This window comes from Mustela erminea, chromosome 6, assembly GCF_009829155.1.
Source record: "Mustela erminea isolate mMusErm1 chromosome 6, mMusErm1.Pri, whole genome shotgun sequence".
Taxonomy (NCBI): Eukaryota; Metazoa; Chordata; class Mammalia; order Carnivora; family Mustelidae; genus Mustela; species Mustela erminea.
In genome coordinates, this window is record NC_045619.1 from 91,540,035 (window position 1) to 91,600,982 (window position 60,948).

The 60,948-nt window shown below is 50.0% G+C and overlaps 2 pseudogenes; one reads left to right on the top strand and one right to left on the bottom strand.

Moving 5' to 3' along the window:
* Positions 1–5,336: 5,336 nt before the first annotated feature.
* LOC116593585 lies at positions 5,337–21,836 on the top strand (annotated as a pseudogene).
* A 1,102-nt stretch (positions 21,837–22,938) lies between these two features.
* On the bottom strand, positions 22,939–60,705 carry LOC116593892 (annotated as a pseudogene).
* Between the last annotated feature and the right edge of the window lie 243 nt (positions 60,706–60,948).

Below are 60,948 nucleotides of genomic sequence, written 5' to 3' on the forward strand. Positions count from 1 at the left end.
AGGGTGGCTGAATCAGTTAAACATGAGACTTCAGCTCATCTCATGATAGGGTTGTGAGAGTGATCCCAGCATGGGGCTCTACACTCAGTGCACAGTCCGCTTCAGAGTCTCTCCCTCTGCCCTCCCCGACCGGCTCCTGTACTTGCACGTGTGCTCACTCACTCTCTCTCAAATAAATAAATAAGTAAATAAATGAATAGGCTAAACAAATTTTTCAGATTGAAGAAAAATCAAGGGGTGCCTGGGTGGCTCAGGCAGTTAGGCAGCAACTCTTGATTCTGGTTCAGGTCATGATTTGATTCTGGTTCAGGTCATGATCCGTCTGATTGAAGATTCTCATTCTCTCTCTCCTCTGCCCCTCCCCACTGCCTGCTCTCCCTCTCTCCCTCTTTCTCTAAAATAATTAAAAAAAAAAAAAGATTAAAGAAAAATCTAAATGTGTAAACCTGGATTGAGTCTTAAACCTGGATTTGGGGTGGCGGATGGGAGGACCTCACTACAAAAGGTATTAATAATAGAAATGCAGAAATTTAAATACAACTAAATTTCATAATTAGTTCTGGAACCGTGTGAAATTTCCTGACTTTAATAACTATACTGGTGTTATATAATAGAATATTCTTATATTTTAGGATATACATAACAATGTATTTAGGTTAAAAGAGCATGATATCTATGATTTACTCTTAAACAGTTTAAAAAATACATTTATGTAAAACAAGTGAGGAAATGGGGCAAAGTGCTAAAAAACTACTGAGTTTGGTTAAGAGTACAGAGAATTCTCTGCACTATGCTCACAATTTAAAATCTGAAATTGTAATAAAATTCAAAATCCCCTTCCTCTCAAAAAAAGGTTATAAATGGTATGTTCAGAATGAATATTTATTTGTAAATAACCATTAAGAACTAAACCTTAAGCTTTTAAATCAGTAAAAATTAAATCAGCAATGGATTATTGTATTTTTTTTTAATGTCAAGTCGTGGTAAAGGGAAGGTACCTTACCTTTTGGAAGTTTACCTCCAAGCACAGTAAATTTATGTGGATTTGTCAAGAATTCAACAGACATCATTAAAAATGTTAGCTATCAACTTAAATTAAAAGCACATTTATGAGTGTACTTTTATGTATTTATTTTAAATTACACTGGTTTAATAATACATTTGCAGCCAATTTGCAACCCTGTATTAGACAACTTTAAAGACTTCTCAGCGGGGAAAAAAAGAATTCAAGTACATTGGTCAGGGTTAAAAAGAAACTACCTGATAAGAAGTATACCAAAACATGAAACATCTCTGGGATGAAGGGCATTATGAAAATCTAGAGTTAAACTCATGACTCTCTTAGATTCCTAGATCATTTTCTAGGACTTTCTCTAGGAAGTATATAATTGTCCCAGAGTAAATGAGTGTTTTTTATTAGGCTTAGGATGGTCTTTGAAATTTACTGATGAAATTATTAAAACTTAATAAAATGTTTGTAAAGTTAACAGTTGTAAGTAAAGCTCTGTCCACCCCTAAGGAGAAATGCATACATATGTTCACCAAGAAACATAAGAGATATTCACAAGAGCACTCTTTAGGCCAAAACTAGAAACAACCCAATGTCTACCTAATGGAGAACACAAACTATTGTGATTCATAGAATAATCTGCAATGGGGATGAATGAAGTAAAACTTCATGTAAAAACATGGATGGATCTCATAAACATCATGTTGAATGAAAGAAGTAATATACACTACATGTATTATGTTTATGTAAAGTTCAAATGCAGGCCAATTAAAATATGTTATGAGACAGAACAACGATACGCTTGCAGTAGGAAGAAAGGGACACTAGAAGTTTCTGGTAACATTTCACTTCTTGAGCTGGGTGCCAATAATATACTGAGTTCACTGTGTGAAAACTTACTGAGGTACAGATTTGTGATTTGTACAGTTTTGTGTGAATGCTAAGCTTCAAAATTTATGTTTATAAAGAGATCTGGGGGGCTCAGTCAGTAAAGCAGCTACCTTCGGCTCAGGTCATGATCTCAGGATCCTGGGATCAAGCCCTACATCAGGCTCTCTGCTCAGCGGGAGCCTGCTCCTCCCTCTCCCTCTGCTACTCCCTCTGCTTGTGCTCTCTGGCACACACTCTCTCTTGAATAAATAAATAAAATCTTAAATAGCATCCCCCCCAAAATAAAAAAAAATTATGTATATAAAAAGAGATCTTGGGCACCTGGGTGGCTCAGTGGGTTAAGCCGCTGCCTTCGGCTCAGGTCATGATCTCAGGGTCCTGGGATCGAGTCCCGCATCGGGCTCTCTGCTCAGCAGGGAGCCTGCTTCCTCCTCTCTCTCTCTCTGCCTACTTGTAATCTCTCTCTGTCAAATAAATAAATAAATAATCTTTAAAAAAAATAAAAATAAAAATAAAAAGAGATCTAGCCCTTTATCCATTAAAATACATTTTTTTAAATATTCAAAGATATCCATATACTGAAAGAAGGCCAAAAAACATTTGGTCAAAGTAATCAATAACTTTAAACTTTTAAACAGATTAGATGTCATCTACTACTAAAGCTACATTTTCTCTGCCCAAACTTTCTGTCAAGTCCCAACTGAGGTATATAAAATCTATATAGGATGGAGTTTAGGGATCAAGACAATGAATGAAGTTATAAAAGCCCTTATTAGTATTTTTATGGCAACTATATGTAAAATTATTCCTACAGAACCAGAAATTCTAGGCAAGGAAATGAAATTCCTATACTAGCTCTTTAAGAGTTGGTAAAAATGATCACAGGTACCACCTACTGACCCACCTATTTTGGTAAATGTTATAAATTACATTGGTCTATATAAATTTAGATTCTATAGCGATGGTGGCAATATAAAATTGTAACATTAATTATAATATTTGTTTAGAATAGCACAGAAAACTTCGTGATAATCTACAAACTTTGGGATGAGCCCTTTCTAATATTATCAATATGTCTTCTTTAGCTTCATAATCAGAATTGGACTCATTCCAAAAGTGTAGTCTATTGAGTACTGAAGTAAATACACTGCAGGGAGAAAGGAAGAACGCCTTGCTGACCATAATCTCAGCACAGGTTCAATGGAGAGCAGGCTGACTGCGCATCTTAAAATGGGCAGGGCCCTCTGCACTAATCAGTTTTCAAATACTCACCACACCAATCTCTTCCTCAATTATTCTCTTTTCGCATTCCGACAGGGTTCATAGCTGTTTAAATTGGCAAGGGAGGGGAGCCGGGTGGTTCAGGAGGGGAGCCTGGGTGGCTCACTGGGTTAAAGCCTCTGCCTTTGGCTCAGGTCATGATCCCAGGGTCCTGGGATTGAGCCCCGCATCCGGCTCTCTGCTCAGCGCGGAGCCTGCTTCCCCCTCTCTCTCTGCCTGCCTCTCTGCCTACTGTGATCTCTCTCTCTCTCTCTGTCAGATAAATAAATAATATCTTTTTTAAAAATTGCCAAAGGAATGGAAGGACTACTTGGTATAAAATTATCATAGTGACTCCTGATACTTTATTCCCTAATAGTCGAGGTTGTGAAAAGTATTTATGCATAGATAGGGAACAGAGTGTAGAAAGAGTAGGTGCTCTCATTCTACTCCATATTAAAGTGGACTTTTGACTGGTCAAACAAGTCAGGCACATTAATTCTCAGGATCTTTGCTCTCTCTCTTCCTCTGGCTAGAAGTGTCCTTTGCTCAAATACATACATGGTTTAGGCACACCTGGCTGGCTCAGTTTATAGAGCAAAACCTAAAAGAGGGCTGGAGAATATGCAGTGAAGCTAAAACTTCCAAGGTTCTAATCACAGCTTCGACACCCACACCTGATTGAGGGCTGGGCAGTCAGCATGCGCCCTCCGGGAGCAGCCCTTCTGCTCCTCCTCTGTGAACTTGCTATCAGTAGTTTCGGAAAGTGCTATGTGCCCTTTCTGTGCTTATGTCTGTGCTAATGTCTGTGCTAACTATGCCCAGGGACCACATTAGCAAGAGGACATGGGCCTTTAAGAGCCATCAGTCCCAGATGATAGATACCCCCTGCCCAGCGACCAAAATAGAGGCAAAAAGCAACCCGTCAGAAAATTTGTGTTTTCTCACCAGGATTGTGATGTGCTTGCCTTTCTCTACGGGGGCACTGGAGTTTTAGCACACTGGCCTTTCCTTTCCTGGCATTTGGCACCTGTAGACAGTTTCATGTCCCTGTGCCCAGGATGGAATGAGGAGAGGGCAGGAAGTCTGTCCTGGGAGCCTCGGCGTGGTCCAGGGAGCTTAGGGTGCTTTTGGGAGCCTGGTGCCTGGTCACCCCACTGACCTCCCACCCTGGGCCAAAACTGCTGGACCCTGAGGGGTCCGACGATGTGTGCAACCTGGTTCCTGTCCCAAGGACCTTGTAGTCTAGAATGGGGGAAACACCAAGCTGAGATGGATTGATTCTTCACTGTGTAGCATGAACCGTGTCAGCTTCTAGGGATCTAGAGAAGAGACGATAAGTAGGCATCAGAACTCCCCAAACCCGCTGAAGCAAATAGTAACCAGTCCATGGAGCAGGATATGGAGTCGCAGGGCTTAACCGATGTCGTCAGTACCGGATTTTTCTTTCATTCCATCCCAGCTTGCTTTCTCTGTTGGCCGCATTCCCAGAAAGGCCTTGGCCTCCAGCAGGGCTGATGCTCCTGCACTCAACATTCAGGTCCAATAAAAGAGGACACTGGCCTGGCTGGGTTCTCATGTCTATCCCAGAGCCCCTTGCGGGGGCAGAGGCCGTGACACACTGATGGGCTTAGACCCTGTTACCCGCATTACTCCCCGGCTTTAGCCCCACCTGAAGTGCAGGGCCTGAGCCTGTGGAGCAGCGGGTTCCCCAAAGGAAATGAGGGCCCCTACTTGAGTGAGGAAGAAGTGGATGCTGGAGAGGAAACCTGCATGCCTGCTATGTGGTCAGGGGAGGCCTCCTGAAGGCCGTAGGAGGGCTCGGTTGTGGTTAGGCAGGGGTAGGAATATGGGTGTGCAGGGCCTCTGCTGGGGTCTAGAAATGGGTGCGCATGGATCAGAGGCCTGAACGGGAGCATGGTGTATCCCGGGCTCCCCAGGGGAGGCTGGCCTGAACGGGCCGTTTTGTACTGGGGGTGCAGACATTGCTGCTTGCCCCACATTCAGGTCCTGCACTGTGGAACAGGGTGTGAAGAGTCCGCTTTCTCTGGGTCCGTGGGCCTTGCTTACCCCCCTCTGATTGCATGCCCTTGGGAGCCGGACTCTCAGGGCCTCTCACTGCTTTCTGTGCTCTGCAGTGCTGCGGGAATGTGGGGCTGAGGGAGGGGGATGGACGATGGGGCAAGTGAGCTGTTAGAACGAGTCGGTTAGGGCCCGTGGGGGCTTCCCCTAACAGGACAGGGCTTTGTGCTTGATTTGGGCCTTGGAGGGAGGCTCTGGAGCAGAGAAGGGTGCCACAGAAGGGTTTAGGGACGGCTGAGCAGGCAGCACTCAAGAGTGGCCAGGAGGGGGACGCCTGGGTGGCTCAGTTGGTTAAGCAGCTGCCTTCGGCTCAGGTCATGATCCCAGCGTCCTGGGATCAGTCCCACATCCCACATGGGCTCCTTGCTCGGCAGGGAGCCTGCTTCTCCCTCTGCCTCTGCTGCCTGCTGCCTGTCTCGCTCTCTCTCCCTCTCTCTCTCTGATAAATAAATAAAATCTTTTTAAAAAAAAAAAAAAGAGTGGCCAGGAGGGAGGTAGGGGCTTCCAGGGACGCATTGAGAACTGTGGCTGCAGTCAAGGCATGGCAGGGGTGAGGCTGCAGTCCAGGGGAGCTCAGGGAGGGCTGGAGAAGAGACATTTCAGAGGAAGTGATGACGGGACATGACAGATTGGGAACAGGATGAAGGAAAGGGAGGGGTCAGGGATAGTGGGGGTGGGGCAGGCCCAGGCCCAGCCTTATTCCCCTGCTCCTCCCACCCTCCAGCCTGCAGCAATCCACACACCCCGTGGGCTTTTCATTTTTCATGGGCTTTTGTCCTGGGGAAGGGACCCGGCTGGCATCTTCCCCCTCAAGCTTACTCCACCTGCTTGAAACCTCATGTAAAGAGGCATGTGGGTATCTGTGTCTCCTCCTCACGCTCCCCTATTTCAGGCCCAGGCCCCTCAGCCCAGGGGCGCCTGTGCCCAGTTCCGCAGGTAGGTGAGCTCATGGGAAATTAGCATTCCGAGCTGGCCTTCCTCCTCTGCCGCAGGGAGCCGCGCGGAGCCTGAAGAGAATGACAAGTGCCTCCCCCTGTCGGGCTTCTGCCTGTCCCTCACCTGGGAAAAGCCAGGCCCCAAAATAGCCTCCCAGAGACGTCACCTGTCCTGCTTCGCATGACTTAGATGAGGAGGCAAGGGGGTTGGGGGGCGGAGGGAAGAGGAGCTGGATAGCTTCTGTGTGTGGAAGTTTGGGTGCTATGTCGCTTGCCTTTCCCGTCAGCCCTGGGGAAGGATTCCTTTTCTCTGCAGAGCTTTTCCCTTGCCTCTCCTTTGTCTTTCCAAGCCCTCCTTTCTCCTCTCTTCCTGGTTTCCCTCCCTCCCTTTTCTCCCTTCCCATTCTCCCCCTGCCCCCTTCCTCCCCTCCTCCTGTCCTCTCCTGGCTCTGATTGGCACCTGGGGACTCCCAAGGTTAGGAAGCTCAGTCAGCTGCCTGCACAATTAGCAGATCATTCCTAATCCTGCCAGGGGCGGAGGAGGGACACAGGAGCTTTTCAGTGTCCGCAATGCCAAGGGATAGGACCTGCAAGAGGAGGACCAGCTGGTGCTCCCTCCTCCCCAGAAGCCTCCCATGGGCAGGTGGGAAGGCGTGAGGGTGTGCTGATTGCAGGGGTGGGGAGGCTGTGGCCAGAAATCATCTGTGAGGGGGTTGGGGGCTCAGCATGGGAGGTGGGGCCCGGGAGCCCAAGTGGTGGTCCCTGTGGTGCTCCGGGAGGAGGAGTGGCTTCCTGTCACCCCGCCTTCATGGTGTTCCCTGTGAAGTGCCTGTTTCCTGGGCCGTCCTCCCCCATGTCTGCTCAGCACCGCCTCTTCTTGCTTTCCTCTGAGCACCTGGAGCCCATAATCCCTCCTAACCTCGTGGGTGGTACTAGCACCTGATTCAGCAGCTAGTGCGGGAACATGGCACCGGCCCCGTGTCGCAGCTGAAGAAGCCCAAGGCATAGTCCAGTTCATTGAATTGCTCAAGGTCCCACTGCCACGAAGTAGATGGTAAACGTACCTGCTTCTGTCCCTGGGAGATGTCTGCTCCCCGGTTCATCTCTGTCCGGGCTCTGAGCAGACTGGCTGAGCCAGTTCCATTCCTGACACCCACAGAGACCACGCTGGGGTTTTGGGGACTTGGTTTTAGCGATAAGCTTGGAAACTGACCTGCCGTGAAGCAGACCACCGAGTGAGGGAGTGTAGATTAGGAATGGCAAACAGATCACCCTCTTGCCACTACTCCCCCAAACCCTCGTGGAGGGCACTGCTAATCAGTCATGGCTTTCCGTCCCAGCCGCATGTGGCCTGCTGGTCCTTCCTGTTGCCACCTTCGCACTGCCACTGCCCTCGTGAGAGCCCTTTCACCCGTGCTCTGTGTTCTTGGCACCACGGCTCCTACTGTGAGAGGTTGGACAGCCTGGGGGCCGTTACTTAGCCTGGTAGGCTCTTGGATGACCCTGGAAGTCCTGTCTGCTTTCCCCTGCCCCCCCACAGCAGCCTCCCTTTGTGCATTTCTGATGGGTGCTCATCCGCAGGAAGCCGATTTGCAGAGCTCTCCTAGAAGGAAAGTTTACTAGAAAGTTCTCCTTGTGCAGAACTGAGAGCTGGTTCCTTGTAACTCCACCCGCTGGTCCTCATGCTGCCTTTGGGGGTAACTGGATAAGTGCAGTCGCTTTCCACCCACCAGCACTTGTGACGGTTTTGACATATGGAGAGAATTACTGTATTGTCTAAGTCACCTCACCTGTTGCCAGAACACTCAGGAAGTGAGTAGCTCACTCCTCGCCATCACCCTCCTTTGGACGTTCTTGAACTTGTCACTTTTCTTTCACCCAGTATTTGTACGTGTCAGACACAGTGCCAGGTGCTAGGGACACAGCAGTGACTAGGGACAGACCTATAGTTAGTCTAGAAGGAATTCAGAGTTCTCGTAAATTGTGGATCCGGTTTTTTTTATTTTTTTTATTTTATTTCCAGCATAACAGTATTCATTATTTTTGCACCACACCCCGTGCTCCATGCAATCCGTGCCCTCTATAATACCCACCACCTGGTACCCCAACCTCCCACCCCCCGTCCCTTCAAAACCCTCAGATTGTTTTTCAGAGTCCATAGTCTCTCATGGTTCACCTCCCCTTCCAATTTCCCCCAACTCCCTTCTCCACTCTAAGTCCCCATGTCCTCCATGCTATTTGTTATGCTCCACAAATAAGTGAAACCATATGATAATTGACTCTCTCTGCTTGACTTATTTCACTCAGCATAATCTCTTCCAGTCCCGTCCATGTTGCTACAAAAGTTGGGTATTCATCCTTTCTGATGGAGGCATAATACTCTATCCCCAGGGGTACAGGTCTGTGAATCACCAGGTTTACACACTTCACAGCACTCACCAAAGCACATACCCTCCCCAATGTCCATAATCCCACCCCCTTCTCCCAAACCCCCTCCCCCCAGCAACCCTCAGTTTGTTTTGTGAGATTAAAAGTCACTTATGGTTTGTCTCCCTCCCAATCCCATCTTGTTTCATTTATTCTTCTCCTACCCACTTAAGCCCCCATGTTGCATCACCACTTCCTCATATCAGGAGATCATATGATAGTTGTCTTTCTCTGCTTGACTTATTTCGCTAAGCATGATACGCTCTAGTTCCATCCATGTTGTCGCAAATGGCAAGATTTCATTTCTTTTGATGGCTGCATAGTATTCCATTGTGTATATATACCACATCTTCTTGATCCATTCATCTGTTGATGGACATCTAGGTTCTTTCCATAGTTTGGCTATTGTGGACATTGCTGCTATAAACATTCGGGTGCATGTGCCCCTTTGGATCACTACGTTTGTATCCTTAGGGTAAATACCCAATAGTGCAATTGCTGGGTCATAGGGCAGTTCTATTTTCAACATTTTGAGGAACCTCCATGCTGTTTTCCAGAGTGGCTGCACCAGCTTGCATTCCCACCAACAGTGTAGGAGGGTTCCCCTTTCTCCGCATCCTCGCCAGCATCTGTCATTTCCTGACTTGTTGATTTTAGCCATTCTGACTGGTGTGAGGTGATATCTCATTGTGGTTTTGATTTGTATTTCCCTGATGCCGAGTGATATGGAGCACTTTTTCATGTGTCTGTTGGCCATCTGGATGTCTTCTTTGCAGAAATGTCTGTTCATGTCCTCTGCCCATTTCTTGATTGGATTATTTGTTCTTTGGGTGTTGAGTTTGCTAAGTTCTTTATAGATTCTGGACACTAGTCCTTTATCTGATATGTCATTTGCAAATATCTTCTCCCATTCTGTCAGTTGTCTTTTGATTTTGTTAACTGTTTCCTTTGCTGTGCAAAAGCTTTTGATCTTGATGAAATCCCAATAGTTCATTTTTGCCCTTGCTTCCCTTGCCTTTTGCGTTGTTCCTAGGAAGATGTTGCTGCGGTTGAGGTCAAAGAGGTTGCTGCCTGTGTTCTCCTCAAGGATTTTGATGGATTCCTTTCGCACATTGAGGTCCTTCATCCATTTTGAGTCTATTTTTGTGTGTGGTGTAAGGAAATGGTCCAATTTCATTTTTCTGCATGTGGCTGTCCAATTTTCCCAGCACCATTTATTGAAGAGGCTGTCTTTTTGCCATTGGACATTCTTTCCTGCTTTGTCGAAGATTAGTTGACCATAGAGTTGAGGGTCTATTTCTGGGCTCTCTATTCTGTTCCATTGATCTATGTGTCTGTTTTTGTGCCAGTACCATGCTGTCTTGATGACGACAGCTTTGTAATAGAGCTTGAAGTCCGGAATTGTGATGCCACCAACGTTGGCTTTCTTTTTCAATATCCCTTTGGCTATTCGAGGTCTTTTCTGGTTCCATATAAATTTTAGCATTATTTGTTCCATTTCTTTGAAAAAGATGGATGGTACTTTGATAGGAATTGCATTAAATGTGTAGATTGCTTTAGGTAGCATAGACATTTTCACAATATTTATTCTTCCAATCCAGGAGCATGGAACATTTTTCCATTTCTTTGTGTCTTCCTCAATTTCTTTCATGAGTACTTTATAGTTTTCTGAGTATAGATTCTGTGTCTCTTTGGTTAGGTTTATTCCTAGGTATCTTATGGTTTTGGGTGCAATTGTAAATGGGATTGACTCCTTAATTTCTCTTTCTTCTGTCTTGCTGTTGGTGTAGAGAAATGCAACTGATTTCTGTGCATTGATTTTATATCCTGACACTTTACTGAATTCCTGTATAAGTTCTAGCAGTTTTGGAGTGGAGTCTTTTGGGTTTTCCACATATAGTATCATATCATCTGCGAAGAGTGATAATTTGACTTCTTCTTTGCCGATTTGGATGCCTTTAATTTCCTTTTGTTGTCTGATTGCTGAGGCTAGGACCTCTAGTACTATGTTGAATAGCAGTGGTGATAATGGACATCCCTGCCGTGTTCCTGACCTTAGCGGAAAAGCTTTCAGTTTTTCTCCATTGAGAATGATATTTGCGGTGGGTTTTTCATAGATGGCTTTGATGATATTGAGGTATGTGCCCTCTATCCCTACACTTTGAAGAGTTTTGATCAGGAAGGGATGCTGTACTTTGTCAAATGCTTTTTCAGCATCTATTGAGAGTATCATATGGTTCTTGTTCTTTCTTTTATTGATGTGTTGTATCACATTGACTGATTTGCGGATGTTGAACCAACCTTGCAGCCCTGGAATAAATCCCACTTGGTCGTGGTGAATAATCTTTTTAATGTACTGTTGAATCCTATTGGCTAGTATTTTGTTGAGTATTTTCGCATCTGTGTTCATCAAGGATATCGGTCTATAGCTCTCTTTTTTGGTGGGATCCTTGTCTGGTTTTAGGATCAAGGTGATGCTGGCCTCATAAAATGAGTTTGGAAGTTTTCCTTCCATTTCTATTTTTTGGAACAGTTTCAGGAGAATAGGAATTAGTTCTTCTTTAAATGTTTGGTAGAATTCCCCCGGGAAGCCGTCTGGCCCTGGGCTTTTGTTTGTTTGGAGATTTTTAATGACTGTTTCAATCTCCTTACTGGTTATGGGTCTGTTCAGGCTTTCTATTTCTTCCTGGTTCAGTTGTGGTAGTTTATATGTTTCTAGGAATGCATCCATTTCTTCCAGATTGTCAAATTTATTGGCGTAGAGTTGCTCATAGTATGTTCTTATAATAGTTTGTATTTCTTTGGTGTTAGTTGTGATCTCTCCTCTTTCATTCATGATTTTATTTATTTGGGTCCTTTCTCTTTTCTTTTTGATAAGTCGGGCCAGGGGTTTATCAATTTTATTAATTCTTTCAAAGAACCAGCTCCTAGTTTCGTTGATTTGTTCTATTGTTTTTTTGGTTTCTATTTCATTGATTTCTGCTCTGATCTTTATGATTTCTCTTCTCCTGCTGGGCTTAGGGTTTCTTTCTTGTTCTTTCTCCAGCTCCTTTAGGTGTAGGGTTAGGTTGTGTACCTGAGACCTTTCTTGTTTCTTGAGAAAGGCTTGTACCGCTATATATTTTCCTCTCAGGACTGCCTTTGTTGTGTCCCACAGATTTTGAACCGTTGTATTTTCATTATCATTTGTTTCCATGATTTTTTTCAATTCTTCTTTAATTTCCCGGTTGACCCATTCATTCTTTAGAAGGATGCTGTTTAGTCTCCATGTATTTGGGTTCTTTCCAAACTTCCTTTTGTGGTTGAGTTCTAGCTTTAGAGCATTGTGGTCTGAAAATATGCAGGGAATGATCCCAATCTTTTGATACCGGTTGAGTCCTGATTTAGGACCGAGGATGTGATCTATTCTGGAGAATGTTCCATGTGCACTAGAGAAGAATGTGTATTCTGTTGCTTTGGGATGAAATATTCTGAATATATCTGTGATGTCCATCTGGTCCAGTGTGTCGTTTAAGGCCTTTATTTCCTTGCTGATCTTTTGCTTGGATGATCTGTCCATTTCAGTGAGGGGAGTGTTAAAGTCCCCTACTATTATTGTATTATTGTTGATGTGTTTCTTTGATTTTGTTATTAATTGGTTTATATAGTTGGCTGCTCCCACGTTGGGGGCATAGATATTTAAAATTGTTAAATCTTCTTGTTGGACAGACCCTTTGAGTATGATATAGTGTCCTTCCTCATCTCTTATTATAGTCTTTGGCTTAAAATCTAATTGATCTGATATAAGGATTGCCACTCCTGCTTTCTTCTGATGTCCATTAGCATGGTAAATTCTTTTCCACCCCCTCACTTTAAATCTGGAGGTGTCTTCGGGCTTAAAATGAGTTTCTTGGAGGCAACATATAGATGGGTTTTGTTTTTTTATCCATTCTGATACCCTGTGTCTTTTGACAGGGGCATTTAGCCCATTAACATTCAGGGTAACTATTGAGAGATATGAATTTAGTGCCATTGTATTGCCTGTAAGTTGACTGTTACTGTATATGGTCTCTGTTCCTTTCTGATCTACCACTTGTAGGCTCTCTCTTTGCTTAGAGGACCCCTTTCAATATTTCCTGTAGAGCTGGTTTGGTATTTGCAAATTCTTTCAGTTTTTGTTTGTCCTGGAAGCTTTTAATCTCTCCTTCTATTTTCAATGATAGCCTAGCTGGATATAGTATTCTTGGCTGCATGTTTTTCTCGTTTAGTGCTCTGAAAATATCATGCCAGCTCTTTCTGGCCTGCCAGGTCTCTGTGGATAAGTCAGCTGCCAATCTAATATTTTTACCATTGTATGTTACAGACTTCTTTTCCCGGGCTGCTTTCAGGATTTTCTCTTTGTCACTGAGACTTGTAAATTTTACTATTAGGTGACGGGGTGTGGGCCTATTCCTATTGATTTTGAGGGGCGTTCTCTGAACCTCCTGAATTTTGATGCTCGTTCCCTTTGCCATATTGGGGAAATTCTCCCCAATAATTCTCTCCAGTATACCTTCTGCTCCCCTCTCTCTTTCTTCTTCTTCTGGAATCCCAATTATTCTAATGTTGTTTCGTCTTATGGTGTCACTTATCTCTCGAATTCTCCCCTCGTGGTCCAGTAGCTGTTTGTCCCTCTTTTGCTCAGCTTCTTTATTCTCTGTCATTTGGTCTTCTATATCACTAATTCTTTCTTCTGCCTCATTTATCCTAGCAGTGAGAGCCTCCATTTTTGATTGCACTTCATTAATAGCTTTTTTGATTTCAACTTGGTTAGATTTTAGTTCTTTTATTTCTCCAGAAAGGGCTTTTATATCTCTCGAGAGGGTTTCTCTAATATCTTCCATGCCTTTTTCGAGCCCGGCTAGAACCTTGAGAATTGTCATTCTGAACTCTAGATCTGACATATTACCAATGTCTGTATTGATTAGGTCCCTAGCCTTCGGTACTGCCTCTTGTTCTTTTTTTTTGTGTTGAATTTTTCCGTCTTGTCATTTTGTCCAGATAAGAGTATATGAAGGGGCAAGTAAAATACTAAAAGGGTGGCAACAACCCCAGGAAAAAATGCTTTAACCAAATTAGAAGAGATCCAAAATCGTGAGGGGGGAGAAAGGGGATAAAAAGAGGTTCAAAAAGGAAGAAAGAAAAAAAAAAGAAAAAGAAAAAAAAAAAGAAAAAAGAAAAGAAAAGAATTAAAAAAAAAAGGAAAACACCTAAGAAAAATGTAAAAAAGAAAAAATATATATATTAGATAAACTAGTAAAAAATCGTTAAAAAAGAAAAAGGTAACAGTTAAAAAAAAAAAATTTTACCCGAAGGCGAGAAAAAAAAAAAAAAAAATGAAAAAGAAAAAAATTAAATTAACTGCAAGACAAAAAAAAAATAACAGGGAAAAAGCCATGAGTTCCGTGCTTGGCTTTCTCCTCCTCTGGAATTCTGCTGCTCTCCTTGGTATTGAAACCGCACTCCTTGGTAGGTGAACTTGGTCTCGGCTGGATTTCTTGTTGATCTTCTGGGGGAGGGGCCTGTTGTAGTGATTCTCAAGTGTGTTTGCCCCAGGCGGAATTACACCGCCCTTACCCGGGGCCGGGGTGAGTAATCCGCTCGGGTTTGCTTTCAGGAGCTTTTGTTCCCTGAGCGCTTTCCGTAGAGTTCCGGAGGACGGGAATACAAATGGCGGCCTCCTGGTCTCCGGCCCGGAGGAGCCGAGAGCCCAGGGCCGCACTCCTCAGTGCGCCCTCAGAGAACAGCGCCCAGTTACTCCCGTCTGCCTGACCTCCGGCCGCGCTCCGAGCTCTCCGAGCCTGCGACCAGTTCAAGGTAACACCGAGCTGTGAGCTTACTGTCGGCTCTGTCTCTGTAGCCGGCTTTCCCGTTCCAATACCCGCAAGGTCTGCGACACTCAGACACCCCTGATCCTTCTGTGACCCTGCGGGACCTGAGGCCACGCTGAACCCGCGTGGGCTTCGCCCCGGTTTAGCCTCTGGAGCGATGTCCCTCAGCGGAACAGACTTTTAAAAGTCCTGATTTTGTGCACCGTTGCTCCGCCGCTTGCCGGGAGCCGGCCCCTCCCCCCGGGGTCTATCTTCCCGTCGCTTTGGATTCACTTCTCCGCCGGTCCTACCTTTCAGAAAGTGGTTGTTTTTCTGTTTCCAGAATTGCTGTTCTTCTTCTCTTCGATCTGCCGATGGATTTTCAGGTGTTTGCAATCTTTAGATAAGCTATCTAGCTGATCTCCGGCTAGCTGAAGCAGTCTCAGCCTGCTACTTCTCCGCCATCTTGACTCCTCCCGTCCGTGGATCCGGTTTAAAGGGGACACAGCTATAGAGAGGTGGGTGCCCAGCACAGATTAGCTCACTAATCTGGGGTCTGTTTCCTCTCTAGTGCCCCCAAGAGAGTGGATGTCCCCTGTTTACTAAAAGAAGGGAGAAGGGACAAGGAGCTGTGTGCGCCAAGATCCTGTTTCCTTCTTAAGCTGCTTAACACACTTTTAGCTCATACTGAGCTCTAGTTAACCAAAATGTCAGGCCTTGCTGCTAACCCTCCATCTTCTGTGTTTGTGCACTGGACTTCTCACACCTAAATGCTGGACCTCATCCCTTGTCAGTTTCGTCTTGTTGATTACAGTCCATCCTTCTGGACTCTTAAGATTTGTGAGTCTTGATTCTCCATGCAGACCATGTTGACCCTCCTCCATTCGCTCTCCCCAGTTTACTAAGCCAGTGTTGCATGAGCTGGACGAGGCCCTGCCAAGAAAACTTCGTGCAAGGCTGAAATCAGTCCATTGCTCAGCAGTGCACTTCGGGCGCTATTCCTCATCTGGCTCTGAGTTTTTCTAAATGTGTTCCAACCCCCATAGCTCCATCTCATCCACAGGATTTTGTGAGAAGCTGTCAGAAGCCTTGCTGACTCAGGATGCACTATGTTTAAGGTTTTCCCCTGCTACACCAGTCTAATATCCCTGTCAGAAAAAGAAAGGCTGGGGCGCCTGGGTGGCTCAGTGGGTTAAAGCCTCTGCCTTCGGCTCAGGTCATTATCCCAGTGTCCTGAGATCGAGCCCCACATGGGGCTGTCTGCTCAGCAGGGAGCCGTTTACCCCACCTCTCTCTGCCTACCTCTCTGCCTACTTGTGATCTCTCTCTCTCTCTGTCAAACACTCCCTTTTTCTCTTCGGAGGGCTTACAGATCCTTGATTTAATAATCTATTCTGGAAGTTTGCCAGGGTTTATGGTTAAGCTCTGTGTTCACAACTAAGAGAGATCAGCCCTTCTGTCCTTGGTGGAAGAACGGGAACAAAATGCCCTTTGTCCCTCTCCAGTTCTGCTGTCCCTCCCACTCTCCATGTGGACTTCAGGCCGAGCTGTCATATAACCACTGAGGTGGCTTCCGCACCCTGGGCAGGATGCCTGGGCTGGGAGCTGGAGGAGGTGACTTGCGCACAAGTACCCTTTCTCAGCGGACACAAACCCTTCTTCCTGTCAGAAGAGATGGAGCTCATGCAAGTCTGGTGGTTCTTCGTCCTCTCACTGGAAGGCAGCTCTGCCCTCAGTCCTCTGTCTCCTTCGCCGCCCACTCAGCCCAGTCTGTCAGAGAAGACTAAGCTGCTTTGGGTGCCTGTTGTACCCCAGCCCCCCGCCTCAGTGAGCCCCTGTACATAAGGGGCCAGGAGTCAGCAAGGAGACTGCAGGGAGCCAAGACCCCTGGGCTGTGAAATTGGCTGATCCGGCAGGTTCTCTGGGGGGGCCAGAATCCTCTAGAGTTAGTGGGGTTTGATTTAGGAAGATGGGTCCAGGGCCTTGACCTTTAAAGAAACCCTGGTGTTCCCTGACCCCAGAGACCGTGGGGGCCCCCCTGCCATCGCTGTGGCCTCTGCTCTTTCCCAGTAAACTGGCGCTGGCAGTCCTGCCTTTCTCACCTGTATGCTCCCTCTGGCCAGGTGGGTGCCGACACGCACCCTCTCTGAATGTGAGGCGTGGAGGTCATGGGCAGGAACTGGTGTTTGTGCAGGTGGGGCAGCAGCTGGGAAGAGGATACCCTGGCCCCTGTTCACCCAGTCCACTCCGCAGGGAGAAGAACCTGGCCGTTGCTCAGTAACAGGGACAGCGGAAGTGAGGCTCCTGAGCATTTGCGTTGAGGGCACATGGGTGTTAGTCACTCATGGAGCTCTCCAGGTGCTAGTGCTGGGAAGACAGTAGGGAACAAAGCCCCGCCGTCTCCCCCTTGGAGAGCATATAGGCCATAGGTGCATGTCAAGTGGCTCCCTGTGAAAGGAGGGGTTGGGAATTGACAGGTGCACATTTATAGAGGCGATGGTCAGGAAGTCTTCAGTGAGGAGTGTGCTCGGTGAAGCAAAGAAGCCAGTCCCGGGGCTGTCTGCAGGGATGGCACTCCATTCGGTGCAGAGGCCACACAGGAACATGTTTGGCCTGTTAAGGGCCCTGGAGTCCCTGGAGCCCGATGCGCCGGGAAGGGTGGGTGGAAGCCTCTGAGCGAGCTCTGACCACACACGGGAACCATGGTGAGGACTTTGTCCACAGGAGCCGTTTATTGTGTGTCAGGACAGTTCCACGTGAGTGGGTCTGGGACTTGATTTAGACCCAGCTTTGCCCACCCTCCCTCCTCCTTGGGAGCTCGAGTCTCATCTGGAAATAGGCAGTTTTGTACAGGAATCATGACTATTTTCTCTCCGCTTGCCCCTGCTTGAGGCTGTAAATTCCTGGAGGCAGGGGTCCTGTCCCTGACAGATGGCAAGTCTAGGCACCACCCTGGGGCCAAGGTGATTGCCCATTCGTACCCAGAGCTCCAAGTACTCAGTAGAGTTCATTTAGACCCTTCAGAGTAGAGATCTATGCGGAGGTCACCAGGACAGTTAAAGGTCAGCCGTGACAAGCAGGTAACACTGTATTTTAAGGGCCCCTATGGAAGCCCTTGGTTTTGCAGTCTGCAGATATAAGCAGGGGTGCAGGAGACTGCAGGGGCTTGGGGAGCAGCCCTCAGCCGCTGAGTTTTATTTTTTTCCCCCCATGGCAGAATTTCTCAGCATGTAGAGCTCAGCCAGAGGCAGCTGCAGGCCACTGGGGAGAGGGTCTCTTTGGCCCAGGCCAAGATTGAGAAGATCAAGGGCAGCAAGAAGGCAATCAAGGTAGACCATGTGACCCTAAGTCCCCGTGGCTGGCAGGCAGTCCCAGAAATCCCATCCCTGTTCTCTCCCTATGCTCCTGAAGTTGCCTAGGTCTCTGCCTGCCTTGCCCAGCCACACCTCAAGCTTTCCTGTTCAAATTGCCACCCACCAGACTCTCTGGAGCATCTCGGACTCCCTGTGTCCCCAGGTGTTCGCCGGTGCCAAGTACCCAGCTCCAGAGCACCTGCAGGAGTACGGGTCCATCTTCACGGGTGCCCAGGACGCTGGCCTGCAGAGACGCCCCCGCCACAGGATCCAGAGCAAGCACCGCCCCCTGGACGAGTGGGCCCTGCAGGTCTGAGGGGCTCACACACTTTCAGGGGGTGATCAGAGGTGGTCCTGGGTGTCAGGGAGGAACTGAGGGCTCTATTCCCCGAGAGGACTAGGACTGGGATGGGTGGTCACTTTGGCCCAGTCCTGAAGCCCACCATCCTTGTGCTACTGCCCCTGCCGGGAGAAGCTGAAATACTTCTCTGTGTGTGTGAACACCAAGCCTGAGGCCGAGGAGGGGCTCAGGGGCCCCTCCTCGGCCTCAGGCGCCTTCCCAGCAACATCAGCTCCGTCAGCTCCTTGCTGCTGTTCAACACTACTGAGAACCTGTACGGCACACAGCGGGGCCCTGGGAAGGTAGTTGGGTGGCCTGGCCTGGCCTGACCTTGGGGGGGTCCCAGGGCGGATGGGGGTACGTCAGACTCTGGTGCAGAAGTCTGCAGGCTGGGGAGCCCAGAGCCCAGCAGTCTGATTACCCTTTTGAAGTGTCAGCGTCCACAGTATAGACTGTGGCCTGGATGAAGTAGGAAAGCTGGGTCAGGACCCTGGGCCTCGAGCTGATGATGGGCTGCCCGACATCCCTTCCACCTCTGTAGGTACAAAAAACTATGTCTTTCTGGACCCCCCTGGCTAGTGCTGTAACAAAGATCCACGTGGATGTTGGGGACAGACCGAGGAGAAGCTGTTTGATGCCCCTTTGTCCATCAGCAAGAGGGAGCAGCTGGAGCAGCAGGTAGAGCCCATGCTGCCCACTGGGGAGGGCGGACAGGAAAGCCTGGCAGCGTCCTCTAGGTGAGCGGTCTGTTGAGCCCCTGCTCCCACCCTGCCTGTCCATGGGTAATGCACTAGGCCCTGCTAACTGCCCCAGGGTCTAACTGCAGGGCCCAAGCCCCCTTCGAACCCCCGCTTGTGCCCCCACCTAATCCTGCAGGTTCCAGAGAACTACTTCTATGTGCCTGACCTGGGGCCAAGTACCCTGAGATCGACGTGCCGTCCTACCTGCCCGACCTGCCAGGCATCGCTGATGACCTCATGTACAGCGCTGACCTGGGCCTCGGCATCGCCTCCTCCGCCCCTGGCACCATTCCAGAGCTTGCCCACCTTCCACACAGAGGTGGCCGAGACTTTCAAGCCAGGTGAGCAGAGAGCAGCAGTTGGGCAAGAACCCCCTTACTTGGCCACTTGCATTCCTGGGCACCTCAAACTTTCCCACACTTCTCTTTCAGACCCAGAAGATGGGGTGCTAACAGCACCCACCCACCCCCCCACCGCCACCACCCCCCCCCCGCCTCCCCCAGCTCCGGCTGTGCTGGTCAATGCTCCGCCACCCCCCGCCCCAGCCATGGCCTCCCCAGTCCAAGGTGCCAGGGAGACAGCAGTGGTGGCATGTCTCCTTTAGATAAGAGCAGCACTGGGGTATGTGGAGGGTCAGGGCGAGGGGGTGTGTGCTCTTTGAGGATGCCTTTAATTTCTGGATCCCAGGAGGGTTTCCTGTAGGTTTATAGGACCATAAATTCTAGACCTTCAGAATAGTTGTTTTCAAAATCTTGTTCCCCTGGGTTCATGAAATCGTGGCTTTCAAACTCTGTAGCCCCCCAGAATTCTTATCTCCAGAGTAGAGGGAGCCTGGAAGTGGACAGGTAGAGCCGTTGTCCCCCATTTCCAATTACACCAGTGGGAAAGGGGCAGCTACTGGAAACAGTAGAAGGCTTTCAGCAACAAAGTACTCATATCCTTAAATGGCAGGATTTCAGTTTAGCAGGGCTTCTCCCCACCTATCTCCAGCACCCCATGTTGGCTCATGTGTCAAGTTCACACAGTCTCCATCAGTCGATTCCCACCTAAACTAGGTGGCATTAGGAGAGGGACCAGGGGTGCCTGGACATAGGACTGGCTGAGCTCAGGCAGGTGCAAACAGCATCCAGGCTGCACACGGTCTCCCAGGGCTCAGACTCACTCACTGGCTTCCTCTTTCAAAAGGAAAGACCCACAGCCAGGCTCAAGGGGAAGCCCCTGGACCCCCAGAACCTCAGGCTGGGCAAGGCTGTCCTGCAGCATGGCCTGCCTGAGCAGCCCTCTTTTTCACACCCTGCCCTCACCCCCAAGCTGCAGTCCAGGGAGCTCCCAAGGAAGTGGTGGACCCCTCCAGTGGCCGGGCCACTCTGCTGGAGTCCATCCGCCAGGCTAGGGGCATCGGCAAGGCCAAGCTCCGCAGTGTCAAGGAGCACAAGCTGGAGAAGAAGAAACAGAAGGAGCAGGAGCAAGGTGGGAGGATCCTCAGCCCGCTCCGGTAGGGGGGGTCTCAGGAAAGGGCCACCTTCTCTCATAGCCGCCACCAGACTCCCAAGAGGTCAGAGGAGCAGCACCCAGCCCACCTGCCCCATGCTTTCCCCAGGCAGTCTGTGGGAAGCCCTGGGCAGCCGTCCCTAACATTCCCACCCTTCCTGCCTAAGCTGTGGGTTCCTTCCTGGTTTTGTAGCCTGCTTAGAACCTTCCTCTCTAAACTCAGGAGACAAAGCCTCCCCCAGCTCAGATTCTGCCAGCTGTCTTAGGACATGGTTGGGGACCTGAGCTGCTGTAGGGACTGCGGACCTGGAGGGTTAGCGCAGTCCTGCTTCTCCAAGCCTCTCGAGGCCGCAGGTTCCGTGCCCTGCATCCTGAGTGTAGCGCGAACAGAACATTCAGGCCCTGGGGCGCCTGGGGGCTCACATGGTTAAGCGTCTGCCTTCTGCTCAGGTCATGATCCAGGATGCTGGAATCAAGCCCTACATCAGGCTCTCTGCCTAGTGCAGAGCTTGCTTTTCCCTCTCCCTCAGCCATTCCCTCTGCTTGGGCTCTCTGGCTGTCACATAAATAAAATTTTAAAAGAAAAGAACACCCAGGGCCAAATCTACAGTGCCTTCAGAGTCCCGAGCTTGAGTTCTAGCTAGATTTCTGAGATTTGTGCTGTGACTTCAGGCAAACTGCCCAACCACCTCTCTGGGCCAGTTTCCTTGCCCGTACAGTGGGGCCCCTCCTCCTTGCCCACTTTGTCTCACAGGGCAGCTCTGCCAGTTTAATACTGCCCCGGTGCTGGCTCCAGTGACTGCCTGCAGCTCTGGGACCTGGCAGTGATGGTGACCGCCTGCAGCTCTGGGACCTGGCAGTGATGCTGTGGCTGGGGGGCGGGGCTGGCAGGTGTAGAGAGTGAGCAGAAAAGAGGACCAGCCCTGAGAAGATCAGCCAGGGGCAGATTTTTCCTTGGTCCCCTCATCCCTCTTGACTTGGGACTTCTTCCTGCTACAGTGAGAGCCACAAGCCAAGGTGGGGACCTGATATCGGATCTCCTTTAAAGCTGGTCATGCGGCGTAAAGGTAGGACATGGAGCCTGGCTGCCTTCCTCGGGCTGCGAATCTCAGGATGTTCTGTATCCTGCATCCTGCACATTCTGCTTTTTTCTTCATGTTTTTAAGTCTCCAGTGGCTGGGTGAACCGGTGTCCCAAACTAACTCCCTCAACCTCCACCTCTGCCCTCCCAGGTATCTCTGGGAAAGGACCTGCGACGGGCCAGCGGGGGGCCAGGAGGAGCCTTTGCCCAAATGGCAGCCTCCATCCCACCTCTGCCTCCCCCACAGCAGCCACCTGGAGAAGAGGATGAGGACGACTGGGAATCCTAGAGGCTCACTCCTTCCCCACCGAGACCCAGATGTAGGTCTCACCCTCATATGGACACAACCAGGATGAGATGCCTGGCCTGTGGGTCTCTCGACCCCTGCTGCCCATGGAGGAACGCGGACCATGGAGGACTGTCCCAGACCTGCACCTGGACCTTCTTCAAGGAGTGAGGTAGCCAGCTTCTGAGGTCAAGTGGCTGGGAGCGGGGAGCCCTTGTGCTCTCCTCCAGCCAGACTGAAGTGAGTACGTGCATCAATAAAGCAGTGTCACGCGGGAACCGAGCATAAAGCAAAAGCGCACTTTTACTTAAGGAACCCTGGCCGTGCAGGGGGCGAGTGTCTCCTCCGAGCCGGCACCTGTCCTCCCTCTCCCCCTGGGCTCAGGCGGCAGGTGGGAGCAGAGCACTGGGTGAACTGAGGGCCCTTCCTCTGGGTCAGGGACAGCAGAGAGGTGCTGTCAACAGGGCTGGCTGTTGCAGATGGAGGGAAGGAGATTTTCACACAGGGAAAAATGTCTCTGTGACAGACACGGGGTCTCTAAAAATAGTCCTGCTGGGAGCCTAATGGCCCTTGGCATAATGGCTGAAGTCAGGGGAGGTGCCTTAAGAGTTTGCTCCAGTGGCTGAGTAGGAAGGAGGTTCCACGGACGTGGGAGGACGACATGGAGCCAGGCCAAGGGAGCTAGAACATGCGGTGGGACAGGTTAGGGGCCAGCACTGGTTGGGGAAGAGAGAGACCAGCAGGTGGGAGAGTCAGCACACTGCTCTTCCCAGTTCTTCTTAACACCGAGAAAGGTGGTAGGATTGAGGTGGTCAGAGGGCCCTGGGCAGAAGGAGCCCTATGGACTCCAGGGACCTGGGGCTGGAAATAGGGAATGTTCTTGGTTTTGAAAAGAAGGTGAAGGTCTAGAACAACAAATTGTAGCCAGAAAAGGGAAAAGCTAGAGGGCATGTTCCGCCTCACCTGTGAGAGAATGGACACCAAAGGGAGGACAGAGATGCCGCAGTGGAAGACTGGCCGCAAAGCAGGGCAGAGAGCTGGACTCTGGACCGTGGTGAATGGGCATTCAATTCCAGGGAGCCAGACTGCCCTGGGATGGGTCCCAGGATGGCCGGGACCCACTGTTTCTTCAGGATCGACCTGATGTTCTCTTACTGGCTTTTCCACCTGTGCCTAGTCCTGGCAGCCCACTGATTCCAGAAAGGCACTGGTCTGGTCTCCAGCTGGGCTTCACCTTCTTAGCCTGAATCCCCACAAAGCAGGCATGAGGCAAACATTTCACGTGAGCAGCTGGAAGGAAAAGGCTGGCATCTGGGCAGTGGTGGGCCATCCATCAGGAAGGGACAGACTTCTCACGATGAAACTGGGGAGACAGGGAAAAGCAGTGAGGCACGAGATCTTGGGTGGGGGGCTCTCGAGAGAGGGAAAGGCAGGACTGACCTTCCTCATAGCAGCAAAGGCAGGACCAAAGGTGGCTTTGACCTCTACAGTCTCAGATCCAGGCTGGCAGCTTTCCCAGGATAGGTGGGCGGGCATACCACTGATCAGAAGCACTATGCTGGCAAAATCCTTCTGGTGCCTGATGGCCCTGCCTAGGTGGGGACAGAGGTTGGGCTCTCCGCTAAACCAGCCTCCCCCACAGTGTATTGCTATCGTGTTCCCTCCTTCCTGTCACCCCATTCTCTTGCCAGGCATCCCAAGAGCCAGGAACAGTCCTAGGCCTACCTATAGATTGGTTGACAGCCTTCATACACAGAGTCTCCACCAAAGCCTTGCCTGGTGGTGGCTGACCTGGGCCTCTGGGCTGGGGAGGGCAGAGGACAGCACCTGTCAGCATTTTCTTGCCGTTCCCGCCCCCCCCCCCCCCCGGCTCAGTGTTCTGAGAAAATGACACCGCTCGGCGTGGGAGAAAGAGCAGCAGGCATCACGGGCACGAGGCCAGCAGCAGCTGCCACAGAGAAGATGGCAGAGTGGCTCTGGAGGGTAAAGGGGTGCATCCATGCCCTGGAGTGGACAGAGACACGGGGACACTTCGGGGGGCAGTGGGGAAGGCACAGCACTACAGCCCCGGTATCGCAGCCCCAGAGGCAACAGCACCTCCTCCCCAGCCGTCTCCTCCCAGCCTCGGGACACTGGAGGTACTCACCAGGGTCTGGCCCAGGTAGGCCATCATCTCCGGCAGCTCTGGTCACCTGATATTTGGGTAGGGCATGCCTACCATAACCACACACCTAGGGCCGAGGAACACGAGGCCATGGCGCGGGGGCAGTCAGGTCCCCAGTGTGTTTGCCAAGGGCCAGGCCTCACCCTCCTGTCATCAACTGCTACATCCAGCGCTCTGTCACCCCCCTCAAGTTGTGCTTGCTGCCTCTACCTCCCTCCACACCGGGAGCAGGTGTGCTTGGCCGAGAGACCCAGTGCAGGCCACATGAATGGAGTCCCCACAAAACTATGCTCTGCCTAATTTCCACCTGGAGCTAAAGGGCCAAAGCTACCTCCCCACAGAGCTGAGTGACCTAAGCAGCCAGCCCAGGGTGCAGACTCCTGCTGGCATCAGCTTGCAGGCAGGACCTGGCCATTCGTGGAGTGAAGGGTGATCACAGCAGAGCCCAGAGATGAGAGGCCCATAACTTACCGGCCAAGGTTGTCAGAGAAGTTAATACCTTCATTCATCTTTCCTCCAACCACAGAGAGGAGCAGAGCACCTGTCACCGTGCCTCCCGCCTGGCCACAACACTGCAGGAAATACCAGTCTAGGTTGTAGAGCCAAAGCTTGAACGCCACCCAAAATGCTGCCAGCTGTTCTCTGGACCCAGGGCCTCGGAGTTACACTTCTCACCTTAATGTACCTGGAATACTCTGCCAGCAGCTGTTCCACCTGGTTTGCTTTCTTGGGTTCCTGAAATATCTGAAGGAAAACAATGTCTCCCAGGAAAGAGTTTCAGAATGCATGGGCCCCACGTCTGCTCGTGGCCTTTATGTTTTTTAGACTGGAAACTGGAGAGGCCCCCAGAGTCAAAGGGTTCTAGGGAAATCCTCCAGAGGTGATCAGGGGTTCCAAGTAGGGGGAGTAAGGAGCTAGCCGAAGTCCAGACAGTTCTGACCTGCATGAGAAATCCTAGCAGGAACTCTGGGTGCCACTGTCCTAATAAGTGGGAGTTCTAGCTGAGAAGTCACTCACCTTTTTCCTGACAGCCAGGCGGGCCAGCAGCCCACTCTTATCCCAGTGGGCATAGACCTGGCATTGGTACTTATAGGAGGGGAAGAAACAGACCACCCCTCCAGGGACCACAGTGCACAGGTTACAGAGAATGCGACCAGTCTCCTCCATCTAAGGAAGGCAGACAGACAGCCCTCCCTGGAGTCATTCCTGAGGCCATATCCAAACAGCACTTCCTGACTTTTGAGACTCAAAACCACATACAGAGATCCAAGCGTGACTGCAGTCATGGGGGAGACCTATGGCCGGAAGCGCCCCCTCCCTCACCCCCCTCCCACACACATCACAATGCTAGCGCACGGGAGCTAAAACAGGCTGGCATGCACCAAAGCCTCCCTGCTCAACTCCCAACGCCTACGGGTCACTGGGGACAAGCTCCACTACAACAAATCGGACACTGAAAACCCCATGTGTGCCTCTCATGACTGGCCCCAAGCCCCATGTTCCTGCCCGGGGCAGGGAGCGATAAAACCAAATGGCAAGAGAACCAAAGGAAACCAGCAGATTCTCCTCAGGTTCATCCTGAAGGAATGGCCCAAGGTTCTAAGAAAACATTATTTAATGGTTGAAGCAGTGAAGGGAGGCGGGGAGCTCAGACCTCCCAAGGCACTATCCAGCCTGGGCCACCTCCGTGTGGAAGACCCCAGCACTGATCTCCCTAACACCTGAACACTAACAGCGAAGGCCAGGGTGCCCAGCACCCCAGAAACGTCTCTCCTGCCCCGGCGAAGGCAGTGGTAAGGTGAGCGGGCTGGTACTAACCATCTGCGGCAGCTCTCTCTTCTGGTATGTGAACTCCAGATGCTGGCTGGAGGGGCCACTGCAGATGACCAGGGACAAGATATTGTCTGGTGGGATCACATGACCTGCAGAGACCCCAGGGACTGATGAGTCCGTAAGGCAGGGCCTGGGAAGCACGTTCACCATCCCTGTCTCCATGCCAGGAAGAGCAGTTCCAACACGCGCCTGCTCCCGCAGGACAAGTGAGTGGTACTCAGACCTCCCCACAGTGGTGGAGGCCACCGTGCGGGAGCAGAGAGACGTGAGCCCATGCAAGAGCTGGCAAAGGACTGAGCTCCCATCTCACAGGCTCCTCAGCCCCGGGGCCTTATGAGAGCACAGGGTCAAACCGTGACGACAAGGGGCCAGAGAGTGACACGTGGCCCATTCCACCCTGGACAGGGATTCTCACCACAGGAAAACTCCACCACTCGCTCAGCTTCCACCCCAGCACAGGCCAGCAGCTGCTCCCAGAAGTCAGACACCTGCAGACCACAACAGCAGGGCTCTGTGATCCCTGAGAGGGCTGGGGACCGCAGGCCTGAGCAGGCAAGGGGCCCTGGCAGGGAGGAGGAGAGAGAGCGCCGCACTTTGGGGAAGACAAAAGTCTGGCCTGGCACAGTATGTACATAAGAACAGGAAAAAAGAGGTAAAAGGTAAGGCAGATAATAAATGGGCAAAAATAAATAAATAAATAACAATAACCCAGTGTTGGATAGTCTCAGTGAGCCTGTGTGAACAGACTCTGGTGAGCTGGGCACAGTGCTTCTCACCCCTGACTAGGCAACTGAGAGCACCTGTGGGAATTCAAGACAAAATCCACACGTCCAGGTCCCAGCCTCAACTACCGGAGAAGGACCTCTGGGGGGATGGAGGGGTGGGGCAGACATATGCGTTTGTAATTTTAAAGCACTCCAGGATTTTCACCTACTAAATTGGCAAGAATCCTAAGGCGTGACCCCTCCGTGGAGAAACACACGAGTGGGGAGACAGAACAATTCCAGCTGGAGGGGAACTGGACAGTATTTTGTAAGCTGGATGTATTTTTACTTTTTAGCCTGGCAGTGCCCCCCCACCCCGGGGTGCCCCCTGAAGGTACAGCTCCGCAAGCCAACACCTGCGCAGGGATACTCCTGCATGTGATCTCTGAGCGCACAACGGCCCTTCGGGAGGGCCCAGTGCATGCGCTCACCACACCCTTGCAGGGTAGAGCACCTGCCGGCAGGCAGGACACACACACACAACGGCCACCGAACGGCATGTGCGCCACAACACTGACGCCGCAGCCACTGACGGAAGAACAGGGAGAGTACAGACATGAGTACATGTATTTGCTTAGTTCTGCAGAGAAATGCAATGAAAGCAGGCAAGGACACACCCATAGTCGTAAAAGTGACTGCCTCTGGGCACAGACAGCAGCCTGCAGACGCCCAAAAGTGGGACTTTCTGAAGGCACCTTCCAGACATTTTCGACTTCTGAACCATATAGGTGTTTACATATTTTAAAAACATATTAAGTCAAAAATAAAAAAATTAAAAAGCAAATGCTAAAACTGAAAACAGACGGCAATAAAGATGACCTGTTTGTCACAGTCACAACAGAAGCACACAAGGAGCCTGACTTCCAGTGACTTCAGATCTTTAGTGAGCAGACATCCTTAGTAGGATACACTCTCAGAACAAAAATAAACGCAAAGAAACTAAATTTCAATCACTAGTTTACTGTTACAATATCGGTAGTAAAAGAAAGTATTTGAGGTCTCCTGTGGGAGAGTGCAAGCAAGTAATAAGATAGAACAAACGTAGTAAGAAACCAAATGTTCAGCTCAAGAAAAAAGATATACAGTGTAAGTAAGGTCAAACAAATTCATGGATTTTCATTTAGAAACACTCATGATTTTTTAAAGCCATCTTCCCCAGTCTGTCTACAGAAGGTCTAAAAGCAGTCACAATCCAGGAGCACGACCAACACCCCCAGCACGCGGATGCTGGTTTCCACATACCAGTCCCCAAATAAGGAAGCCAGGTTACTTGGAGAAATGAAGGATTCCAGATCTGGGGCAAAGAAAGTATAAGGTGGCCCGGGACATTCTGCATTCTGTCGTGCCAAAAAGCAAGCAAGCATCCCAAGGCCAATAAAGGGCCTTGTCAAGGACCAAAGGCAGCATGTGGGGGCTCTGAGGGGCCGAGCCTAAAACACCTGAGCATCAAAAGCAGCAAGGACTAGAGATGATTTTAATTTGTGAACAAAATTATGAGTCTATACACAAGAAAAATGGAAAACTAACAAAGTGGCAGGAGTGGTTCCAGTGGCAGAAGAGAGGGACCAGAGTGTGCGGGCACTGAGGACCCTTCCACTGGCTCAGTCCCGCGCCACGCATACCTTGGGGACAAAACCGCTGTGTAGAGATGTGGTTCTATGTGCCTCCATGTTGCTTAAAACAGAGAAAAACTGGAAACCACCTGACTACCTAACAAAAGAAGAGTGGTTCTACAAAATATAACATATTCACATAACAGAGTAGAGCCAGAGTGTGGTGGGATAAATGCACACTACTGACAAGGAAAAATGTTTATGACATTCTGTTGCTGGCTGAAAAATCCAAATCGTAGCAACAGCATGTAGAGATGGAGATTTTCGTTTTTAAAACATGTATGTGTATTTGTAAAAAATACACACAAAGACTACCATAACGATATACATTAAAACAAATCTTTTGGTGGTGGAATTACAATCTTATTTTTTTCCCTGCTTTTGCTGGTCTCTGCTTTCTACAATGAAAGCAAAATACTTTTGTGTGTGTGTGTGTGTGTGTGTGAGTGTGTGTGTGTGTGAATTTGTAAGAGAGGGAAGGTGGTATCCCTGGTGGGTCCAAGAAAGGCACGGCACTAAGGCACTGGATGGGGGCCTGTGATTCCAGAACAGCTGTATTCTGGGATAAATGTGGTCCTGTGGCTCCAGAAGCACCAAATGCGCAGCAGTGCCCTTACACCCTTGCCTACCCATGGCCCCGGGGCTAAAGGCCCAGGTCTGAGACAGTACAGCAATGCCACCTGATGGGTGCTGCTCAGCCTGCTCAAGCTGACCCCCTTCTGATGTGGGGGCCCTCTGGACAGGAAGAGGCCTGACAGTGCAGCTGTCCCATCCCAACACCTGGGGCACAAGAGGCGGGCTCTGGTTCCCTTACCAGCTGCATAGTGCCCCCTGCGATGACCACGGCCCGGCATTCCTTCACCACCTGGGCAAAGTGTACGGTTGGATTTAGGAGCAAGAATTTGAGGCTACTCTGACAAAGACTTCCTGAAAAAAAAGACAGACAGCTCTGTGGGGCAGGGGGGGGTGGGCTGCAGGCCCAACAAAGACTTCCATGAGTCTGAGGCAGAAGGGAGCTCAGTCGTGTCTACGGTCATGTCTATGCAGGAACCACAGGGATACCACTTTGCTCTTTGATGAGGTCCCATTTAATCTCCAGGACAACCCTGTGGTAGAGACATCTACCCTTGCACATTGATCTTCAGAAAGACAATGAAACAAAGCTTGGAGGTGAGGGAATCCAGACTCAACCCACCTAACCACAACCACCAGGCCACACAGCCTCCCTCGCAGCCTAGCCCAAGGTGCCCCACTGTCCTAGTACCTCGCATCCCCCTCACCACAGGCCAGCAGACCAGTCACCAGCACCCTGCTTCCTGATCCTCGCCCAGGAGGCGCCATGAGTCTCTCCATGCTCTCTCTGGCTTGGCGACCCACGCCGGCTCCTCCTTGGGATTACCTTGGCGGCTCAGGATGACCCTGCCATCCTGGTTGGCAGTGGTGATGGCTGCTAGGAAGGATTCGATATGCATCAGCAGGGAAGCTGGCCGTGGCAGCCTGGCCTCGCCCTCCTCCACAAGGCTCACAGGAGCTTTACAGAGCAGAAGGAAGAGGGTCTGTGACCACAGAGGCGGTGGGAGGGCCCCCTGCGGCAAGCCTAAAGCCATTCTCTGCAAGAGTGGAGTCCAAGCATGAGGGATGGACGTTCCTGTCCCCCACGTGCAGCCCGATCTCAAGCCTCCTTAACTCACTCTCAGCCACTGTGGGCTGCAGGGTCTGCAGGAAGTGCTGGAACCCAGCCAGTCTGGGCTGCTCCCTGGAGGGTGTGAGGACTGCGCCATACCTTTCTGTGAAGCCGAAGAGCTGGGACGGAGTAAGAGAGCACAGGGAGGAATGAGGGTGCAGCAGTGGGAGCCCTGGCTGGAGGGAGGTTCCGCCGTACCCCAGACAGCCCGCAACTTGCCCCCTACCCCCACCTACCACGAGGCCTCTCGCACCCCCACCCCCACCCAAGGAGCCCTGCTACACGAAGGGAGCAGAGGTGACTCAAGCGTCTGAAAGGCAGGGGGCAGCACTGGGGTGCTGCAGACCCTGGCCAGACCCGGGAAGGGGAGGGCACACCTTTCTGCTGATCATGCTCCTCTCACAGTAGCGCCGCACCTGTGAAAGCAAGCCTACTGCAGGTATCTGGCCACCATTTGCTGGAAAAAAGAAACCACTAGCTTCCCAAACCCCAGGGAAACTCCCTGCTTGCCCTCCCCCCACCCCAGGAGCCCACAGCCTCCTTGTTGGCCAAGAGGGTCACCCTCCTCTGAGGTCATGCCTCTCCTGCTGCCCCCACACAGCATGGTGGAAGCCTCGTGCAGGCAGTCCCCTCACACATGTGTGTGCACGGCTCCAACCCTCTAGAAAGGTTCCCTGATCTCCTTCAATGTGACAGCACCTAAGCTGAACCTTGAGAGATTAAGTTTTAAATAACCTACAGGAGCAAAGGCACGAAGGAGGTAAAGCTTGGGTTTGTTCAGGCGTGTCTGGTGCGTACACTATGTGTAGCCTGGAAAGGAAGACAGCGAGTTGAAGCCTTTGACGATTTCTAAAAAGGGTGCTATCTTTCAGCAGAGCTCCACTAGACCATAGTGTGGGAGAGAGCAGAAGGGAGAGGAATGCGAGCAGGGAGAGCAGGGAAAAGGCAAGAGGAAAAGAGCCTCTCCTGATGTGGCAGCCATGGGAATGGAAAGGCTCCAAAAGTTCAAGAGCTATTTCTGGCTCTGGGAGCCGGTGACCATTTAGATGCAGGACCCAAAGGGAGAAGAAAGGAGTCAAAAAGGGCTGGATTGCCAGCCTGTCTGATGGGGTCACGGCAGTGATGGGGACCGAAACGGGTTAAGTTGGGGGTGTGTGAAGACAAATGGGAAGGCCAGAGGGAAAGCAAAGGGTCTGGAGTCCAGGCAGGGGGGCTAACACGCCAGGTACCATCTGCTCACTTGTGTGTGACCTATGCCGGTCCCTCTTGGGGTGACCTCTCCCAGCCTCGGGTCCCTCTGCTTCTGAGCGGTGATGGTACATCCTACCCTGGAGTCACAAAACCTGGTTCCCTGCTGTAAACGCAGTAAGTGCTCTGTATCGTCAGTAACTTAGAATCCCTGAGTCGAGCGATGGTGGTGGGATCCTGCACAGCAGGCCTGGAGCGAGCTCCCACCAGAGGCTGCACGCAAGTCCAAGGCCTCAGGGGGTGGAGGGGAGGCAGTTCGTAGCCACCTCAGCCCAACAGCAGGATCATGCTCCCAAAGTTAACCTCCTGCTCGGACTAAAGGCCCAGGGCAGAGTCTGTGCCCAAAGAAAGATGGAACAAGGCAAAGGACCTGGGGATTTCTGTTTGTACTTATTTGAGACAATGAAAGGCACCTTTTCTCCCTAGTCCCTAGGACCCTTCAACCCTGGATTAGAGATTATTTTTCTCTTACTGATGCAATGCTTTCAGGGGTAAGTGATTACAAACACCTATGCTGTAGATACTCAGACTTCTAGACTGCCTGACATTAGGAATTTGGAATTTACTTTTTATTCCTTCGTCTTCACTCAGCGTTCTGTTCACAGATGGTAATAAATATAAGCAAACTGGACACAAAAGGATGAAAATCTCTACCTTGAACAGGTTGATGTTGTCGATCTGGCTCTCAAAGAGGAAGTCATTGATGGTCTTCAGCTCTGTCCCTTCGGGGTAAACAAAGGGCCTTGGAATCCTTCCTCGGAAGAGGGGAAGACCGAGGTCCCAGATGTGAGCTCAGAACCGGCTCAGAGCAGCTCTGGGCCTCTGAAGGCAGTCCTCTTACCTGTCTGTGAAAGGCTCTGTGTGTTGGGATTTTGCTTAATGTTCCCTAAAATAGAGAATTCAAGCTGGTCAGGATGGTGACTCTCTAACCCCCAGCTTCTCACACTGAACACTGGACTCCTTAAATAAGAGCATTCGTAATTGAACAGATTTTTCTACCATGTATAAGCACCCAAAAAACCTGCTGAGAGGACAGGAGGCTCAAGGTAGCCTCAGAATCTGACCCGTGTTTGCACATGGAGCCCAAAGCCTTGTGGGTTTCATTCTTTTCACACCTCCTCCACAGAGGCTGGGACCAAGTGACCACCCTACTTTAGGCAGACCAAGGAGCTGCCCAGGGGCAAAGTAGAGATGGAAGGGAAGAGCACCAGCACTAGGCAAAATCCATCCAGCAAAATGGTCCCCTGGCTTCCTAGAACTCAGCTTGTATGTAAGCCTTCAGGTGGACAGCCATGCAACAAAAGAAAAGGCAGGTGACACAGAATCGTGAGAGCCACATGGACCTGGAGCCACAAGAGTCCCGCCATTAGGTTCACGAAGCACAGACAGTTCACAGCCCTTCTCTGAGCTCTAGTTAACTCAGCTGTCCACAAGAGTGAGCTCCCCTGTGTTCCGTGCTTTCCTCAAAGGTGTGCTCCAAAGTGACTTCACACGGTCCTATTATACTACGCTGTTATTACTACCTGGGGAGTAGGGTCTGGCAAAATAAAAAGGACTCAGAACAGGGGGAAATAAACTAGGAATCTAAAAAAGGATCTAAGGCTAGACAATTCAACTAAGCTGTAAGAGAGAAGAATCTTCTCCATCAATGGCTAAGATAATTCTTGGGGACGCAAAAAACCCAGGTGTCCTGACTGGCATCCAGGGAACGGACCACACAAGCTTAGCAGGCCAGGAGTCAGGGAGGCACAGGGCTCCTTACCACCCACCACAGTCACAGACTTCTCCAACAGTACAGGATCTGTTTGATGTACATCAAGTTCTTGGCCTTCAGACGCTTCCTGAGGAGACACCAATGGACATCAAGTGGTAGTACTCCACAAGCAACTTCCCTTCCAAGTGCCTCAAACTCAGGCCTTTCTGTCTAGTGTCTTCCAAAGCAGGCTACAAGCGACAAATACACCCCCAGAAAAGAAGGCTCGCCGTGGCCCAAGACCTTTGTAGCCAGCTGTGGCATCCTGAGCATCCTCGGCCTGTGTGGGATACACACCATTGGGAACAGTGTGCTGGTCTCCCTGGCGCTGGGCCCAGACCAGAGGTGGAGACCCCAGTGCTTTCTCTGAGACTGAGCAGGACTTTCCCTTCCCCTCAGGAAGCAATGTCTTATCCATATCGTTCCATATACTGGAGCAACTGGGAATGGGCCTGGCAGAGCTGGAGAGAACAGAGAATGGGCGTGAGGGCAGGCCAGGCTCTATCTTAGATTATGCCTAGAAAATGCCAGCCACGCCACATGGGAAGCAGTAAAAGGAGTGGGCCTGGGTAGAGACCAAAGGCCTTGAGGCCGCTGGGAGCTGAGAGGTGAAGGAAGGGAAGTTCTGCTGCAGTATCCACTTTAGGTCAGTGAAAACAGCAAGAGGCCGACTAACTCTTTCAGGTAATGAATCTCCCTGCTAGTTTTTAGTATGTTGGGCAAAGATGTATTTTCCACTAAGCAGAGAAGTGGTTCGAGGTAACCATTACACTCTGGCCTAAGGTCAACCCTGCATTGGTCAGTAGAAGTGGTGGGAGGCATGTGGGTGGCTCAGTCAATTAAGTGTTTAACTTCACTCAGGTCACAATCTCAGGGTCCTGGGATCGAGTCCGGCATCAGGCTCCCCGCTCAGCAGGAAGCCTGCTTCTCTCACTCCCTCTGCCCCTCCCACCCCATCCCCACCCCTCCTCATGCACATGTGCAAATAAAATAATAATAAAAAGGGGGGGATGGGAATACCATGTAAGCTTCAGCGTCAGAAACCAGTGGTCAAGTCCCAGCTCCACACTCCTGAGCTGTGCGATTTTTGGCACACTGCTTAAAGCCCCCCGAATCTCAGAGGTCTCAGTGTTAACTAGGAACACCAGCCCAAGCGGAGGCAGTATGAAAATTCATGATACTGCACATGGGCCATGGCAGAGAAGAGGTAATCAACAGTGACCCTCGGAAACCCTGAGCATCCCTCAAAGCAAGGCTAACAATGCCGAACTACGTGAGGACCCCTGCTTCCTTCGCCCTATCATCCTGGCTTACAAAGAACCGGATACTAGCATCTGGGCTGGAGGGACTCAGGATGACTGACCTAAGACAGTGCAGAGCAAGGACATGAGCTACTTCCCCTCAGCTGGGTCCCCATAGTTCTACTATCTGCTGGAAAGCCAGTTAGCCCTTGACGAGTCCACTGCCCCGACTCAAGGCACCCTCTCCCAAGCCACCTCCAGACCAATTCCAGGGCTTAGAGAAATGATCCACGTCCCTCCATATCCCTCTGCCCCATGGCAGGCCCTGGCCCAAGACGGGAGAGACTGACCCACCTGGGAACCGCTGACCTCTGCACTGTGGATGCCCATGATGGTGTCGATCAGGTTGTGTGCCTCGTCGATGACAGCCAGCCGGATGCCCGCAGCCTGGCGGGTGGCCACGTGCAGCAGCATCTGGTAGGGCAGCACCACAAGCTGGGGGGAGGGGTGGCCGCCTGAGCAGTGCTGGGGGAGGTCGGGGGTGGGGGGGTACTCCTTGCTTTGGCAAGTGTTCCCCGCCTACTCTTAAGTGTCTGATGCAAATGGTTTTAGCCAGTCTGATTCTGACTGAACCAAGAGTGGGGGTGGGGAGAGGGGGAGCAGAGAGGAGTATGGAACCCCTGCCCAGCCTTATCCTGAGGCACCCGAGGTTCCTCAAAACACAGTGAACACCCCTGGTGTACTAGAAGTTAGCCCTGCGCTCTGGTCCCAGGGCTGTGACTTCTTAACTGCCTGACTTGGGAAAGTCACTTAAACTTTCTGAGCCCCAGTTTCTTCATGGGCAAAATGGACTTAATAAACTCCATCTCTAATGAGGGCCAAGGGCCAGAGGTCAGGGCAACAAAAATAAAAACTCTGTAAATTTTTCGGTGCTAATCATGAGACCGATTTCCCAGTTAAAAGAATATTGATAAAGTGAAACTCTAGAAAACTGGTAACTTAAGGCCCAGCTTTAAGCTGGCACCATTACCCACCTCCTGTGAGAAAACAGGTAAACTGCTTAGCCTTGCTGGGCCTGTGTCCTCATGTGTACATATGGATAATACCTGCCTTTGCTTTTTCTGTGGGATACTACAAAGCAAAAATGAGGTGACAGGTGTCTCTCAAAAAGTCAAAATCATGAAAATCTCAGGGCACCTTATATTTGCACACCGTATCTATGGCACTGACCTTGTGGCACAGCAGACAGACCCCAGGAAAGCATACAACAATGGTGGGGGCTGGGAAGGTTCTAGAATTTCCCTCTGAGCACTCATGTAACACATTTCAGAGTAGTATACCAACAAGCATTTAACTGCTGTAAAATCATTACTAACATTGTTCCCTGTATCTCTGAAAAGCTACCTAATCTTCTCCTGCTTGTATGGAATTCTCCACAAATGAAACTCTATTTCCAAAAGTCACTCGAATTAAACAGTGGCAAGAAAACAGTAAAACCATACCAAATAACAGTATTTTGGATCTGTCAAATGAGCAGATCCAAATGCCCATCCAAATGGGCAGTATAAAGATGAGCCTCAACATGGCGAGTCGAAAGAAGACAGCCTTCTCCCACACTGACAGGCAGGTGCCTACGTCAGGACGGTTGGTCTGAAAGGCCATTTGGAAACACATTTCTGTTCTGCAGCGCCCTGACTGCATCTTCTCAGCTTCCTGCTGCTCTGTGCCCCCGGACTCTGGTTTCTTTAGGACTGCACACCCTTCCCAGGTCTTATCTGCTGTCCCCAGTAAGGCCATCTGTTCCTGCAACCCAGAGCCACAGGACACCCCCACTCCCACGCACTGGCACATAGGGGGTAACAGGTCACCTGGGTGCTGTGTGGTCATTCACCCACAGCTGTCAGGGACTGCCTCCGGCCGGGAAAGTCCCCGCCATTACAAGAAGGTGCTTGGCTCACTGCTAGGAAAGTACGCTGCAAGTATTCAATGAACTTTCTGGTGAAGCCCGCCTAAAAGAGGACATAGTTATTGGCTGTATCAAATTTAATCAGCATAGTAACAGGACTCTCATTGGCTCTCCCCATTGCTTGACCCCTTATTGGTCACCCTGCTGTATATAAGCTAAGGAAGTTGATTAAATAAAGGGAAATGAAGCATTAACACCATACCAGGCTCATTGTCATCCTTGCGGGCCGAGGGCGACAAATGGTGCTGAGACCCGGGAAATATTAAAAAAAAATAGAAAAACCTTGCAAGGGAGAAGTCCGCAGGTAAGCGGGGAAGGGACCACGATCAAAGTGGTGGGAATCTTGTACAAGACCGCAATTAAGAAGCGGGGCGGCCTTAGAGCCAGGATTTAACAAGTCCGCAATAAGAAGCGGGGCGGCCTTAGAGCCGGGATTTAGTGAGTCCGCAATAAGAAGTGGGGCGGCCTTAGAGCCGGGATTTAATAAGTCCGCAATAAGAAACGGGGCGGCCTTAGAGCCGGGATTAAGCAGCGAGTATACACGGGAACAGCCATTAGGTTGGGATTCTAATTATGGGATCTGGACTGTCAAAGTAGAGGTTAGAGGGTTCCCTAAAGGACCTTCTAAAGGCCAATGGCACGCCATTAAAAACGAAAACTGCTAGGACATTCTTGAATACAGTTGAGACAGTGGCGCCTTGGTTTCTGGACGAGGGCTTGCTAAATATCCCCCAATGGGACCAGTTAGGTGAGGATTTTAAGAAGAGGGATAAAAATAAACCATTGCCGCCGGGAACGTTAGTTATATGGACTCTAGTCAGAGGGTGCCTGGGAGGATATAAGCCGAAATGTGATTCAGTTATTCAGGAGGGCGCTGAGGCACTCGAGGAAGTGAAAGAAGAACGCTCATCTCGTGCTTCGGAAATGAGTAGTTCTAGCGAAGGGGAAGAAGAAATGTCAGGGGAGGAGCTAGAGTGGAAGTTCAAATTAAAACCAGACCCTCCCTGTTCAGCAGTGACCCCTAGTGCTCCGCCTCCTTACAATCCCCTGGCGGGGGAGATAACATGTAAATGTCATCCCTCTGCTAATGAGGATTGGAAGACCGCATGGAGGGGGGCCAATAGCAGCTCGATTTTCCCAGTTCTAGAGGACCAAAATCATCAACGGTATCACTAGCCCTTGGAATTTAAATTAGTTAAACAATTAAAGGACGCGGTCATGCAGTATGGCCCTCAGGCAGCATTTACTATTTCTCTAGTGGAGTCCATAGCAGGCATGAATTTAATCCCCGAAGACTGGGGGAATTTAGCAAGGGCAGCCCTCTCTGGAGGGCAATATTTGGTCTGGAAGACAGCATGGCAAGAGCATTCCCAGGATGTTGCACGGCGTAATGCCGCGGCAGGCAATCCACAATGGAATCTGGATATGCTTATGGGCATGGGGCCATACACTGGTAAACATGACCAACTGCAATACAACCCGCCATATACATGCAGATTGCGGCTGCCGCTACCAAAGCATGGAAAACCCTCCAGGGCAGTGGGGACTTGCAGGGTCAACTATCTAAGGTGATACAAGGACCAAATGAAGCATATGCTGATTTTGTTGCAAGATTGATGCAAACAGCTGGGAGAGTATTTGGGGATGTTGACACAGCCATGCCTCTAATTAAACAACTGGCCTATGAGCAAGCCAATAAATGGTGTAAAGAGGCCCTTAGGCCATGGAAGGCTAAAGATTTAAGCACCTACATTAAGGTATGCAGGGATATTAATGACAGTGTTATTCAAGGACAAGTACTTGCTTCAGCCATTACTCAAGGCCTTCAGGGCATTCAGCTATCCCAACCTAAGGGCGCTAAAGGAAATTCTGGGGAATGCTACAAATGTGGAGCTCAGGGGCACTTTAAGCGAGAATGTCCTGACAGCAAGGGTCCCCCAACAGTAAAGCAACCTGGCATATGTCCTAGGTGTGGCAAGGGTACACACTGGGCGAATGAATGTCGCTCAGTAAAAGATATTCAAGGTAATCCACTACCCCCAAGGAATTCAAAAAACGGGAAATGGGGCCCATCACCCCAGGGCCCTCAAATGTATGGGGTGCTTCAACAGGTAGCCCGCACGCATTACCCGCCGACGAGCCAAGGCGGGCTACAAAAGGAAGCGCCGGATTGGACATCCGCGCCACCACCAGACTTGTACTAACCCCCGAGATGGGAACCCAGGTGGTGGAATCGGATTTTAAGGGCCCACTGCCTGTGAATACTGTAGGCCTATTATTAGGGCGTAGCTCCACAGCCCTTGCTGGATTAATAGTACACCCCGCAGTAATTGATGCTGATTATACAGGAATAGTCAAAATATTAGTGTCTTCCCCTTGTGGCATTACAGTTATCAGTCCAGGTGATAAAATAGCACAAATTATAGTGTTACCAAGCTGTCATAAACTATTCCCCAACACAGAAAAATCCCGTGGACAGAGGGGTTTTGGCTCCACTGGCCCGCCCCTCGCATGTCTAACACTTGGAATGGAGGCTAGACCTCTTTATTCTCTGTGGATCAGAAATAAAAAATTTATGGGCCTTCTGGATACCGGGGCTGATCGTAGTATCATTAATGAAGTTGATTGGCCAAAAGATTGGCCCCTACAAAGGGCTGATCAAACCCTTAGAGGCCTAGGGGTTGCCCAAAGTCCTATGTGTAGTGCTGCTACATTACCATGGAGGGATGATGAAGGTCATAGCGGCCTGGTTCAGCCATATGTACTTAAGATCCCTATATCTCTCTGGGGAAGAGACATTCTTACTCAAATGGACCTAAAATTGACTACTGAAGCCTTTTACAGTGAGAAAGCTCGAAACCTCATGACTAAAGCTGGATATTCAGGTGTTGGAGGATTAGGGAGGAAAAATCAGGGTATTACAAATTCAGTACCCCTAAGTAATTATACCCCTGGGATTGGTGGACCGGGGTTGGGTTTTTCATAGGGGCCACTGAGCCTTTGAAAATTCAATGGCACAATGACAAGCCTGTGTGGGTTTCTCAGTGGCCCCTGCCCAAAGAAAAATACGAAGCAGCCCACACACTAGTGTATGAACAACTTGTTGCAGGACATATAAAGCCTTCCACTTCACCATGGAATACTCCTATCTTTGTCATTAAGAAAAAATCAGGTAATTGGCGGTTATTGCATGATTTGAGAGCAATCAATGCCCAAATGGTTATCATGGGACCAGTACAATTAGGGTTACCCTTGGTATCTGCCCTCCCCTCGAGTTGGCCTTCAATTGTTGTAGATATCAAAGATTGCTTTTTTTCTATACCATTACACTCCAATGATACCCCCCGATTTGCATTTACCATACCACTATTAATCATTCTGGTCCTGATAAGCGATTTGAATGGACAGTTCTTCCTCAGGGTATGGCTAACAGCCCCACAATGTGTCAACTTTATGTTGATCAGGCCTTGCAAAAGGTCAAGGAGCTCTATCCTTCTGTTTTGGTATACCACTATATGGATGATGTACTACTTTGCCATAAACAGGAAGAACAGCTTGAAAAGGCCCTTGTTTCCCTTTTCGAATGTTTCAAACAGTTTGACTTGAATATAGCCCCAGAAAAAATCCAAAAAACATCTATCAAGGACTATCTGGGCACTAGACTTGATGATACTAAAGTTAAACCTTTAAAGGTAACCCTACGAACAGATAAATTAAAAACATTAAATGATTTTCAAAAACTCCTGGGAGATATTAACTGGATCAGGCCATACCTAAAACTCACTAATCAGGAACTACAGCCCCTGTTCGAGACATTGAAAGGAGACTCTGACTTGAACTCCCCCCGTATTTTATCTGAACAAGCTCGAGAAGCTGTTAAATTGATTCAAAATAGACTTGAGACTGCCCAAGTTGATAGAATTAATTACTCTGAAACCCTATATTATTGTGTTCTTGCAGTAGAGCACACGCCCACTGCCTTCAAGCCTTCACTGCTTGGGGTAAACCTCGACAAATAAAAACAGACAATGGACCTGCATACACCTCACAAGTATTTCATAGTTTCCTTACTCAACTAAACATTACCCTAAATCATGGTATTCCCTACAATCCTCAAGGACAGGCCATCGTGGAACGTGCCCACTTAACCATCAAACAAACTCTTTTATAACAAAAAGGGGGAATAGGGGACATGTTCCGGTCCCCTAAAGACAAACTAAATACAATTCTATTTATTTTAAATTTTTTGACGCTCGATAAAAACGGTCAAGCAGCAGCTGAAAGACATTCAGCCCGTATGGATTCTTCCCCCAAGCCCTTAGTTCTTTGTAAGGATATCCTTACAGGACAATGGAAAGGCCCGGATCCTGTATTAATCTGGAGCAGAGGCTCCGTTTGTGTTTTCCCACAGGACAAAGAAGTGCCGATTTGGATTTCAGAGAGATTGGTCTGGAAGGCCCCTGAGAATGAGGAGAGGACAGAGGAAGCCGTGATCCTCCTACTGTCGTGGGGGACTCTGATATTCCTATTTCCCCCAACGGCGACACGTGAATTATGGGCTATTCTGAAGGCTTGGCCCTATCCTTTACCTTTAACTAATTCTTCCTTTATCTTCCCCCCATTCTTCACTAGCTGATATACTGAGTGTTGGTTCTATTGTTCCTTTTTCTGCACTTTGTGTTACCCCTGTAAAATTCTCTCAATTTAATAAGGCCAGCAATTCCTCCCAACAGCTCTTAGTTTTTGCAGGGTACTTGGTCTGACGATTTTCAAAATTTCACATGAATCCTTCTGGCTGAGGTAACTTGAGTAAATAGTATGCGTGTGCAACCAGCTTCCCTTCCAGAGCTATTTCAAACATTCAGCAATATGTTCCAGTTCACCAAAAATGGGCTGATACAATTGGTCATCTTGTCCTCCTCCTTATTGGCATTCTGCTTCTATTCAGAAACGTTCACCAGTGGAGAATACAGCAGCGAGAGCAGAGCCGAGCTATAGCACAAGCCCCTATGTCAGTAGAGGCTGGGACATCTCCCCACATATGGCTAAGCATGCTAGATCGGTAGTCAAAGATGGGTAAGATCAGTAGAGAAACATACCAACCTAAGACAGGACAGAGATCATCGATATCTTGTGTCTGATGACGGGTAAGGATGTTTTCTGCTACTGACGACCTAAGACAGGCACGATCTCTGCCATAAAACAAAAAAGGGGGAGATGTCGGGGACTGCCTCCGGCCGGGAAAGTCCCCACCATTACAAGAAGGTGCTTGGCTCACTGCTAGGAAAGTATGCTGCAAGTATACAATGAACTTTCTGGTGAAGCCCGCCTAAAGGAGGACATAGTTATTGGCTGTATCAAATTTAATCAGCATAGTAACAGGACTCTCATTGGCTCTCCCCATTGCTTGACCCCTTATTGGTCACCCTGCTGTATATAAGTTAAGGAAGTTAATTAAATAAACAGAAATGAAGCATTAACACCATACCAGGCTCATTGTCTTCCTTGTGGGCAGAGGGTGACACACAGCCAGGAACATCCTGCCGAATTAAGAGGAATGAGGAAATCCCTTATGGCAGAGGTCACAGATGGAGCCAGGAATTACTGTCCAACCCTCCAAGGTCTTTACCTGGGCTGCTGGAATGGCAAACCGGCTCCCGTAATAGGGACAGGCCTGAGTCTCCTTCCCCAGTGCCACCAACTGCTAAGTGTCCTTCACCTTCACCAGGACCTGGTCTCGGAGGAGCTGCAGCTGCTCGTAGCTATAGAAGGGGCATGCAGCCCGATGCTCCTGCCTTCTCCTCTTGGGCTTCTCTTCCTCAGCTCTGTTCCTCTCTGAGGGGGCAGAGGCACAAGGAATGACACCTGTCTACGGGGCCAGCACTGGGTCTAAAATGTCAAGACCCAATTCCATGACCCTTCCCACTACTGTTTAGGAAGGTCTCACCATCTGGGCATTTAAGTTTGTGTTCTCTAGAAAAAGTCAATAAAATCCTCTCAGAGCCAGGGTTCTGGACTAGACACTGACCCAAAAAGCAAAATGCCTTCCCCAAGGAGACGGCCTTAAGGAAGGACCCAGCTGCCCACTCCACTGCCACTGCCACTTAAGACACTATCTCCCGTGTCCCAGGTCCACTTCCAGCCCGCTCCCCACCACTTCTAAGTACTGCCCCAGGCTACACAACCACCCCAGCGTCCGTGCACGGCTCTAGTGCTGGGGGCTACCATGTTAGCTTCTCTGCATCTCCACGCAGCGGTCACTGATGAGCTGTGCAGAACCCAGGGTCTTCACATCATCATTTATACAAAGATTCTAGAAGACAGAGGGCAAAGAGAGAGCCACAGCAGTCACGACATGATATACAGCAACCCTCTGGGACTGTCCAGCACTCTGCCAGGAACCAGAAGAGGCCAATCCTCCCACTGCATGGCATGCCCTGGGCCTAGGCCCACCATCCTTCCATGCCTGGAAGAGGAAGATGAAGGCCCAGGAAAGGGAGCGGGATGGCACCCAGACCAAGACGCAATGCCTCCATGTACCTGCCGAGAGCCGAGGGAGAAGAGCCAGGTGTCCTTGCCAAAGGGGCTCCTCCGTACCTCGTGCACAAACTGAGCCAGCTGGGAGTGTGTCCGACTGCAGGATAAATCTGCTCCGAGGAGGAGCCAGGGATTTCTGAAACCAGACTACAAGATCTCCATGCTCTGCACATCAAGGAATGCAGGGCCCAGTAGGCTGAGGGACTGGGGACAGTGGCCACACACACACAAACCTAAAGCAACGGGACTCTGTCCCACAGAAGATCTCGCTAACACGGGGCCCAGGCAGTCCCCACCTCCACCACTCAGCTCCAGAAGTTTACAAGAACACCCACAACATGGAGCTCCTCCCATCAGTCCTGCTCAGCTATGAATCCAGCCACTTCACGGGGCTTGGTCATCTCAGGACAGGCTGCCTCCCTGAGCTGTGGTTCCCCAGTGGGAAAGAACAGATTCTGGTGAGCGTGTCGGGGGTGGGCTGTCCACACACTCCTCCCTAAAGGGTTGGGGGCCAGGCTCGCAGTAGGACAAGGGGAGCTGAGCTGTGCTCTATGCTCCTCCAAGACTAAGAGCGAGAAGAGAAGAGAAACTTTTAACAGAGAAAACCAAAGTCTTACACAAATGAAACCAAATGTTTTTAAACATAACAGATGTCCGAACCCTACATACCTCCCAGCGCTCCGTGCTAACGGAAACACAGACAAGAGAAGAGGGAGCCAAAGGGCAGGGTGCTCTTGCTCAGGCCTGCCCTCACCCCCTCGCACCTCCAGACAGACACCACTGGTCCATGGGCCTGCCAAGTGAGTACCCCAACACCAAGGTCTGGGTCTGGGGAGCCCCAGAGTCAGGAGACTGGAGGATCTTTGTTGATGACAGAGCGAGAAGCAGCCAAGGGAGGCAGACACAGAGCCCTGGACTCAGGACCAATCCCAAAATACCCACGACACAATGTCTTACCTTAGTTACATGTTCTTCCTCTGGGTCATCCTCATCCTCGTCCACTCTGAGAGAAAAGAACACAGAAACTCAGAGAACTCAGGCCACCTGAAGACACACTTGAGTGAGCACCTACTGCATGCCCACAACGAGCCCTGGACCTAAGCCAGATTCCGTCCCTGTCATCGGAGGCCAGCAGAGCTGAGGCTGAGCTCTGAGCCAGAGACAGACAAGACACATCCCAGCAACAAAGTTCCACCAAAGCAAGTGCCTGCTTGCTTTCCCACTGGGTCAGAGAGATGCACCGAGCTAATACCAGCCCGATCCTCCCCCCAGCACTCACGAGAGAAAGGAGAAAGGGGCACGGTATTCCCAAAACCTCCATTCACTGTCCGACTCTGTCTGTCATCAAAGGGTACTCCGTCCTTACTGTGCACGCCTCCAGCGAACTGGAGTTCTCTCAGTCCCCACAGAACTGTGCTCTTCACCCCCTCGCAGCCTCGGACATGCTGTTCTCTCTGCCTGGTAGGCGCTCGCCCCTCACTTCCTCTTTTACCTAGCCAACTGTGTCAACCTTGAGATGCCCACATAAACACGGCTGCCTTCCTCCACTTCCCCGAGAGGTTCGGCCAGCCCCTCGCCACACTGCTGTGGCCCCCTGCACCTGTTCTTTGCAACACCTACCTCCTTCAAAAGCACTTATTCTGGGTCTGTCCTCCTCTCTAGACTCATGTTGCAGACAAGACTCTGGGGTGTCTTGCTTCTGAGAGGGCCAGGGGACTCACCCCGGCCATGGCACATGGCAGGAACTCCAAGCACATTTCCTGAAGGAAGCCACAACTGACTGGAAAAAGATGCTGTCGCCCAGAACCTGATAAACCTCTTCTCTCCTTGGCACCTCACCCCTCCCGGCAATGAAGGAAGAGCCCACATGCACTGAGGGACTGGGAGGGAGGTCAAGTCTGCATTACGAGGTGGAATGGTTAGCTGACATTATTAGTCTAGGCTCCCCCCCAAACAAAATCTTTTACAGACACATTCCCCCTACAGGCCCATCACTGGGATTCTTTTTGTTCACCTGGGAATTTTTTTTTTTTTTAAGCAGAAATGCTAATTCCCTTGTGCAATTAGAAAAGGAATTATTTATAGGGTTGCCTTTCTGGTCAATAAATAATTGTTCAGAACCCTATGTCTGACAGGCCTTGATTTAAATCATGTAGCACAAGGTAAGCAAACTCAACAGGATCTAGATAAGAAGCAGGATGTGTGAAGAAAGGAAGAGCAGAAATTTTATATTCAGAACTGGCTGGGGCACCTGGGTGGCTCAGTCAGTAAAATGTCTGCCTTCGGCTTGGGTCATGATTCCAGGGTCTTGGAACTGAGCCTCACCTCAGGCTCCCTGCTTGGTGGGGAGTCTGCTTTTCCCTATCCCTCTGCTGCTCCCCCTGCCTGTGCTCTCACTCTCACTCACTCTGTCAAGTAAATAAATAAAATCTTTTTTTTTTAAGATTTTATTTATTTGACAGAGGGAAACACAGTGAGAGAGGGAACACAAGCAGGGGGAGTGGGAGAGAGAGAAGCAGGCTTCCTGCTGAGCAGGGAGCCTGATACAGAACTCCAACCCAGGACCCTGGGATCATGACCTGAGCCAAAGGCAGACGCTTAACGACTGAGCCACCCAGGTGCCCCAATAAATAAAATCTTAAAAACAAAAAAAAAACAAAAACAACAATAAAAAAACTGGTTGTGTTCTCAGAGAGGCTCCTCCTCCCTCTCCAAATACCAAGGCATGGAAGCTGTAGGAGTTAATCTGCAGGATTAATGGCTCAGGCCAAAGCCCTGGGTAGTAGCACTTTGTTACTCTAATATTCACAAACTCCACTCAAGTCCTTTCTCTTGTCCCCAGAGAGCGGGGTCTCGAGGAGAAGTCCAGGAGCAGGCAAGTAATCTCGGAGGCAGGTGGCAAAGGGTTTGCAGAGCACTTCCTACCTCCCCGAGGTGAGATGCCTAAAGAGGTCTGACCATCTCAATCCTGGGCAGGGTCAGAAGTTTTCGTTCTAATCCAAGTCCTGAAATCTGTGCTTAAGGCAGCCCTCTAGCACCAACAAAGAAAAGCCCAGGGCCAGATAATTTAACTGGCCAGACTGATGCTGATTTCAATATTTAAAGAAACAATGCCAACCCTTCTCCAACTCTTCCAAAACACAGAAGAGAAGGAACACTCCCAAACTCATTTTATGGGGCCAGTATTACCCCAGTATCAAAGCCAGATAATGACACTACATAAGATACACAAGCTACTATATCCCCGACAAAGACAGATGCAAACACTCCCAACAAAATGTTAGCAAACGGGAGTTCAATAGCACACAAAAAGGATCACGCCCCATTATCAAGTGGGGCTCCTGACTGAAAGACAAGAATGGCTCAACATATTCAAATCAGTAAATGTGACACATCAGTCAACAGAATGATAGACAAAAGTCACATGATCATCTCAGTAACACAGAAAAAACAAATGACAAAACCCAACACCCATTCATGAAAAAAACTCTGCCGTATGAGGTACAGAAGGAACGTCCCTCGACAAAGGCTATCTGTGACAAGCCCACAGCTAACACTGTACTCAGCAGTGAAAGCTTTCCCACTAAGACAATACTAAGACGAAGGTGCTCACTTTTACCTCTTCTCTGCAATACAGTGGAAGTCCTAGCCAGACCCATCAGTCAAGTAAAAGAAAAAGCATCCAAACTGGGAAGGAAGAAGTAAAACTACCTGTTAGCAAATGACATGATCATACACAGGAAAAGCCTGAAGATCATGCCAAAAAACTGTTAGGATTAATTAGCAAATTCAGTGAAGTTGCAAGGTACAAAATCAACATACAAAAATCAATTTCATTTCTGCATGCTAACAATAAACTATCTGAGATAGAAATAAAGAAAACAGTCTAGTTCACGATGGCATCAAAGACAATAAAATACTCAGGAGGTAAACACTTACACACTCACAGCTACAAGACTTTGATGAAAGAACCCAAAGAAGACACGAACGACAGAGCGTCCCATGTTTGCAGGTCAGAAGAATTCATGCTGCTGAAATGTCCACACTATTGAAATCCATTCATAGATCCAGTGCCATCCTATATTAAGAGTCCAACAATATTTTTAACAGACATAGGAAAAGAAAGATCCTAAAAATCATATGCAACCACAAAAGACCCCAAATAGCCAAAGCAACCTTGAGAAAGAAGAACAAAGCTGGAGGCATCACACGTTTTGATTTTCAACAGTATGATTATCAAGAGTACAGTACTGGCATAAAAACAGTAGAATAGGGACGCCTGGGTGGCTCAGTGGGTTAGGCCGCTGCCTTCAGCTCAGGTCATGATCTCAGGGTCCTGGGATCGAGTCCCACATCGGGCTCTCTGCTCAGCAGGGGGCCTGCTTCCCTTCCTCTCTCTCTGCCTGCCTCTCTGCCTACTTGTGATCTCTGTGAAATAAATAAATAAACTCTTAAAAAAAAAACAGTAGAATAATCAATGCAGGAAGGTACTGGCATAAAAACGGACACATAAGACTCATGGAACAGAACCCAGAAATAAACCCATGCATATACAGTAAAGTAGTATTTGACAAGGGAGCCAAGAATACTCAATGAGGAAAAGACTGTCTCTTCAGTATGTGCTGAAGAAACAAAGAGTCACATGCAAAAGAATGAAATGCAATCCCTATCCTACACCACTTACAAAAACTAACTCAAAAGGGATTAAAGACTTAAATGTGAGGCCTAAAACTCCTAGAAGAAAACACACAGAAACAAGCTTTACGACATTGGTCTTCACAGTGATTTCTTTCACTGTGACATCAAAAGTATAAACAAAGCAAGAATAAACAAGTGGGACTATGTCAAAATAAAAAGCTTTTGCTACGGCAAAAGAAATAATCAACAAAATGGAACAGGAACCAAAAAATGGGAGAAAATATTTGCGAACCACCTATCTGATGATAAGGGGCTTAAAACCAAAATATATAAGGAACTCCTAAAACTCAAGAGCAAAAAAGAAATGATCTGATGAAGAACAAGCAGAGGAACTGAACAGACATTTTTTCAAAGTCATACAAATGGTCAACAGGTCCGTGAAAAGATGCTGATCCCCCAAGGAAATGCAAATCAAAACCACAATGAGTGGGGTGCCCAGGTGGCTCAGTGGGTTAAGCCTCTGCTTTCGGCTTAGGTCACGATCTCAGGGTCCTGGGTTGGAGTTCTGCATGGGTTGGAGTTCTGCATCGGGCTCCCTGCTCAGCAGGAAGCCTGCTTCCCTCTCTCGCTCTGCCTACTTGTGATCTCCCTCCCTCTGTCAAATAAATAAATAAAATCTTTAAAAACAAACAAACAAACCACAATGAGCTATCACCTCACACCTGTTAGAATAGCTACGATCAAAAAAGATTAAGTGTTGGCAAGGGTGCCTGGGTGACTCAGTCAGTTAAGCAGCTACCTTCCGCTCAGGTCCTTCCACTCAGGTTGTGATCTCAGGATGCTGGGATGGAGCCCCATGCTGGGCTCCCTGTTCAGCAGGCACAGGGAGCCTGCTTCTCCCTTCCCCACACCATGCTTGTGCACACAGGTGCACAAAAGCGCACGTGTGTACTCTCAAATAAATAAATCTTTAAAAAAGAAAAGAAGAAAACTTAAGTGTTGCCAAGAATGTGGAGAAAAGGGAACCCTGTGTCCTGTGGGCAGGAACATAAATTGCCACTCTGGAAAACAGCATGGATATTCCCCCCAAATTAAAAATATTAAGTAGCATATGATTAGGCAAGTCCACTTCTAGGTATATACCCAAAGGAAACAAAATCCATATCTCAAGATCCCTGCACCTCCCTGTTCACAGCAGCAACTAATGAAAACCACCGAAGCATACTCGGACCGATGAATACATAAATAACACGTCACACACACAGTAAAACAGCCATAAAAAGGCAGGCAATTCTGCCAGCTGTGACAATCCAGATGAACCCTGAGGGCATTGTGGTAAGTGATGCAAGTCCAAGAAGGACAAATTCTGGGTCATCTCATGTGCAGAATAAAAAAAACAAACAAACAAACAAACAAAAAAAAAACCACCCAAACTCCTAGAAGTAGAGAGTAGATTGCTAGGGGCTCAGAAGTGGGTGAAGGTAGCCAGAGGGTATGATCATTAATAAGTGATTAATAAATGATAAAATTATTTTAATTAATGCTTTATTAATTAATAAAGCAAGTGACCATGTTAACAACACCGTATTGTTTATTTGAGAGGTGCCAAAACAGCACATTTTTAAAGAAATATTATGTATGTGAGGTAATGAATTAAGCGACCTCATCACAGTGGTCCCTTCGCAATACAGACGCCTATCCAACCCTCATGGTACGCAACTTCAACTCACACAGTGTTCTATCCCGTAGCTCAATAAAGCTGAGGGGAAAAGAAGGAAGTCAGGGCAGCCGGGAGCGGAGCTGGGTGCACTGCAGCCCACTGTGAAGGTTTTCTCCATCACCCGTCAATGGCAGGTTTCAGACGCTGGAGTTACACTCTACACTGACTTGGTCACCACAGCATCAATGACAACGTGGGACACATGGGACCTGGTGTCACCTTTAGAGGAGCAGGAAACCTCCCTTCCAAGCTGGGAGCCCAAGAGGAATGACCTCTAGGGGCATTCATGCCTTGGGGACAGAGCCCCTGATGTCAAAATGACCTCAATGCCCTTCCTAATGCCCAAACCCGATCAGGTTGCTCCCCCACTTGTAATGGCCCACAGCCCCACAACTCGGAGAAAGACACCCAGCGCCCTCGGTGGGACTCCAAGGCCCACACAAACTGACAGCTGCCTCTTCTCTACCTCATTTGCTTTTAGCCCCTGGACCTTCTCTGTGTCCCTCAACCCACCAAACCTGCTCCCCTTTCCAGACCAGGGCACCAGCAGACCTCTGACTAGCCCTGTCCTCCAGGTCTTCCCACGGCTCCTTCTCACCCTTCCTCACCTACTCAGAGGCCTCTCCTGGCTTCACCCAGAGAAGCAACCCCACACTCTACCCACTGCCCCCGGTTTCATTTTCCTCCTGGGCAAATGCGCTCATTCCGCACAGCTACCATCTGTGTGTTTGTCCCACCCCCCAGCTCCAACCACATGCAAGCTCGCCCAGGGTAGGGGGCGCATCCAGCGGACTTGGCATGGGGGACCATGCTGCACCTAGAGCTGGCCCTCAAAGGGCATCTGTGCAACTGAAGCGTAAATGAAAGAGGAGGCCCCAACAAGGGGCAGCTGTCATCTTCAGGGTCTTCTATTCCACCCAGCAGCTTACTGCTCACAAATCAGAAACCCAGACAGAAACCGGACGGTGGAGACAACAGCTTAGGCTAAGGATACGTTGATGGTTTATATCCTAAAGCTCCCACGGTATCGTCTGGGAGCAAGAAGCACACGACTAAAGCCGGCCCAGCTGGCTACAAGGCCCAGATGCTCTGTCCCCAGCCCTGTGGCTTTGGCTAGGGCACAGCCCCCGCTGGGTGTGACAGGGAGACGCAAACCTGGTGGGGGCAACGAAGCTCAGACCCACAGAGCCAGCGCCGGCAGATGGAAGGGCACCATCTCCAGCCTTCCGAGTGCTCCTGAGGAGCCCGGCTAAGAGGGGCCAGGGGGCTGGCACGCCATCCCTTCGGACGCCTTGTGAGGGGCAAAGCAACCTGCCTCTCTGTGGGCACAGGAGCCGCCCCCATAGGAGCCCCCATGGCAACCCGAGCAGGGGCAGTGGGTGAAGGAGAAGCGTTGTCTCACCCATGAGCTGCTCCCTTCTCCTCATCACTCTCATACTCGGCGAGGACCAGCTCCTCCTCCCCAGACACCAGCGGCTCCCGAGGCTCGGCCTCTGCTCCCGCCGCTAGCATCTCCCTGCTGAGGCAGAGGGGACGCTCCATCTCTTCTTCCTCTTGTCTCTGCAGAGGAGCATCGCCAAGCGGGAAAGAGAAACAAATCTCAGGACTGGACCCCCGCCCCCCGGACCGAGCAGCCTCTGAGCAGCTACCACTGAGGATGACACATATGTCACTACCACAGGCCTCACTCTCTTCCCGGTGTCTAAGGTACCAATACCTCAGCTCAAGCTCCAGCTACCGGGGGATGAGAACTCAGCTTGGGGGGTGGGGGGTCGGCCCTGGCCACTCACCCAGGGGAGCAACAGCACCCACGCACTGTCCCCGCCACCCCCACAGAGGGCGCTCACCACCCGCTTGGCTGCATACTTGAGCTGTGCATTGTGCCAAATCTGCCAAAGGCGCTCCTCTCGCTTCTTCCTCCTGACCTGTTCCTCTTAGAGGGTGAAACAACAGCCAGAAAGAAAACCCCTGCCGAAGTCCCCAACCATGTCCTTCTTAAACAGTCCCGGGCAGAGCGGTTCTCCCTTCCGTGGGCAACACTCCAGGAGGGCAGCAGCATCCCTGACCCTCAGTGTGGGAGGTCCACACACTTCGTCCCAAAGCCACATCCTCTCAATCAAATTCATTCCCTTAATGGAATCTGAAGCCACAGAACCCCGTTGCCAAGGGCAACGGTGAGGCGCCTTCCCTGGTTGGGTAATGAAGGGAACCGTCCACCCCCTCTAGAAAAGACCTGTTGACATCAGCTTTGAAAAGACAGCACAGGTGCAGCACCACTAACTCAAGGAGGCACTGCAAAGGCAAAGGACATGCTAACCCCCAGAATCAACCCCAAATCACCAGCCAAGCCCTGTTTCCTGGAAGGCTCCCAGCTCCTGTCACCCCACAGCTCACCTTCAGACGGTCCACCAGGTCCCTTTCTTCTTTCTTCTGCACAAACTGAGTCACCCAGTCAGGCTCTCCTGCCGGCCTCGGGGTTTCTGGAGTCTCTTTGCAGGAGGATGAGAGAGACAGGGGCTGCTCCTTCCCGTCACTCAAGGGGACAGTTCCAGTTTCAAGGAGACGTGCCTCTTCCTGATGTTTCCTCTGCTCAAAGTCAAGGAGCCAGGAAAGAGCCCCACAAATAAGACTTAAAGATTTTCCCTACAAGAAGAAAAAAAAGTCATCAAAAACAAGAACAAAAACCAAAGCTTTCCAAATAATGTTTCTCATTTTAATAAAGCCTTCAAGGAAGGTCTAACTTTAAATGTTAGAAAGCACTCTAAGACCAACCTGAGAAAGGACAGGAAGGGATTTAGCAAAAGGACAGCCAGAAAAGACAAGGAAAATAAATAAATAAATAAATAAATAAATAAATAAATAAAGTTCCTGGCTTCATTATATCGCTCACTATTCCTAAGATAATTTAATGTGGCTTATCAGGTTACATATAAGTACTGCAAGTTAGCATAATTAGAAGCTGAGGAATTAGATAAAGTCCCAAAAGAGAATTAAGGCCAAAAACACATGGCTTGAAATCCTATATACTCGCAACGGGGAGCCACATTTGGCTCTATGCTTTAATACAGCCATGTGCAGACAGAACAGGATCAGTCCCATGAGATCCAGTCTTCAAAAAATTTTTAAAGCAAACTAATTGCTCTGGAGAACACAATTCTTAATTTAAAGACTAGAATATTCCTTATGGGTCCTCCCTGTGGACCCTACAAATTGTGTCCCCTACAAATTCATATGTTAAGTCCTAACCGTATGTCTCAAAACGTGACCTTATTTGGAAATAGGGTCACTGCAGATGCAAGTAGTTAAGAAAGAGGATGGCCCTGATCCACTAAGACTGGTGTCCTTAACACAATGGGGAAATTGGGCCACCGCGGCAAGCCCAGAGGGCGACAAGCCCAGAAGGCAGGCAACACGGTGAGACACAGGGAAGGCTGGCTTCAGACATACTGAGGAGAGGGCCGGAACAGTCTGCTCTCAAAGCCCTCCCGGCTGACTCCCTACATCTGCACTTCTGGCCTCTGGAGCTGTGGGAGAGTATGCTTCTGTGGGTTAAACCCCCAGCCTGTGGAGCTCTGTCAGGGCAGTGGGAGCACTGACTTCTGGGAGGCTGCTGCATGGGCTCCTTCCCTAAAGCTGCTGCTTCTGGGGTCCAAAGGGCAGTTCAGTTCGGGCGAGCCTCTGCAGGAGCCAACACGCTCTGGTCAGGCAGCCAATTATCCGAGCCTGCTTAACCCAAAGGGGTCTCAGAGCATCCAGAGGGGTCCTGAACCTAATATGGGCTTGAACGAACTGTAGGTAAAATGCACAGTGTGTAGGGCTGGGGATATAGTGGAGCACTGTAGCTACGGCTTCAGACTTCGGGCTGCCTGGCCGAACACTGGCTCTTCCACTCACCAGCTCTGTAACCTGAGGCTAACCTCCCTAGGCTTGCGTGCTCCACATCGGCAAAAATGGGAACAGTTAAAGAAATAAGATAAAAAAGGAGGCGATGTATATGTGTGTGTATGTGACAGAGAAAGAGAGAGAGATAGTACCTTCTCAGAATTGCTGTAAGTATTAAGTAAGTTCATACTCATAAAAGCTAATACCTACACCAGGACTAGAACAACACCTGGTATATAAGTGAGCAATAAGAGCTAGCTTTTATTTTTTTTGCTTTTGTTAAGTAATAAATTATTGTGTCCTTGAATAAGAACCTATTTCATGAAGTTCCCTTGGAGGGAACTTGAAATAAAATCCCATGAAGATTTTATTTATTTGTCAGAGAGAGAGAGCGAGCGAGCGCACACACAGGCAGGGGGAGCAGGAGAGGGAGAAGCAGACTCCCCGCTGAGCAGGCAGCCTGATGCAGGACTCGAACCCAGGACCCCAGGATCATGACCTGAGCCAAAGGCAAGCACTTAACCAACTGAGCCACCCAGGCGTCCCCTATTTCATGAAATTCTTAAAAGGACCTATGACAGAACAGCACTTCTGAAGAATGAATGGGTGACATATCTTTGGAAATGCCCATATATACCATTTCTCTCAGCTTTTGATGAATACAGAATGGCAAAGCCTTCTAAACAGCCCGCCCCAGCAGCCACTGGAGAGCAGCCATTCTGTATTGCCAATAAAATGGGGAGCCACTGGCTTTAGCCATCAGCAAGCTAGGGTCAGGAGAGCCACCCCTGTAACAGTGGCCCAGGGTCAGACAGCTGGTCAGAGAGCCAGCACCCTCCCCTGGAAAGGGAGCTGAGGACCTTCCTAAGGGAATGTCAGAGTTATCTTCCCACAACCACTGTGGGCACACTCTATCACAAAGAGAAAGGAGAACTGAGGCCTGCAATTCTATATCCTCTGGTAAGACAACAAAAATTTAAATTGGAAAATGCTAAAAGGATATATGACCAAATGCTCATGTTAGGAAATAAATGTAATAAAGTACCCACAACACACCTAGCTTTGAACAATGTTATTTCATGGGGTACCATCCAAGATATCACAGTTCTAAAGTTTCCGCCAAGTATATTCATGCATTCTAAACACCCACACTGTAGCAAGCACTGGGCCTGATGCTGGGAAACAGAGTTCTCTAGAAAATGCCCACAGGGACAAACTTAACACATGAACCATGGCCCCGGGGCGTCACATTTCCCTGTGAAGCATGGGCTCCATCCAGGTGGAGAGGTCAGCACAATGTGGGGGCCTGATGAAAAGCTATAAAGGGGACACGGACAAGGGAAGCAGCAGCATCTAGAGCTAAGCAGGGAGCTCAGCCACCGAGGCAGAGGTGAGGCACTGCATGTAACGGTATGGCACGCTGGTGGGCAGTGGGGCGCCAATGATGGGGAGAAGAGCTTACTACAGGCATGATTTAGACAGTGTCAGAATGGGACAGTAACTGAAGTCACAAGGACAGGAGGCCTTGGAACCAAGAACATCTACAAGAAAGGGCTGAGCAGAGGAATAGGTTACATGGAACTGGCAGAGCGCTGAGATGGGGAACTGAGCCTTCAGGTTAGACAGGACAGAATGAACACATGCTCTTCTGTGTTCTTTTCTGAAACATGCTAAAATTACACCAAAAGAATAAAAGAGGCTTAAAACCCACCAAAACAAAGAAAGCAGAAGAAGGGAAAGTAACGGGTTTTAGGAGAGATGGAAAGCAGACAACCGGAACTGAGAGGAGTAGGATGCTAAGCCTGAGTGCCTGCGGAGATTCCCTGATATTCGTGCTCAGAAGCCCCAAAACTGCCAGGGACGTCCCCACCCTGCAGGAGACAGGACGTGTACCCTCTGGAGGGGCTGAGCCAGGAGGGCTCTGGAGATGGTGGGCTGCGTGAAGGGTGGGGAAGAGGGCCAGAACCAAATCAGGACACACAGTGAAAGACCATGCACCTAAAGCCACTTCCCCAAGACACCCTCAAGAATACTGGCCATCAGGCTGGGACCAGAAGTAAAGTGTTTAAAGGAGCCTACTCCGGAAAAACTGGATGGCTTGAGCGATATCACACAGACGCTAATCACCAGATGCCCCAACAGAGAGGCTAGCCCATCAGCCCACAGCCAGCCTGTCAGCCAGCCCTGGGGCGGCTTTTTCTTGAACACCAAGAGGAGACAGCCAAGGGTCACCAGACGTTTGAGGAAAGCCTCTCCACAAAGCACAGACCCCAAACTGGAGGAAGGAGGAGGACGGACGATGAGGGATACAGGGTGGGAAAAACTCAAAAATGCACTTTAACTGATATCCTCAGAAAGATATTACTATTTCAGGGACACTAGAACAGGATGCTATTTTTAAGAAGCAGAGAATAAGAACAAGGTCTTAAATATTAAAGAGAATAACAGAAATAAACTGAAGAGAAAGACTGGACCACAAAGTCAAAGGAATCTTGAAGAAGCGGAATTCAAGCAAAACAAAACAAAAACAAACCAATATGCCCAACGAGACAGGCAATTAGAAGACAACATAGTAACAGGATTAACCAGAAGGTCCAAACTCAAAGCACGGGAGTACCAGGAAGCTTATCGAATGTGTAAAAACATCTGAGGATGGAAAAAGAGAAGCTTCCTGTTACAAAGTGCCCATCAAGAGGCCAACACAAAGAACTGACAGCACTCTTCCAAACCACCACCACAACGTTTCAGAATACAGAGGACACAGGATATCCTGAAACTCTGGAGGGTGGGGTGGGTGGACCAGGACACCAAGGACCGAGTTGCAGGCCGCACTGGACTTCCCAGTAGCAACAATGGAAACCAGAGGGTGGAGGGAGCAACTGGGAGGGAAAAGCACTCTGCGCTAGAATTATACACCCAACCAACCAATCGCTATCAAGCAAGTGAAAAGGCACATGGACACATTTGCAGACCAGCAAAGTCTCAAAATATTACCCCTCCATGTGCCCCTTCAGGGACGTTCTCTTCCAAAACAAAAGTGAACCAAGAAGACATGGAATCCAGAAAACAGAAAATCCAACCCAGAAAAGAACACACAACAGGGATGAATCCCCAAAATATATACTCATCCAGTATAAGAAGCCAGTCACCAGACAGGACTTACTGTAGGATTGCATTCCCGTGAAACTTTACAAAGACAGAATGAGTCTGCAGAGATGGGAGGTGATCACTGGCTGCGAAGCAGATGTGCGAGGGGAAGAACAGCAGCCAAGGGTACAACAAACCCTAGGCTGATGGAAACGTTTTCCATCTTCACTGCGGTTGTGGTTATATGGGGGTTTACATCTGTCAATACTCACTGACTTGGGGATTTAAAAGAGGCATGTTTCATTTTATGTCAATATAAAGTTGGTTTTTCTTTTTTTCAAGGAGAGAAAGGAAATTCCTAGTATAATAGTTGTGAAGTAGATCTTAGAAGAACATAGGGTAGAATGGCGTAACTACTACAGACTGAACTGTGTCCCCCCACAAATTCGTATGTTGAAACCCTAACCCCCATGGGACTGTACTGGAGAAAAGGCCTTCGGGGAGGGGATTACAGTTAAATGAGGTCCTAAGGACAGAGCCCTGATCTAATAAAACTGATGTCCCAATAAAAGGAGGAGAAACACCAAAGATCTCTCCCCCATGTGAAGACACAGTAGGAAGGGGGACCCCTACAAGAAGGAGGAGTCCCCACCAGAAGCCAGAAGCTGCCCAAACCTTGCACTTGCCAGCCTCCCAAACTGCGATATAAATTTCTGTCTTCTTAGCGCCCAGTCTGTGGTATTTTGTTATGGCACCTGAACAGCCTGAGTAAGCTATAATTTTAAGGATGGACTAGCATACAGAGAAGCCCCTGGATGGTGTGAGAAAGTGATGCAGGTATATTAAAAACTAGAAAAATTTTAAAAGGCAATTATCAACTCTGGGAAAACAAAAATTATTCCAGAAGAAAACCCATAATCAGAGCACCCTGACTTAGCAGAGGCTAAAATTTTCCAAGCTACATCGGGAGGATGGGGCACAGGAGGGAAAGGAAACAGTTACAGAGCTACATCTTAGCTATCACAAGAGGAAGGCACAATGACTAGAATAAATCAAGAAACAGCACCAAGCTTACAATTTCAGATATGCTATGTAAGTATATTTCTTAGGAACCAGTTAAAAGAATTCAAAGTACCTGCCCAAAGAACCAAGTTTGATAAATTTTTTTTAAATGACATGCATGCATTATTCTTTATTAGATTTTTCATATGACTTTAAACAAAGAAGAGGGATATGTTCAATGACACTAACTATTGCAGAGAGGTCAAATAAGGACTCAAAACACCCAAATCTACTAATGAGGAAGTCACTGCTGATACTAAAAGCCATCTCAGGGGACTGGTGGGGAAGCAGCCTGCTGCACGAGCCTGAGAGCCTCCTGTGGATGGAACTTGCCAAGCTCCATGGGATGACAGGGACATGGAGGACCTCCAGGAGGTTGCAGCCTGGCTGGGGGACCTTCGCATCAACGCCCACTATCACACAGTACTTTCTAAAGGAGAGGCAGGGACGGCTCGCTATAGCTCTAATGCTCTTCCTGGCCACCCTCGGATAAATCCCTCTGTCATTCCATTCCTGGAAGGAAAAGCTCACAGGCCTTTGACTGGATCTCTCCAGCACTGGGTAACCTAGTTCCTGAAGACTAAACCAGTATGTTTAACCTGTGAAAAAGCCAAGGTAATCCGTTCTCAACATCAAAGCACTTGTGTGCCCAGAAGAATTTGGAAAGCTTGGGGGCTATAGGTCTTGGTTCCTATAGGCATTCACATTCTCCTTTGTCTTCAGCCTAATTGTTCCCAAACCCTGGGGCTGCATTTAATCTTTAATAGTGGAAGTGACTTGTAAGGGCCTGCCTCTCCCAGAGGAACTTGCTTGTGGACCCCGATGTAGGGGTGGGGCAGGCCAGGTGGAGATGTCCAATCGGTGCAGCATGTGTATATCCACTAGGGTGGATTGAGATCCGATTGGCCACCTGTATAGGGGTGGGACTCAACCAACTGCATAAAGGTTGCTGCGAGGCTAGCAAAGCTGGAGGAGAGCTGCGACGGCAGGAGGAGAGCTGCGACGGGAGCAGAAGAGTCGACGGGAGCAGAAGAGTCGGCGGAGTGGAGGAGCTATAACAGCTCTTGTAAGAGCTATAACCACCGCGAGCGGTCCCACCTCCGGCGGTCCTGCCTCCGGCGGCCCCGAGAGCCGCCGCCTGCAGCCTCCAGCCGCCTGCAGCTTCCAGCCGCCTGCGGCCCCGCCTCCGGTGGCCCCGAGCCACCTGCAGCCTTCAGCCGCGTGCAGCTTCCAGCAGCCCCGAGCTGCCCCAGACACCAGCGGTCCAGCTGTCAGCGGTCCCTCGACATCTGTGGCCCTGAGACTCCAGTGGTCCAGCGGCCCAGCGGTCAGCGGTCCTGAGATACCAGTGGTCCAGCAGTCCAGTGCTCAGCGGTCCCCACGCCTGCAGCCCCTAGACGTCAGCAGTGCCGAGACACCAGCAGTCCAGCGGTCAGCGGTCCTGATGCCTGCAGCCCCTGGATACCAGCGGTCCCGAGACACCAGTGGCCCAGAGATGCCAATGGCCCCTAGCCGCCAGCAGCCTTGCCGCAAAATGCCTTGCCACGCCGAGCCACGAGCGGCCTTGTCCACAGCGGTGGCTTCCTCTGGGTGGCAACCTTGTCAGAGTGGCATCGTGGGGAGCAGAGTCTGTGTCATCCGGGCTGTCCTCCTTGTCATCGTCGCTGTCATCGTTGCCTCTTCGTCGTCGGGAGCAGCCTCATCCGGGAAGCGGTCTTGTCCAGAATGGCGTCTTCTTGGGAGCGGCCTTGTCTGGGGAGCAACCTCATGGGGCAGCAGCCTCATCTTGGGAGTGGCCTCTTCTTGGGAGCGGCTCCGATCATGGAGCGGCCTCATCTGCGGAGCGGCCTCATCTAGAGCAGCCTCGTCCGGAGCGGCCTTCTTGGGAGTGACCTTGTCAGGATCATCGTCCTCGCCTTTTCGTAAGAGATAGCCCTGACCGGTCAGTTTGATTCTTGATGCTTGGCGCGAAATAAAGTTTTGTTTGACCTTCGCTTTGTATCAGTCTCGTTCCTTTGATCACGGACCCTAACAAACCAACCGCATAAAGGTTGCTGTGAGGCTAGCAGAGCAGGAGGAGAGCTGCGCCGGGAGCAGGAGGAGAGCTGCAACGGGAGCAGAAGAATCAACGGGAGCAAAAGAAGAGTCGACGGGAGCAAAGAGTCGGCGGAGTGGAGGAGCTATAACAGCTCTTGTAAGAGCTATAACCGCTGCGAGCGGTCCCACCACCTGCGGTCCCTGCGCCTGCACCTCCAGCCGCCTGCAGCTTCCAGCCGCCTCCAGCCCTGCCTCCGGCGGTCCTGCCTCCAGTGGCCCTGAGCCACCACCGCCTGCAGCTTCCAGCTGCCTGCGGCCCCGCCTCCAGCGGCCCGAGCCGCCATCTGCAGCCTCCAGCCCCGCCGGCGGTCCCACCTCCCGCGGCCCCGAGCTGCCACCTGCAGCCTCCAGCCTCCAGCTGCCTGCAGCTTCCAGCTGCCTGAGGCCCCGCCTCCGGCAGCCCTGAGCCACCTGCAGCCTTCAGCCGTGTGCAGCTTCCAGGAGCCCCGAGCTGCCCAGACACCAGCGGTCCAGCTGTCAGCGGTCCCTCGATGCCTGCGGCCCTGAGACTCCAGGGGTCCAGCGGCCCAGCGGCCCAGTGTTCAGCGGTCCCGAGATACCAGTGGTCCAGCAATCCAGTGGTCAGCGGTCCCCACGCCAGCAGCCCCTAGACGTCAGCAGTGCCGAGACACCAGCAGTCCAGCGGCCCAGCGGTCAGCGGTCTTGATGCCTGCAGCCCCTGGATGCCAGCGGTCCCGAGACACCAGTGGCCCAGAGATGCCAACGGCCCCTAGCCACCAGCAGCCTTGCCGCAAAATGCCTTGCCACCCCGAGCCACGAGCAGCCTTGTCCGCAGCGGTGGCTTCCTCTGGGTGGCAACCTTGTCAGAGTAGCATCGTGGGGAGCAGAGTCTGTGTCATCTGGGTTGTCCTCCTTGTCATCGTCACTGTCATCGTTGCCTCTTTGTCGTCGGGAGCAGCCTCATCCGGGAAGTGGTCTTGTCCAGAATGGCATCTTCTTGGGAGTGACCTTGTCGGGATCATCGTCCTTGCCTTTTCATAAGAGATAGCCCTGACCGGTCAGTTTGATTCTTGATGCTTGGTGCAAAATAAAGTTTTGTTTGACCTTCGCTTTGTATCAGTCTCGTTCCTTTGATCACGGACCCTAACAGATTGTTACTCAGTAAGGTAATCCAAGGGAACAACTTTGCCCAACTTCAAACCATGGAAATTTCTGCCTAGGTTAACAAGCATGCTAGGGGGCTTCTACGGTGTCATAATCAGGTTCTCTCAGAACCTTCCTGATGATTCATACTCATAGTGCTGGTCGGACTCTCAAATACTCCAATCTTGCCAGCCTCCAACACCCGATACAGCTCTGCCATGAAGTCTTTCTGGATGGAATACGGTATGAAGGGAAAAGGGAAATGGATGCCACCAACCTCCTGGGTTTTATTAGCCAGGGTCCTAAGGGGGGGGAGGGGGAAGGGCTTAAAATCTAGAGCAGTTCCTAAGAGCAGTCTCAGTACTAGTTTGGAATCTCTCCTCAGGCTGTAGGCTTTTTTGCAAACAGAGACCATGTTCTCCCCTTGGTGCATGTCCTCATGAAGTCATACCCAGCTCGGGCAACCCATCGAGTGACATTTGTCAAGAATGGCTATGCAGAACACAGCCCAGCAGAGCCCCGAAACAGAAACCGCTCTGCCATCTTACCTGGGATTCCTATGCTTCTTGGACACCCTAATGCCTCCAGGAGAGGCACGGAGACCTCGTCTCAAGGACCTGTGCCCTGGAGGTCAGGGATGTTGCTCCCGACTACCAGTGCAGCATGGTTGTGCACATGTCCACAGCATAGTCTTCACTGGGCAAAGCTGTCGCACGTACTCCTGCTACCAAGATCTGTAAAATTATGACACATAGGCAGAGGATCACTAGTATGGTTCTTTATGTGGCACAGGTACATGCATACATCCGTATCTCAAAGGAATCTTCAGTTT